The sequence below is a fragment of the Rattus norvegicus genome, chromosome 9 (genome assembly GCF_021556685.1).
Source record: "Rattus norvegicus strain SHRSP/BbbUtx chromosome 9, alternate assembly SHRSP_T2T, whole genome shotgun sequence".
Classification (NCBI taxonomy): Eukaryota; Metazoa; Chordata; class Mammalia; order Rodentia; family Muridae; genus Rattus; species Rattus norvegicus.
In genome coordinates this window covers 8,273,293-8,334,240 of record NC_141542.1, presented here as the reverse complement: position 1 = coordinate 8,334,240, position 60,948 = coordinate 8,273,293, and the positions used below count along the sequence as shown (strand labels likewise).

At 42.8% G+C, this 60,948-nt stretch overlaps 2 protein-coding genes and 3 pseudogenes across 7 annotated transcripts; 2 read left to right on the top strand and 3 right to left on the bottom strand.

The window, feature by feature from the left end:
- Positions 4,029-4,990, top strand: Pym1-ps7 (PYM homolog 1, exon junction complex associated factor, pseudogene 7; annotated as a pseudogene).
- On the bottom strand, positions 7,547-29,334 carry 1700001E04Rikl (RIKEN cDNA 1700001E04 gene like). 6 transcript variants are annotated; one of them, NM_001429531.1, is given in 6 exon segments: positions 7,547-8,338; positions 12,661-12,844; positions 13,512-13,643; positions 14,635-14,794; positions 15,516-15,633; positions 21,229-21,460. In NM_001429531.1, coding segments are annotated over 6 exon segments (603 nt in total). In that variant the 5' UTR covers positions 21,232-21,460; the 3' UTR covers positions 7,547-8,332.
- A 4,627-nt stretch (positions 29,335-33,961) lies between these two features.
- Spetex2el7 (Spetex-2E protein like 7) lies at positions 33,962-42,525 on the bottom strand. The gene is made up of 5 exons (XM_087568268.1): positions 42,396-42,525; positions 41,506-41,665; positions 40,005-40,136; positions 39,153-39,336; positions 33,962-34,753 (listed from the first exon to the last, which is right to left on the bottom strand). Exons 1-5 carry the CDS (start codon positions 42,523-42,525, stop codon positions 34,748-34,750), a joined length of 612 nt encoding a protein of 203 aa, XP_087424394.1. The 3' UTR covers positions 33,962-34,747.
- A 4,288-nt stretch (positions 42,526-46,813) lies between these two features.
- Positions 46,814-47,737, top strand: LOC148003292 (poly(rC)-binding protein 4 pseudogene; annotated as a pseudogene).
- Positions 47,738-53,391: 5,654 nt separating this feature from the next.
- LOC148003291 (reticulocalbin-1 pseudogene) overlaps positions 53,392-60,948 on the bottom strand; it is a 14,740-nt pseudogene continuing 7,183 nt past the window's right edge.

Genomic DNA, 60,948 nt, shown 5'->3' with positions numbered 1-60,948 from the left:
GGGGTCACCACAACACAAGGACTCTATTAAAGGGCTGCAGCTTGAGGAAGGTTGAGAACCACTGATATAGAGGCTAGAGATCAATAATGAATGTCTTTCTTTTATTGTTAAGACTCTATTGAATAGCTATAGGAATCCTGCTCAAAACCACAAATGCTCCCAGTACCACATCACCTAATTTCAAAATTAGACAGAGTCTGGATAACAAAAGACAGGATTTTGTAGAAACGCATACATTATGTGTCAATGGAATAGAAGAGAGGACTGAGAAATAAGCCATGTAGTCACAGCCATCTGATTCTTACTTAATAAAGGTGTGCTGGAGAAAAGTTGGAGAAAATGTATTCTTAAACAGGTGATGTCAGGCAAATTGAGTAGCTACACATTGAAGAGTAACAGTAGATCCCCGTCTCTCCTGCTCTATGAAAATCAACTCAAAATAGATCAAACACTGTAACTAAAGCCCCAAAGTATTCTTGGGGAGGATATCTTTGCTCAATCATTCATCTAACCCAGAATAAATCTCCATCCTATAAAGAAGTAAAGTAGGGAAGGACAGTGTGGCACATCCTATCCCAACTCGTGTCTGCATAAACAGGCAAACTCTGTGAAGTCTAGGCCATCCTCTTTACATAGCTTGTTTTAGACCGTCTAGGGCTTTACAGTAAGATCTTATCTCAAAACCAAACCAAAATAAAACAATAGCTAATAAGCAATATAGTTAGGAGATGAGCAAATGATCTGAACAGAAATTTCTGTCTGTCTGCCTGTCTGTCAGTTTCTGTCTCTCTGTGTCTCTGTGACTCTGTGTCTCATGTGTAAACATCTGTGTGTTTCTCTCTCTCTGTCTCTCTCTCTCTCTCTGTGTGTGATTGTGTGTGGGATTGTGTGTGTGTGTGTGTGTGTGTGTGTGTGTGTGTGTGTGTGTGTGTGTGTGTGTATGACTCGGGCCTGCAGCCAGAACTGGATGCTGGGTAAATATTCTACCACTAAGTCACACTTCCAGCCCTCAACTGCTAAACAGATGTACAAATAACCAATAAATATGATTTTAGCCACCAAGGAAATACAAATAGAAACTCCACTGAAATTCCATGTCATCCCAGGCAAAATGATGATTCAGTATGTAAAGAAACTTAGATCCTGGCCTGATTACCAGGTTTAATTCTTAGAACTAATGTAAAGGTGGGAGAAGGAACCGATTCCATACAGACTCTCTCTAACCCTCAGCTCTGCCCTGTGGTACACATATCCCCTGACATATATATCAGTCACACATCCAAATAGTATTTGTGCTTTTGGTTTTTAATACAGAAATAAATGACTATAGGTTTACATTGCTGGTAGGAATGTGAATTATCATAAAGGCTGTAGAGACTAATGTGGAGGCTACTGAAGGAACTAAAAACAGAACCACTATCATAATCCACATGTACCACTCCTGGTGGGTACTCAAGGGAACATGTGGAGTCAGCCTCAGAGTTTATCAGCACATGAACCGATGAAAAATTATTTTTTCTGCAGAAATGCCTGATGTCTAGAGTGTGCCTGTGACTGATCCTCCAGCTTATGTGGGACTTAGTCATGGATCCAGACTTCCAATTCCTGCAGGACCAGAGAGTACCTTGCAACCACATTTCCAGACCAGGTCAGCACAGGGTCTGAGGTGTGGTTCCAGTTTGCTCAGGGTTCCCTCGAAATACTGCAATTTTGCTTCCAGTGGTATCTGACATCAATGTGGGTATGAAATCCTGAAGTCTGAGGTGCCAAAGGTTACTGCCAGGCCTCAAGTCTCCCTTTCTATGGTTCTAGAGGTTACTTTGGGCCTGTAGCACTGTGTTCAGTCCCATGATTGTAGACAGGCTATCTGGTCTGAAATTGGGTATCCAGTCTCCAACAGGTTTGTAGAATCTGGGGGTGACCAAACTTTTGACTCCATCTGGTCACCTTGGTGCTTAAGGTGCTGCCCCATGCTTGATCGTGTTGGCACATAGCAAGGACTAGATTGCCTCTGTCACTCATCTGAAATCAAAGTCAAATTCCCCCAGTCATCATAGCTGGACTGCATGCAGATCTAAGTTACGGAAATCACAGTATCCCATACAGAAGTAATTGAAATGTCCAAGAAAGAATCTACAGCCTTACTATTCAAAAGAATTGATGATCATAAAGAGTCAAATAAATTCATGAATTAAGGAAATCTAACCAAAATCTTGTCCAGACAGCCTCGAAAGCAAATGTAATAGTTCAGAGCACAGTAGTAGAATTTCAAAATATGGAGGAAAAACTTTGCAACGAGATTGAAACATTAAAAACTAAATAAATAAAAATATTTGAAGAGGATGGTCAAACTGGTAGAAACCACAACCAAGACTGTCATTAAGAGATAAGATCATGCACAAGAACAAATCTCAGGGGTAGAGGACAAGGAGGAAAAATAAGAAGGATGAACAATATCCCCAAAGAGCCTGGGACACATTCAAGAGTCCAAACCTAAGAATTCATGGGGTATAGCAGGGAACAGCCGAAGTAACATCGAATGAATGAGACAGACTTATATTTCAGTGAAATTCTAGCAGAAATCATCACAAATGTATAGAAAGAATTAAGCTTGCAGGTGTAACAGCCATGTAGAAGTCCAAACAGACAGAATCAGAGAAGAAACTCTCTGTGACATTCAATCATGAGGTCAAAAATACAAAATAAAGAAATAATTCTAGCCAGGCAGTGATAGTGCATGCCTTGTGTTTAATCCTACCACCTGTGGGGCAGAGGCAGGCAGATCTCTATGAGTTCAAGGACATAGTGGTCAAAAGATCGAGTTCCAGGAGAACCAGAGCTACACAGTGAAACCCTGTATTAAAAAAGAAAGAAAGAGAGAGAGAGAGAGAGAGAGAGAGAGAGAGAGAGAGAGAGAGAGGAAGAAAGGAAGGAAGGAAGGAAGGAAGAAAGAAACAAAGGAAGGAAGGAAGGAAGGAAAGGAAAAAAGAAAAGGAAAGAAAACTAAAAGAAATAATCCTAAAAGCAGCATGAAAAAAACAATAGCGAACAAAGAACTGAACCTTGACGCTGTGCTATGCTCTGGGAGCTAGAGATCTGAGATTAATGTCCTACCTTCCTTCTCATCTCCAGCCAGGAGTGAGTGGGAGCAAAGTCCTTCATTTCAAAGCTCAGGCTTGCTCCTCTGGTCAGGTGGCTGCCTTGTTCCTGAGATTCATGCTAGGGCCTTCTGTATTTAATATTCCTGTAGCTCTCCCTCCTTGGTATTTCTGCAACTGGTTTGAATACGCAATGGCCGCCAAACCTTGAAGTATTCCTCTTGAAGTATTCCTGGATTAGAAGTTAACTCAGAGCAAACCAGCAATTAGTAGTAATCAGCTGAGCTATTTACAGGTATACATGTAGAGACTTTCCTGAATTATGAAGTGCATGTGTGCTTTCAAATATTGAATAGAGAAGTGGCCATCTGTCTATCCACCCTGTCTTCCCCATTGGTTATCAGGATCCTGTGCAATCTGAGTGCCCTGGCTTCTTAGATGTTTTCCTGACTCTAGAGTCTCCATTGTCTGGTGTTATTTCCATATGCTGGGAAGAACTCAACTGTGTTCTGAAGGATACACAGGGTTTGTGGGAGGAGACGAACCTGAATGAACCTTCTAGACATAGAACAAGGGGGCACCTGGGAAGAGGCAGATCTGGCTGAAGAAAAGTGTTTCTCAGGCATCTGTCATGTCGTGTCACTCACTTTGTGGTGCCTGCATTAGGTTTAAAATGGACCTAACTCATCCACTAGACAGCAACAATGATGCATATAAAAGGCATAGTCTATTGAGTTCTCAAACTCAAAACCACCCAACACAATTCCAGATCCAACCCAGGTCACCTAAAAAGCAATTTTAAAAAGGAATGAATGCTGCCATTTATCAAGAACTTAAATGAAGGACAATTCCATTTATCACCCCTATTAATTCATTTATCGGGTTCTGGTTCTCAAGACGGCGACTCCCATTGTAACTGACAAGACCGTCGGCAAGTACATTGAATCAACACAGAGACCCGATGGGACATAGCACAAGTAGCGGAGGGTCAAAGAAGGATATGTGCTCCAAGAAACCAAGCCTATGAAAACAAGTGAAGTTTTTCAAGAGTAAACCAGAACTTTCCCCAGGACAGAGCCCTGAGGCCTCCACACAGGTCACCTCATCCAGACCTGACAGTGGTGAAGCAGGCCTCTCCAAGACAGCCAAACGCAACCTGAAGTGGAAGGAGAATAGGAGACAGCCACAGGAGAAAGACACAGAGGCCTTGAGCAGGACTCTTGATAAGGTGTCTCTGGGACTCTCAGCCCAGACACCCAGTGCTCACCATGGCCCCCAGGCCACCTCTCTAGCTGCCTTCCATGCACCCGACTCTGCTGCCACCACAGAGAAAGACAAGAAGATCAGGAACTTAAGGAAGAAGCTGATACAGGTGGAGAAGCTGCAGTAACGCCTCCAGGCTGGGAAGTTCAACAGAGAACAGCTGGAAAAGCTGACATGGCACAGGGTTTTGGAGGAGGGGCTGGAGGACTTGGAGTTGGGCCTGTGAGGCTTCAGGAATAGGGGAGTGGACTGAAGAACAAACCATGGGGTGCTCTGGGGTCCAGGGAGCATGGGCCACAGTATGGGCTCCCCCATACTGGCTCACATTCCCCTCCTGTGGCAGACTGTCCTCTAGAGCCTAGGATCTCTCTTCTTCATCCCTTCCCCTTCTCAGCTCCCATTTTTGAACTTTCCCCTTCCATCCCATTGTTCACAATCTGAGTGCTGACCCCAGGTACCTCTGCTGCTGATCTGGGTGTCTTGTTGGAAAGGAACTCCGGGAGGGTTGGAGGCTGAGGGTACAAGGAGTACTCAAGTTTTGGAGTCTTGGTTCCTGTTCAGTGTTTATGAATAACTTCCCTGGCCACCCGAACCACCACCTCCTCCTCCTCCTCCTCCTCTTCCTCCTCCTCCTCCTCTTCCTCCTCCTCCTGCTCCTCCTCCTCCTCTTCCAACTTCTCCTCATCTTCCTCCTCCTCCTCTTCCAACTTCTCCTCATCTTCTTCTTCCTCCTCTTTCTTCTCCTCATCTTCCTCCTCCTCCTCTTCCTCCTTCTCCTCCTTTTCATCTTTTATTTAAGAAAGTATGAATAAATTCATGTAGATGACAAAAAAAAGTTCATTTATTTTTGTAGCAAACCTATGCTCTGTTGAGATATAGTGGTTTCCACAGATTTATTTATTCGCTTGTATTTGTTTCTTTGTTTTCATGTCCACAGGTCTTTTGCTTGCATGTATATCTGGGCAGTAGTGTGTGCCTGGTGTGTAGAAAGATCAGAAGAGGGCATGAGATCCCTGGGACTAGAGTTATGGAGTGTTGAGAGCTGCCATGTGGGTACTAGGACTCCAACCCAGGTCCTCTGAAAGAGCAGCAGCCACTGTGCTTAACTGCTGATTCGTTTCTCCAGCTCATTTCCATACTTCAAATACAGAAAAGTGGAACTCTTGTGATTAACCATCCAGGTAGACAAGGCCAAACCACGACCACACCCAGCTGTATAGGCTTGGAACTTTCATTATTTTTTTTGTCTCCCATGATCTGTGAAGGGACAGTCTGTGTCTCTTACGCTGAGAAGGGCCTGAATACATAGCCCTATTTTTACTGAAGCAGGGAATGTTGGGAGTTCCTACCCTAGAAATCTATCAATGTGAACTTCTTCAAGATCTGATCAACTTGTGAGGAATTAACCCAGCACCATTGGTCACAAATTCATTTTTTTCAGATTTTTTTCATTTATTGAATAATTTTTACTTACATTTCAAGTGTTATTTCCTTTCCTGGTTTCCCGAACATAAGCCCTCTATCCCATCCCACTCTCCTTCTTCTATAACAATGTTCCCCACCCAATTTGTCCCCCCCCCCATATACACCTTCACTGGGGGATCCAGCCTTGGCAGGACCACATGCTTCTCCTTCCATTGGTGCCCAACAAGGCCATCCTTTGCTACATATGCAGCTGGAGCCATGGGTCAGTCCATGTATAGTCCTTGGGTAATGGTTTAGTCCCTGGGAGCTCTGGTTGGTTGGCATTGTTGTTCTTATGGGGTTGCAAACCCCTTCAGCTCTTCCAATACTTTCACTATTTCCTCCAATGGGAAGCCCAGTCTCAGTTCAATGTTTGCTGCTAGCATTTGCCTCTCAAGAAGAAGGACCACTGAAATGCAGATGCTTCACTCCTTGTTAAAAGGGAGAACAAATATATTCATAGGTCGGGATATGGAGGCAAAAGTTTGGAGCAGACAGTGAATATATATATATATATATATATATATATATATATATATATATGTATGTATATATATCAACCAAAAGTAGATAAGATTGATGCAGCTAAGGAGACCATGATGACAGGATCCTGCTATAACAATCTATTGGGAGGCACAGACAAATCATGTCAATTGCAGAGGCGAATGCTAGCAATAAATCATCGAGCTGAGAACTAGATCCAAGATGGAGGAATTAGAGAAAGGGTTAAAAGAGCTGAAGGGACTTGCAACCCCATAAGAACAACAATGCCAACCAACCAGAGCTCCCAGGGACTAAACCACTACTCAAGGACTATACATGGACTGACCTATGATCCAAATGCTTATGTAGTAGAGCATGGTCTTATTGGGCACAAATAGAAGGAGAAACGATTGGTCTTGTCTAGGTTGGACCCTCAGTGTAGGGGAATGTCAGGAGTAGGGAAAGGGGGTCGATGTGAAAGGGAGTGCCATGGTATAGGGGGTCTTATTTCCGGGAAAAAAGGAAAGTGAATAACATTTGAAATGGAAATGAAAAAATATCCAAAAACAAAACAAAACAAAACAAAATCGCATTTAGAGTGTTAAAAAAAGCCACAATCAGGAAACACAGAATACTATGCCTTTGGTTTTCTTCAAATATTCTCGGTACTCAGTTCAGTTCTGGGTCCAGGCTGGACCAAGTAGGTTCCTGTCGCTGACTGCTCTCATATTCCTGTATCGGAGGCACTGTGCAGTTTCCTCTTGCCCAGGGATGTGTGCAGAGGTGGACAGAAGTGACGGTCTGTGCTGTGGTCAGGATCATCCAAATTTCTGGGTGTTCAGTTCTTTCCAAAACAAAATTTGGGTGTTGGCTTCCTGATTGCTTTTAATCTCCCTTATCCCATGCTTTTATTTCCTGGGAAATATTACAGAAAACCTGATGTATATCCCATTAATATATTCAACACTCTCATCCACAAAACAGCATAATTAAGTGGTATCTAAATACTGACAACAAGGTTACACCGTGGGTAATTTTTGCATGATGAACATGGTATTCACACAGTTGGAAACACAGTCTACAGTGACTGTATAATGGCTTTTGTATCTCAGTCTGACTGGGAAGTAATTATGATGCCCAGTCCCCACGAGAATGCAGAGATCCATCGCTACCTGATAGCTGTGGGATTTCAGATGGTGACACTAATGATCAATAAAAAGGTTCTTAAGAGTGAAGAGTTTGAGATCACTGTTTTATTTAAAAGAATACATCCAGTTTACTCAATAGTAACCAGATGTGGGTAGTCAATATATACAGTCTATATCCTTATCAAAATAGCGAATCAACTGTAAGAATAAAACAAAAACAAATAAATAACAAACTTTCAAATGAATACAAGAAAAACCAAAGAACCAAAATAATCAAAACTCAAACCAAAATCTAAACAGAGGAATTGTGCTAAACATTCTTTTGCTATTCATTCTGCAGAACAGATTTATACCCCGTAGTTGGCCTTGGAACATAATAGATAAGCAGTTACTGATGGTAATAATCTTTTCAAGCGGAATGTAAGGAGGTCTCTTCTATTGGAGTGGGGTATGAAGGACAAGACCATCCAATACTGAGCATAAAATACATCACAGTCTTTGTCTCAAAGTCTTTCCAATGTTGTGAACTGATCTCCATGAAACCCTTTTGGATGACCCATCAGGACAAGTACAAATTTACACGTGCACAGTCTTTCTGGATGACCAGCAGCTCTTGATTGATGTGCATCAGCACTTCTCTGGGTCCCTCCAAAGCTGTACACTTGCTGGAGAGAGGCGAGGTGAAAGTACAGCCTATTCAATCCAAAGAAATCAAACTAAAGGAGGAAAATGCAGTCCACAATTGCTATGGACATTACAGATGAGATGCAATAGTGGTGTATTTGCTGTGCACACTTAGCGCTCCTCCTGTACCACTTCTCACCAAGGGAGATCTTGTCCTGGTCTATGTCATGTTTGAGTTTCTGCTGGAGAATTTCAGACCTGGCAGAGCAAGGGAAAAAAGGTTTAGTGAGGGGTTGTCTATTCTGCTCTCCCTCTTACATCAGCTCTATTCAGTTGGACAATCCAGCATGACCTGTCAGCTGAGGTAAGTCCCTGCATCCTCAAGTGTCATAGAGTACTTGGGCTTGGATTTATATCTCAGCTTTTAAAAACTGCTAGAATTTAAACTGTGGACTATGCACTGTACTGGAATTTAGAAAAAATGAGCATATTTTTCCACTGGTCCAGGTATAATATATTGAATAATAACATTGTAGCTGTCTCTGAATCGGAGTTCAAGAGAGCTATGAGCAACCTAGAATACCATGTGGATGCCTTCTGGAGAACATGCCCAGAACTGAGGTGAAAGTTCTGATTATGTTTGCAGTGAAGGAACCTGCCTAGGTTCCATTTTAACCGCTGTACCTGCAAATACACAGAGAAGCCATCTCACATCAAATCCATGGGAATTGCATAGATCCTGTAATCACTGAGAATGTGCTCCATGCAAATCTTCCCAGCGTACACATGGACATTAAAGGTGATTGTGATGTAGAAACGCACCAGCACCCCTGTAAGTCTATTGCTAGTGCAAGGCAATTTGTGAGAGGACAGAAGAGAATATGACCTTAGATCTTTCCGGAGAGATCACAGGAAGAAAGGAGTAGAAAATACCAAGAAATCCAAAGGATCATATATATTGTTTCATGGGGAAAATTCACATGAACTGTACCAGAACAATACTCTGAGTAGCTCTTTAGCTGCCTGAGGCTGAAAACCATGTGGGTGGTCATTCACCCAAAAAGGGTATTTATATAGGGAAGGATATTCAAATGGCTTCTTCCAGCCTGTGTTCCTACCTGAACATTAATGCTTAATGTAAAGATTCCCCAGGATATGCTGGAGGCATAAAAACAAATGTTGTGTGGCATAGTGACAAGAGCCTATAAACAGCTCAGTCAGTGATGTGCTGTCCTCTTATAAATCGATATAGACTCAGGGTTCTTTCCCTATTACCAATCTTGCTTAGCAAGTTCCCAAGGCTATGTAGAGCAGTCTTGTTCCCCAGCAAGGGATCATATGTTGGTGGTGGACTAGACTCTTGTTCTTGTTCACTCTTTCAGACTTTCCCCACAGTGTGCAGCTTCTTCTAATCGAAGCTCTCTTTACCATAGCCTGAGTGACTTCATGCCCAAAGCTAGAATCATAGGAAATCTCCATAACCAGGATCGAAATCAATAAATTTTCTCCAGGTAATGTGATTGTGCCACAGATATTTTGAGTGAGTAAGTAAGTAAAAGCTTGCATGGATTATCTCACACTGAATAAGAATCCATAAAGGGCTCCACCCTATGGTACATTTTTACTCCTTGGCTGATGGACGTCTGGATTGATTCTCCTTCCAGGCTGCTCTGGGACAACTACAACACTGATGCTCCCTAGTTGCAGTGGCAACACCTACTCCTTTTTGTGGAATCACTGGGTTAACTAAAACTTCTGTTCCAATTTCTGAACATGGCTTCTCATAGGGCTACCTGTTCTTACACTCCCAGACCCATCTGAAGTTCATCATTTCTCCTAACCTCATTGAGGCTGAAATTAACTGAGAGACAATGATGTTGATTAACAGCACTTGCAGAATACTACACAGATAACATAGGGGAGTGCTTTGGATTATCTGTGCACCTAAAGTGGCTCCTGAAACTGTCCTGTTCTTGCACCACAGCATATGGGACTTTTGCTGTATGATGATACAACTCCAAGCAACTCAAATTCTCAATGAATAAAATCCAAGCCAACAGCCCAGGGGAAGCTGGAGTTGCCAAGGTAGCTGGAAAGAAATGGTAGCAGGCAATGTGGAAAGCAACCTCGGAGAAGACACAGTGAGTGACACAACCTTCCAGTGGGCTTTCACAATTCACAAAGAACAGAGAAGCAGCATAAACTCATGGATTTTATAGAGAAGCCTTGCCCTTACCTCCCTGTACTCCTTTCCTTTGATGTGCTCCAAAGGATTTCAAAGCAGATCAGTAGTTTTCCCCTAATCACTTGAAAATCTAACTTTACAGGTGTTTTTGTGTCCTCTTTTTTGGGGGTTGCATTTCTAAAGAACTTTATTGTCCTGCTTCTACACCATAACAAAAAGGGACCTGCAAGATCCAGGTCTTTACCATTTGTTACCCCTGTGAAACCGGACTCACTTGAACATGTTTCCCACTCCTCCCCAGACTTCGCAAGATAATTCTGTTATGAATTTTTTGAAAACAGAATTAGTTAATAAGTTAAGTGTCCTTTGGCTGTACAGAGCTAGATGGAGATGCCAAATGACTGGGCAGCTGTATTTCATGTTTCATGGATGTAAAGTGAACTCTTAGAGTTCGTTTCTCATGAAACTTGGAAATAGAGGGAAACAGACGTTCACTACCGAAAAAACACATACACACACAAACACACACACACACACAAACACACACACACACACACACACACACACACACACACACTCACCCACACTCCTATATATAAATTCCCATACCAAAAAGACTTGAAAAATCATCCAGCATTAGAAAAAGACACAACATGAGAATAAACATGCTCAGCCACTGCTGGTAAACACACACACATACACACACACACACACACACACACACAGAAACACACACACACACACACACACATGCGCACGTGCGCGGGCACACACACACAGATACACACTCACATGCACAAATGAAAACTTTGCTCTTATGCACCACATTTCCTGTTGAGTGAGGAATTACTGGGAACAATGCTGTGTACAAGTCTCTTAGACTCAAGCAGGCTGTGCTGCCCTGGCCTGTACTCATTTCCACTTCAGGAAACCTTTCTATGCAGATACTTGATGGTCCTACAAGTAAGTTACATGTTCTGCACAAATAGCCTAAACAACACCACATCAAATTCCCAAGACAGAGATTTCTAGGAAAAGACTCCATCAAGCTCTATGCTGACTCATCATAGGCCCCTCACTAAAATTACACTGTTTCCTTCATAGAAGACCTTGGAAGCATCAGAGAAGGCAGTGACTCATGGTCATTTACCAGGTACTTTTCATCACATTAGAGTTCATGTGATATTAAAACAACCTAAATGTCAGTCAGAAAAAGGCTAAATAAATAACATACAGTGACTTTTCTGAAATGCAGCACTGTACAATATTGAGAGGGAGTCTATCCTAAAAGAATGCCATGCCCATGATATAGTCAGCAAAGAAATGTCAGCAGAGGGATGCACTCTAGGATTCCATGCAAGATCATGGCAAAACCAATAAGACAAACCAGAGTCTTCCAGGGGGATACCTATGTTCAGGTAAAGTGAAGAAATCTAATCCTTATTTTGAAAATCACTGAATGTTTTAAGAATGTGTTGAGAAAATAAGAGAGGGGGCTCCACCTGGAACTGGACCAGTGATGCAAAGACTGCTGGCCAGCACAAAACAGGAAGCTTCAGGTTTGTTGAGAGACCTGGGCTTAAAGGACTAAGTTGGATGATGACTAGACAAAATTGCTTGTCATGAACTGGCCTCCCCGCATGTTCCCTAAGATGCAGGTCAGCACAGCAATGCAGCTTTCTTGGTGAGAATTGGGGGTACATACGCATAACTTTGTTCTTGAAGTCTCAAATCTCTCATGCCAACCCTCAGCCTTTGAGAAACCTTTTCCACATCCTTGCTCTTCTAACCAGCTTCATATTGTAAGGCCCAGATGTGAACTCTCCAGGAGCACTCAAATAAGACAGGACTGACATGCTGCTCCTCAGGCTCTGTAGTTACCCAAGATCTATGAAGTATGCAGACACCATCTTCATATAGAGGGGGATGGGGGAGGAAGAACAAAAGCTACCACAAATGACAATTAGAACCTTTTTTTTGCCATTTCCACCAGGCTCTCCTCCTTGAAAACTACTTACTTCCTGGAGTCTCAAATGATCCCTGTAAAGAAAATGAGCTCCAGGCTTTTGCTTCATCCCTCAAAGCCCTGTTCTAGTCTAAAGAGGGGCTTGCACATAGCACCCTCCACACATAATGGCATGTAGTGCTGTGATGTGTGATCAACTTATCTCCCTTAACAAACTGCAGATTCTCAAAGAGCAGGAGCTTTTGCTTTCCAAACATGCCGTTTCTTGAAAAAGGGCTATCTCCACAGAAAGCCTTGTAAGCCATCACATAAATGAACACTTGGATGAGACAGAGGACAGTACATGGATCAGTCAATAGACAGTTACAGTGGTTTGTCTATGTTTATGGTAAGACATGAGGACAACCTGACCCTGAGGTCTAACCCTACCTGCTGTTGCTTGGCACTGGGGACACAGATGTTCATTCCGGCCTCTTCACAGAGCCTCTTTGCCTCCACAGAGGATGCTGGCAGTTCAGTCTGCTCCACCAGCTGTTCTCTCTTCTCATTCAGCAAAATCTGTATTTTGTTCTTCAATTGAGCTTGTTCACGCAGGAGCTGGGAGTGCCTGATGCTGAACCACAAACAAACAATGGTAAATCCCAGCCAGCTTCTATTTGCCTCTCACTCTTGCAAGTACAATCATCCCTTCATGGGTCTTCATCCCCAGATATCCGCAGAATAGAGCCACACTATACAAGTTAGCACCAACTAGAGGGGGTCAAATCCAGAACCACAATCCACATGAATCAAAGTACTTCTGAAAATCCTGACACTAAGACGGTTTACCTAAATCAAGGAAGAAGAGATGGTCCATATGGGTGCTTATATATCTATGGTGTGCTAAAACCATCTTCACATAGTGGGGAAATCCCCTCGGAGGGTTAGTTGAAGACCCAATAGCTATACAATCTTTCCATGTGTTTCTCATGCATCACAGATCTTTAAATCTCCTGTCAGAGTCCTACAGGTTCAGAGTTGATTGATATTCCCATCATGGTTCAAAACTTTCTATCTAGAGGATCCTCAATGGGGAAAATAACAATTGGAGTGTCTTCTACACACTTCCCATGTATGACAAATGAGTCCATTAGTTACTAATCTAAGACCCTTGCCAGGAGGCAGGCTTCTTGTTAAGAGTCAGACACTACGGAACCAGAGCCCTCAATCTGGTTCAAAGTCATACAGGACAGAAGCATTTCCTGCCTAGTGCTGGGTTCTCATCTCTGTCAGTGACTCACCGGTAGGAACTGTTCGCTTGTATGAGCTCCTTGTACCTCTCCATGGCATCACTTATTGAGTTGGTCATCATTTGCATAGACATCATTCTCCTCTCATGTTCGGATTGAAGTATTGGCAATTCGACATCCAGCCTGTGTTGGGACATGGCCCAAGGAAGAAATAACAATCTGAACTCCTGATTTCAGAATTAGGTGAAGTGTAAATAAAAAAACCAATAAAAAATTCAAATTTAAGAAAGGAGGGGGTAGGGAATCATGTGGCAAACACAAAGACCAGAGCAAAAACACAACAGTGAGACTCCAACAACAATTCTTTCAAGGAAATGTTTCTATGCAAATCAGCAAAGAGTTATTTTGAAATAAGGACTCTTTCAAAGACTGTGGAGATATGGTTCTGCAAAGACCCTCTGTACTGGAGTGGCTTGGGTCCAACAGATAGTTGTGATGACATTTCTTTTGTTTTGAAAACAGGGATTCTCAAACCTTGTTTCCTACTGTTCCCTGAATTACCAGAGGGCATAACTACTTTGACAGGGAAGAGGATTTGTAACCCCTCCTTCCCTCAGGAGAGTCCTATCTACCACCTAAGTAAATAGAAGATGCAAAGTGCTCTGTTGATCCCTGTGGGCTTCCACACCATCATGACCTGCAAACTGTCCATCACACAAATCCTCAGATCCCATCAAACTCCCCAGACTCCCTGACCGTGACCATAAAACCCACAAATACTTTCACATACATACATACCAACCCATATAAAACACAAGGAGAATCCCAACTACATGCATGGAGGTGCCATAGAATCAGTGTATAATGAACAAAATCAGAGTAAAAGAGTGATGACGTGCAGGCATTTCATTCCCTCACTTAGAGGCAGCAAGTGTGACCAGGTCCTTCTAGCTATTAACAGAACCAATGCTAATCCAAGGAGCTCAGGGTCAAGTACAAAGGGGGTTGACCCTAAACACACAGCACCTAGCTTATCTCACAAGCAAATGCCTGCCAAGGCTCCTTAAAATCCAGGATGAGAGGTGAAACTCTCTCGTGCTATGAGGAAATCTTGGGTTAGCAGAGAGAGAACAGAACACAAGACGGTGAATAGGTTACTGGGCATAATGACTACCTGAGGTCCCAATCATCATAGATATAAAGGTCCAGGATTTGATAAAGTTCATCCCTCTCGAATTTACACTTCTGGATTTCAAGTTTGAGTTCCTCCAGTTCCTTTCGACACTTCTCTTGCTCACTGATGACATTTTGGGATGATGTCTTCCTACCAAATCCTGATAGATAAATAGATAGATAGATAAACCCAAGTGAATTTGCATATTTTATGGCCCATGGGCAGAAAACATCATTCTGAATCCCAAAAGGAGGTTGAGGAAGGGGAAATGGTAGAGACTGGGTGAATCCCTGAAAGAGCAGAAAAGCTTTCTTGAACTGGATTCTTAAGCTATGTCCCTCTTCCCAAGCTCTAATGCCATACACGTGCCACACTCACTATTACAGGACCCCTGACACTGAAAGTTAGAATCTGACTGAGACATAAACATCTGGGACATTATTATCTCATATCAGCTGTGGTGCACATAATCCTGGAGTTCATAATGCTTAGCACCATCAAGCTCTAATCATGTATTTTTCAGCCCAAAGTGTCTGAGAACTCAATTCATTTCCAGGGGCACATCCTTCCTTGTTCTCGCCATCAGAGACTTATGTAACCTACAGTAATCTAGAGGATGAAATGCTTCAACTCCTCACCATGAATGGAAACATGCTTAATCTCACAGTGCCTCCAATTGCCACTCACAATTAAAGAACTTCCAGAAAAGAAACTGAAGGCTTACCACTTTCTGGCTTTCTCTCAAATTAATGATCGGGAACTCCTGACTCTTGGTTTGCCTTTGAGAAATACCAAGGCTCCTGCTTGTAAGGCCTAGTCCTTGAAGACACACCTCAAACCTACCTCCTTGAGGATGTTCCCCAACTCTGCCCAGGACTCACCAAGCCTTCCCCAGAATGATTTCCTCCTTCCTGTTTTACTAGAGAGGAGGTCATCTTCCTTCTGCCTTGGTGTGGTCTCTCCTTGATCTCCACTTTCCTTGCGAAATAGCCTGAGCAGCTGGCGAAACATGCCTGCTTGTGAACCCAAAGGGAACTGAAGGAATATCCCAAAGGCAGTTGGTGTCACCACAACACTGGTGACATCACACACAGGAGATTCTAGGGATCTCTTAGATACAATAGATTTTCCAGTGAAGGGCTTACTGATGATGTCAGTGGGAAGTTCTATGGCCTACCTGCTAACTAGCTTTCCCCAAATGGATCAATTTCTGTGGGGGCCCTTTCCTCCAGTCTCTCATATGTCACTGGGAATACTGTTTGGCAACCTCTATTCCAAAGCTAGATGTTTTTCTCTGCTTCATTAGAGGTCATCAATGCTTTTGCTGGGGAGAGTTGCTTACAACCCTGAATTAGGGAACAGATTTTTCTTAGCACCCAAATCTCTAGGGACCAAGGAGGAGGCAGTTTTTTTCTTAAAAGTAAATCTACTACCCAAGACAATACATGTGACACACATTTCGATTCCTAAGGTTTTCCCTTTTTCTGGAGGCCAATGTATTTTTTCTAGACCTCTGACTGCATAAAACCGGGGAATATTTGCTTACTGTACAGACCATGACATCTGACATTGTTTCTATTTACATATCCATGTATTTCACAGAATCAATGATCTATAATCCTATTTTTTGCAATAAAAACTCCCTTTTCTTGGGAACATAGGGATCAACTATAGGCCATATATAAAATAATAAATTTCTGTACCTTTTATATATTAAGTTGGATATCTTCCCTTTCACAAATATAACAAGACAATTAAATTGGACATCACTGAGCAAACATCAACCTGGACCATGTGTTACCACATTGAAACCACATACCCATCCCTTCTCCAATATCATTCTTCCTGAATTTCCAAGTCCAATCATGAAGATATTGGGGCTACAAGCTGAACTTTTACTCATAGCAAACATAAAAAGCAGGCAGGTGGGCAGGGAGTGGAATGGCCTAAGATTAGGCTAAACCTCAATTTTAATGGGTCCATAAGTTCAGGAGGGAGTCCATTTGGCATTGTCATCTGTGGCTTCTGTGTTCTTATCCCGGCTTTCTTGACTCTGTGATACGATGCCACCTCACCTCACATAAGTCAGGGTGAAAATCATGTATGACTTTTCTGGGAAGAACTCTGCCTTTTCCTACCATCTGGAGTTATACAACATCAATATGCAAAGCCCAGAAGAGAGGAGTGGAGATTGTGGAGGTCTTAGAAGTTGAGGATCTTTTCTGATTAAGGCACATATTTTTCCTATGTAATTTTCCCTTCCTCTTTCACTAATGATGGTTGACTTCATTCCTGGCCTGAAGTAAACTGGATTCCAAGGTTTTGGATTAGGGAAGCCTCTATTTTTGAGATGCCAGGGCCAGCAAGGGATCCCACTGCATACAGGTTTCTATTCCCAAGGAACTTGCTGCTGCAGAATCACAGCATGGGGGCGGCAGCACAGGATATCTACCAGCTTTCTCTCCTGCAACAGCTGCAAGTGTAATAAGGCTGTTTGTTTGTTTGTTTGCTTTTTATTTCAAATACCTACAAAGCTGGTCAAAGTCAATACATGCCTTTAAATCCAGCACCCACAAGGTATTTTTGTTTTTGCTTTTCTTTTTGTTTTAATTCATTTCATTATTTTTGTAATTGTTTTTAGGATTCTTATTATTTTCTTTGGTAATTCCCTCTAGCTATTCACTCTGTATCTAGAATGTGAAGCCCATGCTCTGTATGGTCCTATTATTCATGTTAAGGATTTTATTCTTACCACCAACACCACAGATGATCACATTATTTACTTTCAAATCAGGAAAACAGGCATAAAGAAGAGAGTTATGTTGTTTGGTCTCAGATAACCAGCCAATCAGGAGTGTAGGATGGCTTCCCAATGTTTTGGATCAGGTAAGCTTCTGTTATTGAGATGAAAGGCCTCTGCTGAAGCCTCCAGTTGAGTAACAGAGAGCCTTGAAAGGCTGAAAGAGTGGTTGCACCTTGAAGGTGAAGGCTGGCCCCTCAGTGCCTCTGCAGCCTGAGGCAGAGTTCTTTGGGAACACAAGAGCACTTGGCCAGAGATCACAGGGGACTGTTTTGGTTGAGCCCTGAGACCTGGATGAGCACTGGCCTCCACAGTCCTGATAAAGGGAAGCAGAGCCATATATGTGTGAGGGAACAATGGAACTTTGATCTGTGTGTTCTCCACTTCATTTATCTTTGCTGTATACATAGTATATGTAAATGACAAGGGCATCCTACTTCATCACATCTAGTCTCTCTAGATGTTAAAGCCTGTGCAAGTGTAAACACAGTATAGCTCAGCAATACATTGTGTCCCATTTTGTTAAAGAACTTTATTTTATTTCTATTTATATATTTTTTCTTTTTCACTTTACTTTCTACTCACTGACTACTGATACCTAATTACTCTCTCCCACAATCTTTCCCCAATTCTCCTGGCACAGTCTTCTCTGAGTGTATGATGGTCAACTGTCTCAGTACCTCCCTCCTTTTAAGAAAGCCTTTTCTGGGGGCATTGGTGAGGAGGCTGGTTTTGAATGCCTTGGACATGGCTTTCTTCATGCTCCAATTTGCTGGCTTTGGGACGTTTGTGAAGAACTGTCTGTGAACTTGGTAGATGTCACAAGACATCTTGTCAGATGGTACACAAGAGGCAATGGTTTTGTTAATATTCTTGAGAGTATATTTCAATCAAACCTATCCTACTAGTATCCTAACAATGACAAAGGTAATGGGAGGCCATTAATTCAAGGTCCATACCTAAACATATTGAAAGCAATACAGAGAAATCCAGTAGCTAACATTAAAGAAATGGAGAGAAATGTGAAGCAATCCCTCTAAATCAGGGCCTAGGCAAGGCTACCTACTCTCTCCCTACTTATTCAATATAGTTCTTGAAGTCCTAGCCAGAGAAATGACCTCAAAGGGATACAAATTGGAAGGGAAGAATTAAATTATTAAATTTTAATTTTACTGAGTATGTTAAATCCAAAGCACATTAAAACTCCAATGTAAACAAAACAGCTCTTCAAAACCCCAAACAGAAAAGTATCAAACTCTTAAATCAATCTTTTTTCTTTGCCTTTCTGTTAGCAAATTAATAGAAATTAACACCGCCATATTAATGTCCGGCGAGTTTAGAAATACATGAATTCTGTTCCTATTCCTTAATACTACTGTGTTTAATGCATGTTTTGAAATAGCTCTTTCTTGAATAACACCATATAAGCCCCCACTGCCATCTTGAAATTTTCGGGAGTTAATAGAGACGACACCATCTTTTATTTTCAGGGAGTCTATACACACAACTCACCTTTTCCTGATTCTGATCCAAACTCTCTACAATCACCATACAGTAGATTCTTAATTGGTTAACATGAATTTTTCTAAGTAGAACTTAACTGAGAATGTGTGTACAGAAGAGGTAATACAACAGAACACAACAAACATGGACTTAGTCAAATACCTACATTTATTGGGGCTTTTTTAACCTGCTGACTTCTTTTATTCTTTCAGGAGAACTTGCTTTTCATTTTTCAAAATATTGGGTTTCCTTTTGTAAAAATATTAGAAAAAAAAATCTCCTATGTCTTCTAATTGTATTCTATATACAAAAGTAATATGAATGAGAAAATTTAATGAGAAGGAAAATAAAGCATTAAATATCATAGGATGCTTGATTTGGGCTTAAACTACCTGTTTCACCTGAGTAAATATAAAATCTGTTTCGTCTTAATAGTGTATTATGTATTAAAGAAAGCACACCATATCCTGGTCCTTACCCAGTAGGTGACACTCAAAACCAAGAAAGCAAAGAACTCCATTTTAATAAGACCTAATGCCTACTGTATGCTTAATATTGTTTTATTTAAAACTTCCACGACAGATAAATGCTTTAGTTACTTCTTTTAAAATATGATCAAAACCACTCGACAACCAAATACTTGTCAGTCAAACTCTGATGTTCAAGAAAGTGTAAGTTTTAAAGTTAAGAGATAGGGCCTTATTATGTAAATCTGGCTGGCCTGAAGTGTACACCAGACTGGCTTCAAACTCATGCCACTATTTCTTGAGTACAACAGATTTTAAAGGATGTTTTACACTGCCAAAGTTGACTTGAATTTCTAAAGGGCTCAAGTGATCCTCTTGCCTTGGCCTCTGGCCCCCACTACCCCCAATAGTTGAGATTTTCCCCACACCTACAGGCCCACTACTGACACTGGTGGAAAAGTATAATCTTACCCACCAGTAGACTATAATAGCATACTGAAAAAAATTGTATTAAACTTAAGGCAGATTAATTATATCTCCAAATGTGCTATGAGTTAATGAGAATATTAGAATACCAGCAATGAACTTGGAGGCTAGCACACACACTTTCCTATTATGTATAGTAACACATTCCATTATATCTGAATATCCACATATCAAATATTGCTAGAAGCTGAGAATAGTTATTAAAAGATTTTAGGATAACATTTTTGAAATGTAAGTAAATCACTATGCTAAGCAAATTTCCATGTATGTCACAAATACTACCCTATATAAAGCCTGAAGTCATCACATTTCTGACACTAATGTAGTGAGTAAACTGTCCAGTATTGTGCGATCTTAATTATTGTGATAGATAATTCACAATTGTGATTCACAATTTTTACAAATGATTACTAAAGTCCAACTCTTTTTTAACATCTGTCGTAAACTGTATAAATTTCTTCCTTTACCTTGAAAATGAAAAAAATTATAAACGAGATGCAACTCACAAGGGATTTGTGACTAAATGGCCATCAACGTTTGCAGTACTGATTCTGAGGCAGAGTCTTACTGTAGCCTAAGTTACCCTGGAAGCTACAAAGCCAGTGTCCTGGGGTAGAGTAGGGATTTCAGCAGGTGTCCTGTCCTGCTATCCCCTCCTTCACCCTTCCCCCAACCCCACTCAGGCCTCTGGCTCCTCCCCATCCCACGCACACCTGAGCTAAACACTCAAGCTGAGGCCAAGCCACCTCCACCTCTTAGGCACCACTGTCAACAGGGCCTGGCCAATGGCGGCCTGCGAAGGCCCTGCCTCCAGCCCCCCAAAACTATACTGACTGAGCCAGGGGAGACAGGGCTGGCATCCAGAAGTCCACAGGCCCTGCCTCTGCCAGCCTAGGCGTCACCTAGCAGAGGAGCCCGCGCCAGCTCCTACCCGGTAGTCGCCTCAGGGCTGGGTGGCAGCCGGCCTGACCCAAGGCACCTACCCCCAAAGGCGGGAAAGGGCTGTCACGTGACGCCCAGGTCCTGCACCCGGCCCACCCTGGAGCAGCCCGAGGTCCCCAGGGCTGCCCGTGGCCACCGGCCTCCCGCCATCTCCCGGGGCCCCTCAGTGCTTGTGTAGGACCCAAAGTCAACAAGGCCTCAACTCCTGCCCTCCAGGCCTTACCCTGGGGGCTGTCCAGTGGGGAACCCAGCACCGGAAATACGAAGGAACCCCTTTTTGCCCTCGCCCCCATTTCTTCGTGCTACATCAAAAAAGCCGAATTTCATCCTCCCTGTAAGGAGTCTTTGGCTTTTGGCTGGTCTTGCACTGTCACCCAGGGCCTGCCCTTGACTCACCATGATGGCAGCCGGAGTTCCCCTGGAAAAAAACCCGAAGATGGCACAGAAGCCACGCGGCTAGCAGCTACTCGGGGCAGCTGCGGAGTGGCGGCCTGGCCACCAACGGGCAAAATGTCGCGGAGGCAGTGGAAGGAGAGCCAAGGGCCTCGGAGACAATGGAGTCGGGAAGCGAGCGTGGCGAGAGTCACTGAGTCACTGAGGCGTGGGCGGCGCGCCCCCGGGGATGACTGTGCGGGGCTGGCCTCGTGGTGGGCTTCAGCCAATGGGCGGCAGCGCTCGGCCCTCGCAGGGGGACTGGAGGACCCACGACGCCCACCCGAGTAGGTGAGGGGTGCGCGTGGGGCATGCGTGAGGTACAGTTCTCGGGGCCAGCTAGGCCCGAGCCCCACAGACAGACGGACAGACAGACTCACGCCACTCCCGGGTCCCCCAGAACCGTGTCTGAAGACGCTTTGAAACACGTGCTGTGCAGAACTGTGGTCAGAGTTCTCTCAGGAAAGCATTTATTCCAGTCATTCCCTCAAAATGGCGCCTTGAATACACAGGGTTATCCCGTTGGAAAAGACCGGCGACTGAATGGAAAAGTAACGAAACGCACCTAGAAATAGAAAATAACAGGCACCTCTAGACAGAAGGCAGCGCCTGGCCGGACCCCTTCGCCCCTTTCGCCAGCCACATGTAGGAGGTTGAGTCCGGTTGCGTGTTGGAGGACATGCTCACAGGCTGGCCCTTCAGCCGTCAGGACTTTTTTCCCCCCGTTTTTTCCCCATTTGGGAAAAGTGCCTGAAATATCAGGTACAAGGGACACAGCAGTGAACACGCACGAGAATATTTCTCCCTTCGTGGCATTTAAGCTGTGATGCGAGCATTTCCTGTAGGCTTGACAGAAACAGGCTAGGCCAGCTGAGAGAATTCGAGAACATTCTCAAGGTCGGAGAAATGGGGCCTACCTACAGCAAAGCCGCGCTGTAGGGTGGTGGGTGGAGATAATCTCCTATCACTGAACAGCTTGAGCGCCATATTCCGTCATGACTACTTTTTGTAGTGATGAAAAATATTACTTTTTTTTTTGAACTGGCAAAACGAGAGACTTAAAATTGCCATTAACTATATAGTAATGCTGGATAAAATGATAATAAAATAAAAAATAAAATAAAATAAATAGGGATGGATGCACCCACTTAAAGGGAGGGAAATTCCAAGGTCTCCAAAATGAAGACAAGTTGGAAACTGCAGTGGTGAAGATCTGATTCTCCCCTGGCCTTTGATAGGTAACTATATTGTGGTGTGAACGGTGTAACAACGGGCCTGGACTGTCCTAATTTTAGTACAGAGAAAAAAAAAACCACCATACAGATCTGGAATGGTTGGTTAATGAGCAGGGACAGATGGTTCTAACCTCTAGCTCTAGGCAAAGATGTGTGGGCTGGAAGGAAAACTTTGAAATAGTGCAGACAGATGTGGAACTGAGCACCCTGCAGCATACCAGTACTCTGGAAAGGCAGCACCCTAAGGAAAAACATGGACTTGGGGAACGGAGAGCACCATAGAGATTAGAGCAAAACCCCACATCACTTAAGTCTGATTAGAATTTGACTCTCTACACCTGCATTTCCGGAGTTTGGCATTTATATTTATGACATGTTTATAACCAGAATCTCAAAATGAAGAAATGGGCCTTCCCAGTGCAATATCCAATTCCCTGCAAAAGATTCTTAGGCATGGTGTTTTATAAATGTTCGGAAAAGGAGAGACGTGAAGGGGTCCTCACAGACATGACTTTTCAAAGAGAACCCTACCGGAAGTAGGTCTTAGGGGTGCAATCTCCTAACCCCAGCTGCTTGGGAGGAGAGTCTGTGAGGCAAAGAAAACAAAAAGTTCAAGGGTGCCCTGATGATTTACCAACACTGTTTCAATATTAAAGGAAAGAGAGAACTGCAGAGGATGCTGCACAGGATAGAGTGCTTGTCCAGCATGTTAGAAGGATATCCTGGCATTAATTCCCTGTCAGCACTCTCTCTGTCTCTGTCTCTGTCTCTGTCTCTGTCTCTGTCTCTCTCTGTCTCTCTCTGTCTCTCTCTTTGTCTCTGTCTGTCTCTCTCTTTCTCTCTCTCCCTCCCTCACTCCCTCTCTCCCTTTCTCTCTGTCTCTCTCTGTGTGTGTGCGTGCGCGCATGCCTGCGTGTCTGTCTGTCTCTGTCTCTTTGTCTCTGTCTCTCTCAAACACACACACACACACAAACACACACGCACAGACATACACCCCAAAAGATTATAAAACATTTACCATGAATAGGAATGGCATGTTTGGATTGCAGGATCTTTTTTCTTTTTCTGTCTCTGCCCTTGGTCTTTCAAGACAGACTTTCTCTGGGAGGCCCTGGAATTCTCTCTGTAGACCAGGCTGGCTTACAGAGACCCACTTGCCTCTGCCTCCTGAGGGCCCACCACTCCTGCCTCTTTTACTGCTTTAACATACACTTTAAATAGAAAGCTGATAAATATCCTCCCTCTTAATTAATTCAAAGGCCTCACACGGTGTTTTTACTTGTAAACCCCTTCTCCCAGATTAAACAGCACTGTACTCTCCACATTACCTCCTGCTCTACCCTGCTCTCCTAGCTCCCTCACAGTTTAATCCTCATTTAACTTCACTTTTCTTAGCAGATGAATAACCGCCCATTGTGCTTCCCGCACACTCCTGCCTCCTCTTTTGAGAATTCTCTGCTTAATTCTGCATCTCACATTTTAGTTGAGTTTTGTTTCTTCGTGTTTAGGTAGTTTCATTTTTTACATAGCCTAGCTATTAACCCTCTTTCCCATGTTGTAGGCTGCTGGTTTGCCTAAATGATGCTGTCCTTTCCCGTGAGAAGTTTTTCACCTTGATGCGGTCTCCATGCCCGTGGTATCAGTGTCCTGTTCAGAATGGCCTTTTCTGTGCCAAAGAATCAAGCCTATTCCACCCACTGAAAAGGTCTTATTCAGTGTGTATGAGGGCTTTTTATACTCAGATAATCATACAGATAGAGCTCCCTCCTCTTATTCCCCCTTTAAAAGTATATATACATAAAATAAATAAATTTGAAAACTCATGTTAATTGTCCCAAAGAAAGGTTCAGACTCATCACCCATCTCTCTTTGTTTAACTCATGTGGTCATAGTTTTTAATTATATTTGTGTGTGTGTGTGTGTGTTCGTTTGTGTGTGTGTGTGTGTGTGTGCGTGCACGTGCGCACCTGTGTGTGTGCATGTGCTTATCGATTATTTTGTTTCTAAAAATGTTAGTTTTACCAGGAATAAGATGAAGTTAGCCAAGCTGACAACGTCAGTTTACGTGAGCACTTACTCATAAGTCAATTTGGTGCTAAGTACATGGTGTGCAAACCATAATCGCATGTACTCGGTCTATATAAACAGGATCACACATCAGATACATTTAAAAACCAAGATTTTGAAGGTTATTATTTGCTGAGATTGTTTTCTATATTTTTCATTGTGAAAAGGAAATCTAACAGGGCTCTCTAGAGATATATTGCTAGTTCCAGATCATGCAGAAACAAAAGCAGACACATGGGAGAGGCGCTCAGGGGTGTTGAGGGCAGGGTCAGGTTCTATCTCAGAGTAGAATGGGCCTGGAGAAGTGAGGCAGCAAGAGCAGGGCTTCAGACTCAGTGCAGCTGGCTGTAGCTCACTGTGCCAGCTTGTACTGCTGTCGGCAGTTTATCCTTTGAGTCCCAAACCACTAAAATGACAAAACCCCTTTAGTTACTGTCTGATGTTACCTCCTTAGTCTAGTATAACAGAGATACAGTTTAGCGGGATTGGGAGTTTTATAGATGTCTCCATTTTTGTTGTGTGCAGCCCCATGATCTAGTGAACCCATGTCCCATCAGGACACAAGTCCCTGTGGGGTCCATATAAATCACAGATTAAATGTGGACTTGTGTGCCCTTTCTTTAAAAATTAAAGGACACTTTCTTTGGGTTAGTGTGGACACAGAAGACTGTACCTAGGCCTTGGCAGGGAGGCCCAGGAAAGCAAAACAAGAGACGGAGAAAGGAACATCATGGTCTCAGCTCAAGGAAAAGGAGCTCTTATATTGCTGTTAGAGTTGGCAGAATCACAGTGTGAGGTTCTCTCAGGGTTGCAGGAGAGACAGAAGGAGAAAGAAAGGAAGACTCTTTTAAAAACTCAAACGTTTGTTCCCAGGTGGAGAGTAAATTCCAAAATGTCTGCAGGGAATGTTACCAGCGCAGTTGGGGGATGGTCAATGGTGTCCATTTACTTTCTCCCCGACACAGAGTCAGGGGCTAGCTTTTACTCTTGCGTCCTTTTACCATAGTTGTTTTCCTAACGACATCTCTGTATGAGGAGATAAGTAACACTAACTTACACTGGAACTGCTTCACCAGTTAACTGTCCTTAAGGGCACAGCACCTTTACCTCTCAGGGTGTTTCAGAGTGAGGAGGGGCCAGCCTGACCTAAGACAGGTTACTGAGACACAGAGATGCTTGAGTCTTAGACGGGAGGGAGCGGGGCAAACCCCATCTCTCCATGGCTGCTCAGTGAACTTCCAAGGCACAGGGCAGTTTGTCAAAATCACTTAGTACTTAGGGGTCCTCTGCTCCTGACGCCATTGCCTGATGCTTAGCAGCTCCCATGTGGTGCCGTAGCAGAAGTGGTTCTACTGTGCCACACCTGGAATAATTAAAACCATCAGCAAACACATGAACCAGAATCAGAACTGTCCTTTTGTTCTGGGCAGGATTAAGGGGGGACCGTGGGAGGGAAGAGGGCTCAGGTCTCAGTTGGACCTTTTGTGTCAAACAGAGAGGTGAGGGGTTTGTCCACGGGCAGCGGATAGGCAGAGTGTGAGAACAGTTGGATAGGGTGCAGGCTCGCCTGCAGGATAACATCGCAGAGGGCTTAGGAGTAGGGTTGGGACTTAGAGCTGTCATGCAGAAGTGAAGGAACAGAGTGAACAACGGGAGTGGCAGTAAAAGATTTGAGGCAGGAATTTCAGTATTCGCCATTTTGCCTTTAGGCCGGTAAGGATTTGGGAACGGAAATTATTCAGTCCACGTTGGGTGTGGCTGTTGTATACTTGATATTAGGGCCAGATATGAACTGAGACCTATGTAAGAGTATGGGGTGAAGTTTTGAGGTTTGATTTTAGGCATGCCAAAGAGCGTTCTTAAGCACAGACAATTTGGAACCCATCTCAGAAGGTCAAGGAAAAAGGAGAATACAGTCATTTCTTAAGTTGTTACCTGGGTCCTGGCAGCAGCTGGAGGAACGAGCATGAATTGCAGAAGATCGTGTCCCAGCCTATCAGGTGGCAAAGACCAAGGAAGCCCTGGAGTTCTGGAGAAAGCCTAGGTCTGGGGCCCCTCCTGGCACTGGCCAAGACTTAACTTATCAACATGCAGTAGTGGATGTGCTCTAGGAAACAAGGAACCAAGAGACTCTGTTCTGGCGAGTTGGAGAGATAGGAGGACAGGTTTTACAATGAGCCTGAGCCATGTTTACATGGCTTGCCAGTAATGCCCAGAATGTGGATCTTAGGTAGAAAAAGAATCCCAAGGCCCAGAGGTTTCAAACTGCAACAGGCAGCTGTTCAGCTTGTAGGAAGCCAAGGAAACCACACAGTGGGTGGGTGTCAGCAAAGGGAGGTGATGGAGAAACGACAACCAGGGGAGGGGGTCACAGGAGCCCTAAATTCCTCTCCAGTTTCAACACCAAATGTTAGATGGGACAGAAGGAGGCAACATGAATACAAGGAAGTTGCCAACCTCAACAGAAGCAGGCTGTCATTCACTAGAACAGTATAGGGTCCCTCCAGGGGAGTGGAGGAGACTTGAGGGTTTTTTAGAGCAGAAAGGAAACTTCAGCAGTGGAAGATTCCATGTGTACATCCGTTCCTCTGCATCATGGACTTGTAAATGCCAACGTAGGTTGACATGATGACCTTATCAGAAGCGTCCAGTAACCTAACTGCCCACAGATGTTAACAGCTTGTTGACTTTCCTAGCCAGAGCTTTCCAGCTCCTCTGAGACTTTTAGATCATTAACCCTTCCATGACACCAGAGATAAAGGTGCCAGTATTTCACCATTGTGGAAATGTTGCCATCCAGCCAGGGCTGTGGTTTCTGGGCTTTGCGGTTAGATAGGACGACCAAACACTCCACTTTCTCGGTGCCTTCTGACAATGAGAGTCGTTTGTTGGGGATGAGCTCAAATCCTCCCAGTCCTGTGTCCAAAGGGTGTCATGTCTTCAGCAATAGAGTTTGATCTTCAAATTCTGGGAGGCAACCAAAGCCATAGCCTACATTGTCTCAGAGGTGTCTCGACTTCCCCTGACTACAAACTTGAGAGAGTATTTCTCAATCATAATGCCGAGGTTATTTTTAGATACTTCATGGCTCCTAGGGAAGCATTATCCTCCCAAGGTATGTGACACATTATTGAAATCTTACAGAAACCTTATTCAAACTGTGGGAAACAATTGCTAAGATAAAAACTGGCAGTAAACATTTCAATGTGGCAAGGTTAGCAGCATGATTCATATAAGCTGAGAAATAAATCTCTATATGGCTTCCTTACCTTCCTGGGGCTATTAACAGAGGAAATATGGTTACACTCGAATTTATTTATTATATATGTGGATGTTGAAAATATTTTATATTAAGTTATTAATTTAATTAAAACTAATTTTAACTTAATTGATTAAATTAAAAATAATTTTAATCATTGGTAGCTTCTGGTTGGCTTTTGAGTAGTTTAATTTAGCCACGTGCTTAAGTGCACAAGTAGCATTGGCTTCTGTCCACATTCTATTGCCCAGTCCAACCTCCACAGCCTCTATTACTCCTAGATAATAGAAATAGACATCTCAATGTCCACAATGAGCTGAAGAAGTCCTTGGCTCATGCCACTTAAAAAATAATTAGTGTTAAACTCAATGCCTTCTTGACACCACTGACCCACAGAGCAAGCCCAAAGTGCTGCTGCGTTCCTCTTAGTCCTTTAATGTCTGTGGGCCATCGGGGCTTCTGCTTTGTGTGCTGGTCTCCTGAAGTCATATGGGGCAGAGTCACACACTTCTTTCTGCTGAAATCCAGGTATGCAGTGTTGCTGTGTTGTGCAGTATTTCTCTGCAGGTCAAGGACGTGAGTGTGTATGGAGACAACAAAACAGTTTACGAACATCATATGCTACTTGGTGTTTACATCAAGAGTCAGGCCATGAAGTGCAGTAGTTGGTGTAGCAGGCCAGCCTTGGCGCACTGGCATCAGGAGATGTAGCAGGAATGATCCAGGCATAGTACCTCCAGCATGGGCCCCTGAGTGTAGTCAGCTACCTGGTCCACTAATGTGCTGTCTCATGCAAGCAGACTCATTTGCAAGGTACCTGTCCTGGACTTCCAGATCCTGCTCTGACTTGTCCTCTGGTTGGTCCTGGGTGTTCTTCCCATTGGAAATCTTATGTGCTGTGTACCAGTCTGCGGGCAACAGCCAGAACTCAGGTGCTTCCTTCCTCATGTGGCATCTCAGAGACGTGTGTGTGTGTGTGTGTGTGTGTGTGTGCGCGCGCGCGCGATCATGCACGTGTGTACAAGTGATGGCATGCTTGTGGAGATCAGAGGACAACTTGCATGAATCAGTTCTCTCCTCCCATGAGGATTTAAACTCAAGAACTCCTAAAGGTCTCTGCCAGTTCTGTGTTCTAAAAGCCTAGAATTTTGGACAGAAAATTTAGGCTGATGTAGGCACTGGGGAGCTTCATTCGTCTGAAGACCATGGTCACAATTTTTGCTATGGCTACTCTGAATCGCTACATACACTTTTACATTTTTAATTGGCGTGTTGTCTTAAGCAGCATGGTTAAATCAGATGCCAAGCTAGATGCACTTTCAAGCAATGCAAACCAATCACCTTTGAAAGTTATTTGTAGGGAGCTGCGCGGCGAAGTAAAGATGGCGCCTACAGCCAGCCCTGTCCGAATGTGAATAACTTACCATGCATGCGCGGGCTTGTCCCCTGTCAGGGCAGCTGTGTGATGAGGTGAATCTGGCGCCTTCCTGTGGTGAACAACAGTACTGCGCATGTGTGTGGTTTTGCACCTGACTTCAGTCTGGCTGGGGCGGTACTATGCTAATGCAAGTTCAATCCGCGCCAATGTCTGGAGGACAAGTAGCTGGGATGACAGTGGGGTGACTCGTGCCCCACCAATCCCTGAAAGAATATTAGCATACTGTTGTGTATATAAGGCGAGCAGCTTTGCCGCTCGGCGCTGTAACATTTGAAGCTGTAACACTTGGAGCTGTAACACTTACAGCTGTAACACTTAGGGCTGGTTGCTGCCACCGCCGCCTCCCTGTGTCAACAATGAAGGTGTCCTGCAGTAAAGGCTTTTGAGAAGAATCCAACCATGTTGCGTCTTCCTTGCTGGCCAAAGTGGGCGTGACAGTTATTTTTCTGAACAAATCTTTTGAGGCAACTCAGCTTGCTTCAGACTGACATTGACATCTCCAGATCATTTGTGTAGGAAACTAAGTGTTGACTGCATAAACCTCTATGCATGTCCCGGCAGTTAAAGCTGAACAAGCAGGACTTGGGCTATAAAATGAGGAGGGGACAACCCACTTGGAGGTCAAGGAATAATTGGCTCAGATCTGAGCCCATGAGCAGTGGAAAGAGCTCCATCTCTTCCCATCTCCCAGGGAACCCTGAGAGTAAGATTTACGCTCCTGCACATTATTTCTAAGCTTCTGTTCCTGCTGAATTATTTCTGTTCTAGGTCATCTCATAGTCCAGCACATAGTCCTTGACTGTATCATATTGTAACATAATGGTACAGAGGGCCTTTCCATGATGCTCCTCACCAAACGGCATTGGAGGGAGGTTTCTGTGAAACTGCAGTGGACTCTAGCAGAGTTTGGAAGCAGGAAGGGGATGTGAGGTTACATGGTACAAAGACCTGTGAGTGTTTCAGCTGTGAGTTCTCCTCTCAGAAAGCACTTTGGCTGACCCTAATCACCACCCATTTCAGTAAGGCAGTTGGCCCAGTGCCTTTGGCTAACTCACACAGGAAGGAAACTCATTAAAATTTATTGGGTAGTTGGGGCTGGAGAGGTGGCACGGAGGTTAAGAGTCAGTACTGCTCTTGCAGAGGAACTGATTTGGTTCCCAGCACCCATGTCAGGGTGCCTAAAACTGCCTGCAACTCCAGGAGATCTGACACCCAGCCTCCAAGGGCATGCACAGTCATGTGCACATGTTGTCACTCAGACACATATGACGGAATTAAAAGTTTAAAGGAAATGAATGTAGAAACAAAATGGACTATGTAGCTACACACAAAGCCTCAAAAGGGAGGGAAGAAGCAAATTAGAAGTCTTTGTTTCCAGGAATGACTCACATCACTGCATGGGAGTTTAGTCATTCAGTGCTCAGTTTCCTAAGCAAGACAACTGAATTTTGCTGTCAGTCTGGGCCAAGCTTGTCTAATTGACACAAAACTTGCTAAGACACGATATAACTCTGAAAAGTGACTGAGTTGTTAGAAGCAAAAGGCGCTGCTTGCCTGTGCTAGGGGCCACTTGGATCCACTTATGTTACCTCCAAAGGTAATAGCTGTTATCATCATCATCGTCAAAATATCAGTATTGCAGACAATAGGATAGTATACTTAAGTGACCGCAAAACTTAAGCCAGAAAACTCCTAAGCCTGATAAGCAACTTCAGCAAAGTTGCAGGGTATAAAATTAACAAACAAATCTGTAGCCTTCCTCTATACAAAAGATAAACAAGCTGAGAAAGAGATTAGGGAAACAACAGCTTTCATAATAGCCCCAAATAATGTAAAAATACCTCAGTGTGACTTTATCAAGCAAGTGAAAGATCTGTGTGACGAGAACTTCGGGTGTCTGAAGAAAGAAATTGAAGAAGATCTCAGAAGATGGAAAGATCTCCCATGCTCATGGCTTGGCAGGATGAAGAGAGTAAACATTGCATATTTCCAAAAGTGACCTACAGTTTCAATGTAATCGCCATGAAAATTCCAATCCATTTCTTCATAGGGTTAGACAGAACAATTTGAAAATTCATTTGGAATAAAAAAAAAACCAGGATAGCTAAAACTATCCTCAACAATAAAAGGACTTCCAGGGGAATGACCATCCCTGAACTCAAGCAGTATTACAGAGCCATAATGATAAAAACTGTATGGTGTTGGTACAGAGACAGGAAGTTAGACCAGTGGAATAGAAGTGAAGACCCAGAAATGAACACACACACCTATGGTCACTTGATTTTTGGCAAAAGAGACAAAACTGTCCAGTGGATAAAAGATAGCATTTTCAGCAAATGGTGCCGGTTCCACTGGAGGTCAGCATACGGAAGAGTACAAATCATCCCCTTCTCATTGCCCTGGACAAAGCTTAAGCACAGGTGGATCAAGGACCTCTACATCAAACCAGATACACTCAAACTAATAGAAGCAAAAGTGGGGAAGAATCTTGAACACATGGACACTGGAAAAAATTTCCTGAACAAAACATGAATGGCTTATGCTCTAAGATCCAGAGTAGACAAATGGGACCTCATAAAGCTACAAAGCTTCTGTAAGGCAAAGGACACTGTGCTTAGGACAAAACAGCAACCAACGGATTGGGAAAAGACCTTTATGAATCCTACAACTGATAGAGGGCTGATATCCAAAATATTCCAAGAACTCATGAACTTGGATTTAAGGGAGACTAATAACCCTATTAAAAATTGCAGTAAAGAGCTAAACAAAGAATTCACAGCTGAGGAATATGGAATGGCTGAGAAGCACCAAAAGAAAGGTTCAACATCTTTATTCATAAGGGAAATGCAAGTCAAAACAACCCTGAGATTACCCATCACACCAGTCTGAATGGCTAAGATCAAAAACTCAGGCGACAGAAGGTGCTGGAGCGATGTGAGAAAGACAAACACTCCTCCATTGTCGGTGAGATTGCAGCCTGGTACAACCATTCTGGATATCAGTCTGGAGGTTCCTAAGAAAATTAGACATTGCACTAGCTGAGGACCCAGCTATACCTCTCTTGCATATATACCCAAAAGATGCTCCAACATACAACAGGGCACACGCTCGAGTATGTTCATAGCAGACTTATTTATAATCGTCAGAAAATGAAAAGATCCCAGATGCCCTTCAACAGAGGAATGGAAACAGAAAATATGGTACATCTACACAATGGAGTACTACAGAGATATCAAAAACAATGACTTCATGAAATTTATAGGCAAATAGAATGAACTAGAAAATATCATCCTGAGGGAGTGAACCCAATGACAGAAACACACACATGGTATGCACTCATTGATAAGTGGATATCAGCCCAAATGCTCAAATTACCCACGACAACATGAAATTCAAGAAGAATGACCAAAATGCTCATGCTTCACTCTTCTTCAAAGGGGAAGGAGAATACCCATAGGAGGGATAGGGAGGCAGAATTGAGAACAGAGCCTGAAGGAATGGCCATTCAGAGTCTACCCCACATGTGGCCTATACATATACAGCCTGCAAACTAGATAAGGTGATGAAGCTAAGAGGTGCAGGCTGACAGGAACTGGATATAGATGTCTCCTGAGAGGCACAGCCAGATCATGTCAAAGACAGGGGCGAATGCTAGCAGCAAACCATTGAACTGAGAACTGAACCTCAGGTGGAGGAATTACAGAAAGATTTAAAGAGCTGAAGGGACTTGCAACCACATAAGGACAACCATGCCTGCCAAGCAGAGTTCCCAGTGACTAAACCTCTACCCAATCACTATACAGGGACTGTGCCATGGCTCCATCTGCATGTGTATCAGAGGATGGTCTTCTTGGGCACAAATGGAATGAGCAGCCCTTGGTCCTTGCTAGGCTGGGAAAGTGGATGGAGGTGAAGGGAATACCTTATAGAAGAGGGGAGGGCGATGGTATTCAGACTTATTTCTGGGAAACAAGGAAAGTGAATAACATTTGAATTTGAAATGAAAAATATCCAATTAAAAATTAACAGCAACAACATGGTGTTTAGAGCTTCAAATAAAAAAAGCCACAATCAGGAAACAGAGAATTGTATGCCTCTGGTTTTCTTCAAATATGCTCAGGGCGCAGGTCAGTTCTGGGCCCAGGCTGGACCAAGCAGGTTCCTGCCGCTGACTGCTCCTCTCTTCCTGTTTCCAGAGGCATCATGCAGATGAATATTGGGCCAGAGATATGGGCAGAGCTGGGCAGAAGTGGCTTTCTGTCCTGTGGTCTCAGGAGTATCTGCATTTCTGGGTGTTCAGCACTCTTCACCACCGGATTTGGGTGCAGGCTTCCTGATTGCTTTAAACTCCCTTATACGATGTTTATATTTCCTGGGAGATATTACAGAAAAATTAATGTTTATCCTATTAATTTGTTCAACACTCTCCACTCATCCACAGAGTATAATTTAGAGGTAACTATATATTTGACAGCAAGCATACACAGTGGGTAATGTATGCATGATGAAGTTGAAATTCACAGAGTTGGGAACACAGTGAACCGTGACTGTATAACTGCCTTTGAATCTCAGTCTGACTGGGAAGTAATTTGATGCCCAGTCCTCATGAGAATGCAGAGATCCATCCCTTCCTGATAGCTGTGGGACTTCAGATGTTGACACTAATGATCAATAAAGAAGTTTCTTAAGAGTGAAGAGTTTGAGATTACTGTTTTATTTAAAAGAATACATCCAATTTACTCAATAGTAACCAGATGTGAGTAGTCAATATATACAGTCTATATCCTTATCAAAATAGCGAATCAACTGTAAGAATAAAACAAAAACAAATAAATACCAAACTTACAAATGAATACAAGAAAAACCAAAAAACCAAAATAATCAGAATTCAAACCAAAATCTAAACAGAGGAATTGTGCTAAACATTCTTCTACTATTCCTTTTGCAGAACAGACTTATACCCCGTAGTTGGCCTTGGAACATAATAGATAAGCAGTTACTGATGGTAATAATCTTTTCAAGCGGAATGTAAGGAGGTCTCTTCTATTAGAGTGGGGTATGAAGGACAAGACCATCCAATACCGAGTATAAAATACATCACAGTCTTTGTCTCAAAGTCTTTCCAATGTTGTAAACTGATCTCCATGAAACCCTTCTGGATGACCCATCAGGACAAGTACAAATTTACACGTGCACAGTCTTTCTGGATGACCAGCAGCTCTTGATTGATGTGCACCAGCTCTTCTCTGGGTCCCTCCAAAACTGTACACTTGCTGGAGAGAGGCGAGGTGAAAGTACGGCCTATTAAATCCAAAGAAGTTAAACTAAAGGAGGAAAATGCAGTCCACAATTGCTATGGACATTACAGATGAGATGCAATAGTGGTGTATTTGCTGTGCACACTTAGTTCTCCTCCTGTAGCACTTCTCACCAAGGGACATCTTGTCCTGGTCTGTGTCATGTTCGAGTTTCTGCTGGAGAATTTCAGACCTAGCAGAGCAAGGGAAAAAAGGTTTAGTGAGGGGTTGTCTATTCTGCTCTCCCTCTTACATCAGCTCTATTCAGTTGGACAATCCAGCATGACCTGTCAGCTGAGGTCAGTCCCTGCATCCCCAAGTGTCATAGAGTACCTGGGCTTGGATCTGTATCTCAGCTTTTAAAACTGCTAGAATTTGGGGTTGGGGATTTAGCTCAGTGGTAGAGCACTTGCCTAGCAAGTGCAAGGCCCTGGGTTCAGTCCCCAGCTCCGGAAAAAAAAAAGAATAAAAGAAAACTGCTAGAATTTGAACTGTAGACTATGTACTGTAATGGAATTAAGAAAAAAATGAGCATATTTTCCCACTTGTCCAGGTATATGACATTGAATAATAACATTGTGGCTATGTCTGAATCTGAGTTCAAGAGAGCTATGAGCAACCTAGAATACCATGTGGATCCCTTCTGGAGAATATGCCCAGAACTGAGGTGAAAGTTCTGATTATGTTTGCAGTGAAGGAACCTGCCTGGGTTCCATTTTAACCGCTGTACCTGCAAATACACAGAGAAGCCATCTCACATCAAATTCATGGTAATTGCATAGATCCTGTAATCACTGAGAATGTGCTCCATGCAAATCTTCCCAGCATACACTGGGAATATTAAAGGTGATTGTGATGTAGAAACACACCAGCACCCCTGTAAGTCTATGGCTAGTGTAAGGCAATTTGTGAGAGGACAAAAGAGAAAATGTCCTCAGATCTTTCCGGAGAGATCACAGGAAGAGAGGAGTAGAAAATACCAAGAAATGCAGAGGATCATATATATTGTTTCATGGCCAAAATTCACATGAACTGTACCAGAATAATACTTTGAGTAGCTCTTTAGCTGCGTGAGGCTGAAATCCATGTGGGTGGTCATTCACCCAAAAAGGGTATTTATGTAAGGAAAGGATATTTAAACGGCTTCTTCCAGCCTGTGTTCCTACCTGAACATTAATGCTTAATGTAAAGATTCCCCAGGATACGCTGGAGGCATAAAAACAAATGTTGAGTGGGATACGTAAATAGTGACCGAAGCCTCTAGACAGCTCAGTCAGTGATGTGCTGGCCTCCTATAAGCCGGCATAGACTCAGGGTTCTTTCCCTATTACCAGTCTTGCTTAGCAAGTTCCCAAGGCTGTGTAGAGCTGTCTTGTTCCCCAACAAAGGATCATATGTTTGTGGTGGACTAGACTCTTGTTCTTGTTCACTCTTTCAGACTTTCCCCACAGTGTGCAGCTTCTTCTAATCGGAGAACTCTTTACCATAGCCTGAGTGACTTCATGCCCAAAGATAGAATCATAGGATATCTCCATAACCAGGATCCAAATCAACAAATTTTCTCCCCATAATGTGATTGTGCCACAGATATTTTGAGTGAGTAAGTAAAAGCTTGCATGGATTATCTCAGACTGAATCAGAATCCATGGACAGGCTCTGCACTATGGTACATTTTTACTCCTTGGCTGATGGACATCTGGATAGATTCTCCTTCCAGGCTACTCTGGGACCACTACAACACTGACGCTCCCTAGTTGCAATGGCAACACCTACTCCTTGTGGTGGAATCACTGGGTTAACTAAAACTTCTGTTCCACTTTCTGAACATGGCTTCTCATAGGCCTATCTGTTCTTACACTCCCAGACCCATCTGAAGTTCTACATTTCTCCTAACCCCATTGAGGCTGACATTAACTGAGAGAAAATGATTTTGATTAAGACACTTGCAGAATGCTACACAGATAACATAGGGGAGGGCTTTGGATTATCTGTGCACCTAAAGGGGCTCCAGAAATTGGCCTGTTCTTGCACCACAGCATAGCTATGGGACTTTTGCTGGATGACGATACAACTCCAAGCAACTCAAACTCTCAATGAATAAAATTCAAGCCAGACTCCCAGGGGAAGCTGTAGTGTGCCAAGGTAGCTGGAAAGAAATGGTAGCAGGCAATGTGGAAAGCAACCTTGGAGAAGACACAGTGAGTGACACAACCTTCCAGTGGGCTTTCACAATTCACAAAGAACGGAGAAGCAACATAAACTCATGGATTTTATAGAGAAGCCTTGCCCTTACCTCCCTGTACTCCTTTCCTTTGATGTGCTCCAAAGGATTTCAATCCAGATCAGTAGTTTTCCCCTAATCACTTGAAAATCTACATTACAGGTGTTTTTGTGTCCTCTTTTTGGGGGTTGCATTTCTAAAGGACATTATTGTCCTGCTTCTACACCATTACAAAAAGGGACCTGCAAGCTCCAGGCCTGTACCATTTCTTACCACTGTGAAACACGCCTCACTTGAACATATTTCCCACTCCTCCCCAGACTTCACAAGATAATTCTGTTATGAATTTTTTGAAAACAGAATAAATTAATACCTTAAATGTCCTTTTGCTGTACAGAGCTAGATGGAGATGCTTAATGACTGGGCAGCTGTATTTCATGTTTCATGGATGTAAAGTGAACTCTTAGAGTACTTTTCTCATGAAACTTGGAAATAGAGGGAAACACAGGTTCACTAGTGAAAACACACAAACATACACACACACACACACACACACACACACACACACACACACACACAAACACTCACCCATGCTCCTATATATAAATTCCCATACCGAAAAGACTTGAAAAATCAACCAGCATTAGAAAAACACACAGCATGATCATAAACATGCTCATCCACTGCTGGTAAACACACACACACACACACACACACACACACACACACACACACACACACAAACAGATACACACTCACATGCATAAATGAAAGCTTTGCTCTTATGCAGCACATTTCCTGTTGAGTGAGGAATTACTGGGAACAATGCTGTGTACGAGTCTCTTAGACTCAAGCAGGCTGTGCTGCCCTGGCCTGTACTCATTTCCACTTCAGGAAACCTTTCTATGCAGATACTTGATGGTCCTACAAGTAAGTTACATGTTCTGCACAGATAGCCTAAACAACACAACATCAAATTCCCAAGAGAAAGATTTCTAGGAAAAGACTCCATCGAGCTCTATGCTGACTCATCATAGGCCCCTCACTAAAACTACCCTGTTCCCTTCTTAGAAGACCTTGGAAGCATCAGAGGAGACAGTGACTCATGGTCAGTTACCAGGAACTTTTCATCACATTAGAGCTCATGTGATATTAAAACAACCTCAATGTCAGTCAGAAAAAGGCTAAATAAATAACATACAGTGACTTTTCTGAAACGCAGCACTGTGTACAATATTGAGAGGGAATCTATCCTGAAAGAATGCCGTGCCCATGATATAGTCAGCAGAGCAATGTCAGCAGAGGGATGCACTACAGGATTCCATGCAAGATCATGGTGAAGCCAATAAGACAAACCAGAATCTTCCTGGGGGATACCTCTGTCCAGGTAAAGTGAAGAAATCTAATCCTTATTTTGAAAATAACTGAATGGTTTAAGAATGTGTTGAGAAAATAAGAGAGAGGGCTCCACCTGGAACTGGACCGGTGATGCAAAGACTGCTGGCCAGCACAAAACAGGAAGCTTCAGGTTTGTTGAAAGACCTGAGCTTAGAGGACTAAGTTAGATAATGACTGGACAAAATTGCTTGTCATGAACTGGCCTCCCGCATGCTCCCTATGATGCAGGTCAGCACAGCAATGCACCTTTCTTGGTGAGAATTGGGGGTACATATGGATAACTTTGTTCTTGAAGTCTCAAATCTCTCATGCCAACCCTCAGCCTTTGAGAAACCTTTTCCACATCCTTGCTCTTCTAACCAGCTTCACATTGTTAGGCACAGATATGAACTCTCCAGGAGCACTCAAATAAGACAGGACTGACATGCTGCTCCTCAGGCTCTGTAGTTACCCAAGATCTATGAAGTATGAAGACACCATCTTCATATACAGGGAGAAGAGGGGAGGAAGAACAAAAGCCACCACAAATGACAATGACAACTCCTCTTTGCCATTTCCACCAGGGTCTTCCCCCGGGAATATTCTGGTTTGACTTATTTCCTGGAGTCTCAAAGGTCCCTGTAAAGAAAATGAGCTCCAGGCTTTGGATTCATCCCTCAAAGCCCTGTTCTAGTCTAAAGAGGGGCCCCCACATAGCACCCTACACACATAATGGCATATAGTGCAGTGCTGTGTGATCAACCTATCTCCCTTAATAAACTGCAGATTCTCAACGAGCAGGAGCATTTGCTTTCCAAACATGCCGTTTCTTAAAAAAGGGCAATCTCCACAGAAAGCCTTGTAAACCATCACATAAATGAACACTTGGATGAGACAGAGGACAGTACATGGATAAGTCAATAGACAGTTTCAGTGTTTTGTCTATGTTTATGTTAAGACATGAGGACAACCTGACCCTGAGGCCTAATCCTACCTGCTGTTGCTTGGCTCTGGGGACACAGATGTTCATTCCGGCCTCTTCACAGAGCCTCTTTGCCTCCACATAGGATGCTGGCAGTTCAGTCTGCTCCACCAGCAGGTCTCTCTTGTCATTCAGTAAAATCTGTATATTGTTCTTCAATTGAGCTTGTTCACGCAGGAGCTGGGAGTGCCTGATGCTGAACCACAAACAAACAATGGTAAATCCCAGCCAGCTTCTATTTGCCTGTCACTCTTGCAAGTCCAGTCATCCTTTCAAGGGTCCTCATCCCCAGACATCCCCAGAATAGAGCCACACTATACAAATTAGCACCAATTAGAGGGGGTCAAATCCAGAATCCACATTCCACATGAATCAAAGTACTTCTGAAAATCCTGACGCTAAGACAGTTTATATAAATCCAGGTAGAAGAGATGGTCCATATGGGTGCTTATATATCTATGGTATGCTAAAACCATCTTCACATAGTGCTGAAATCCCCTCGGAGGGGTAGTTGAAGACCCAATAGCTATACAATCTTTCCATGTGTTTCTCATGCATCACAGATCTTTAAATCTCCTGTCAGAGTCCTACAGGTTCAGAGTTGATTGATATTCCCATCATGGTTAAAAACTTTCTATCTAGAGGATCCTCAATGGGGAAAATAACAAATGGAGGGTTTTCTACACACTTCCCATGTAGGACAACTGAGTCCAAGAGCTACAAATCTAAGACCCTTGCCAGGAGGCAGGCTTCTTATTAAGAGTCAGACACTACGGAACCAGAGCCCTGAGTTTGGTTCAAAGTCATACAGGACAGAAGCATTTCCTGCCTAGTGCTGGGTTCTCATCTCTGTCAGCGACCCACCGGTAGGAAGTGTTCACTTGTATGAGCTCCTTGTACCTCTCCATGGCATCACTTATTGAGTTGGTCATCATTTGCATAGCCATCATTCTCCTCTCATGTTCGGATTGAAGTATTGGCAATTCGACATCCAGCCTGTGTTGGGACATGGCCCAAGGAACAAATAACCATCTGAACTCATGATTTCAGAATTAGATGAATTGTAAATAAAAAAAACCCAATAAAAAATTAAAATTTAAGTAATGAGGGGGAAGAATGTGGCAAACACAAAGACCAGAGCAAAAACACAACAGTGAGACTCCAACAACATTTCTTTCAAGGAAATATTTCTACGCAAATCAGCAAACATATATTTTGAAATAAGACTCTTTAAAAGGCCATGGAGATATGGTTCTGCAAAGACCCTCTATACTGGAGTGGGTGGAGCCTGTGAAATGCCTGTTTGGGAATAACAAATGTCCAGAATTTATTACCACAATCACCATTTCTAGGTCACAATGAACGGTCTCTTGATAGGTAAAAAACAAAATAAAATAAAATAAAATAAAGTCAAAAATAAATAAAGTTCAAATCAGGCAAAAAAAGATTACGTTAAATCAGACTATTGACTGGATTACTTAAAGCCAGTTTATGCCACATACTTGCTCCTTTGAACTGGGTTCTATTTGTGCTGATTAAACTTATCATCTTGCGCACAGGACAACAGAGCCAGGTTACCAGGTCCAAGGAGCTGACTGTCAAGAGTTGGCCAGGTAAGTATGAAGGCATTGCCTAGTTCCATAAGAAGTTTTCTCCAGTCTGTGCCAGAGCCTTGGGTCAGATAGTTGTGATGACATTTCTTTTGTTTTGAAAACAGGGATTCTCAAACCTTGTTTCCTACTGTTCCATGAATTCCCAGAGGGCATAACTACTTTGACAGGGAAGAGGATTTGTAACCCCTCCTTCCCTCAGGAGAGTCCTATCTACCACCTAAGTAAATAGAAGATGCAAAGTGCTCAGTTGATCCCTGTGGGCTTCCATACCATCATGACCTGCAAACTGTCCATCACACAAATCCTCAGATCCCATCAAACTCCCCAGACTCCCTGACCGTGAGCATAAAACCCCCAGATACTTTCACATACATACATACCAACCCATATACAAACACTAGGAGAATCCCAACTACATGCATGGAGGTGCCATAGAATCAGTGTATAATGATCAAAATCAGAGGAAAAGAGGGATGACATACAGGCATTTCTTTCCCTCACTTAGAGGCAGCAAGTGTGACCAGGTCCTTCTAGCTGTTAACAGAACCAACGCTAATCCAAGGAGCTCAGGGTCAAGTACAAAGGGGGTTGACCCTAAACACACAGCACCTAGCTTATCTCACAAGCAAATGCCTGCCAAGGCTCCTTAAAATCCAGGATGAGAGGTGAAACTCTCTCGTGCTATGAGGAAATCTTGGGTTAGCAGAGAGAAAGCACAAGACAGTGAACAGGTAACTGGGCATAATGACTACCTGAGGTCCCAATCATCATAGATATAAAAGTCCAGGATTTGATAAAGTTCATCCCTCTCGAATTTACACTTCTGGATTTCAAGTTTGAGTTCCTCCAGTTCCTTTCGACACTTCTCTTGCTCACTGATGACAATTTGGGATGATGTCTTCCTACCAAATCCTGATAGATACATAGATAGATAGATAAACCCAAGTGAATTTGCATATTTTATGGCCCGTGGGCAGAAAAGATCATTCTGAATCTCAAGAGGAGGTTGAGGAAGGGGAAATGGTAGAGACTGGGTGAATCCCTGAAAGAGCAGAAAAGCTTTCTTGAACTGGATTCTTAAGCTATGTCCCTCTTCCCAAGCTCTAATGCCATACACGTGCCACACTCACTATTACAGGACCCCTGGTACTGAAAGTTATAACCTGACTGAGACATAAACATCTGGGACGTTGTTATCTCATATCAGCTGTGGTGCAGATAATCCTGGAGTTCATAATGCTTAGCAGCATCAAGCTCTAATCATGTGTGTTCCAGCCCAAAGTGTCTGAGAACTCAATTCATTTCCCGGGGTGCATCCTTCCTTGTTCTGGTCATCAGAGGCTTATGTAACCTACAGTAATCTAGAGGATGAAGTGCTTCAACTCCCAACCATGGATGGTCACATTGTTAATCTCACAGTGCCTCCTCCTGCCATTCATTGACACTCACAATTAAAAAGCTTCCAGAAAAGAAACTGAAGGCTTACCACTTTCTGACTTTCTCTCAAATTAATGATCAGGAACTCCTGATCTTGGTTTGCCTTTGAGAAATACCAAGGCTCCTGCTTGTAAGGCCTAGTCTTAGAAGGCACATCTCAAAACTACCTCCTTGAGGATATTCCCCAACTCTGCCCAGGACTCACCAAGCCTTCCCCGGAATGATTTCCTCCTTCCTGTTTTACTAGAGAGGAGGTCATCTTCCTTCTGCCTTGGTGTGGTCTCTCCTTGATCAACACTTTCCTTCCGAAATAGCCTGAGCAGCTGGCGAACCATGCTTGCTTGTGAACCCAAAGGGAACTGAAGGAATATCCCAAAGGCAGTTGGTGTCACCACAACACTGGTGACATGACAGAAGATTCTAGGGATCTCTTAGATACAATAGATTGTCCAGTGAGGGGCTTACTGATGATGTCACTGGGAAGTTCTAAGGCCTACCTGCTAACTAGCTTTCCCCAAATGGATCAATTTCTGTGGGGGCCCTTTCCTCCAGTCTCTCATATGTCACTGGGAATACTGTTTGGCAACCTCTATTCCAAAGCTAGATGTTTCTCTCTGCTTCATTAGAGGTCATCAATACTTTTGCTGGGGAGAGCTGCTTACAACCCTGAATTAGAGAACAGATTTTTCTTAGCATCCAAATCTCTAGGGACTAAGGAGGAGGGAGTTTTTTCTTAAAAGTAAATCTACTACTGGAAACAATGCATGTGACACACATTTCGATTCCTAAGGTTTTCCCTTTTTCGGGAGGCCAATATATTTCTTCTAGACCCTTGAGTGTATAAAACCTGGGAATATTTGCTTGCTGTGCAGTCCTTGACAGCTGACATTGTTTCCATTTACATATCCATGTATTTCACAGAATGAATGGTCTATAATCCTATTTTTTGCAATAAAAACTCCTTTTTCTTGGGAACATATGGATCAACTTCAGGCCATTTATAAAATAATAAATTTCTGTACCTTTTATATATTAAGTTGGACATCCTCCCTTTCACAAATATAACAAGACAATTAAATTGGACATCACTGAACAAACATCAACCTGGACCATGTGTTACCACATTGTAACCACATAGCCATCCCTTCTCCAATATCATTCTTCCTGAATTTCCAGTTCCAATCATGAGGATATTGGGGCTACACGCTGAACTTATACTCATAGCAAACATAAAAATCAGGCGCATGGGCAGGGAGTGGAATGGCCTAAGGTTAGGCTAAGCCTCAATTTTAATGGGTCCATACGTTCAGGAGGGAGTCCATTTGGCATTGTCATCTGTGGCTTCTGTGTTCTTATCCTGGGTGTGCTGAATCTGTGATAAGATGCCACCTAACCTCACAGACGTCAGGGTGAAAATCATGTATGACTTTTCTGGGAAGAACTCTGCCTTTTCCTACCATCTGGAGTTATACAACATCACTATGCAAAGCTCAGAGGAGAGGTGTGGAGATTGTGGAGGCCTTAGAAGTTGAGGATCTTTTCTGATTAAGGCACATATTTTTTCCTATGTAATTTTTCCCTTGCTCTTTCACTAATGATGGTTGACTTCATTCCTGGCCTGAAGTAAACTGGATTCCAAGGTTTTGGATTAGGCAAGCCCCTATTTTTGAGATGACAGGCCCAGCAGGGGATCCCACTGCATACAGGTTCCTATTCCCAAGGAAGTTGTTGCTGCAGAATCACAGCATGGGGGCAGCAGCACAGGATATCTCCCAGCTTTCTCTCCTGCACCTGCTGCAACTGTAATAAGGCTGTTTGTTTGTTTGCTTGCTTTTTATTGGAAATACCTACAAAGCTGGTCAGAGTTGATACAGGCCTTTAATCCCAGCACCCTCTAGGTGTTTTTTTAAAAATTATTTTGTAATTGTTATAATTCATGTTGTTTCCTTTGGTAATTCCCTCTACCTATTTGCTCTGTACCTAGAATACTAAGCCCATGCTCTGCACGTTCCTATGATTCATGTCACTGATTTTATTCTTACTGTGCACACCACAGATGATCACATTATTTACTTCCAAATAAGGAAAACAGACAGAAAGAATAGTGTTAACTGTATGGTCTCAGGTAGCCAACACATCCTGAGTGTAGGACTGTATCCCAATCTTTTGGATTCCTCTAGCTCCTGGCTTTGAGATGACAGTCCCTGCAGAAGTCTCTAGTTGGGTGGCAGAGTGCCTGGAATGGCCAACAACATGGCAGTCCCCTGAAGGTGAAGGCTGGCCCTTCAGTACCTCTGCAGCCTGAGGCAGTGGTCTGCCAGGAACAAAAGAGTACTTGGCCAGAGCTGTTAGGGGACTGCATTTTGCGTGAGTTGTGGGACCTGGATGAGCAGAGGCCTCCAGAGTCCTGATAAAGGGAAGCAGAGCCACACAGATGTGACGGGAACAGTGGATTTTTGATCTGCAAATTCTCCATTTCATTTATCTTTGCTGTGTACACAGTATGTGTGAATGACAAGGGCATCCTACTTCATCACATCCAGTCTCTCTCCATGTTAAAGCGTTTGCTAGTGTAAACATAGTAGAGTTAGTTCAGCAATACATTGTGTCCCATTTTGTTAACGAACTTTATTTTATTTTTATTTATATATATATTTCTTATTTACTTAACATGCTGCTCACTGCCCCCTTATACCTAATTACTCTCTCCCACAATCCTTCCTCAATTCTCCTCGCTCATTCTTCTCTGAGTGTATGAGGGCCAGCTATCTCAGTACTTTCACCAAAGCCAATTTACCTTTCCTGGGGGCATTGCTGAGGATGCTGGTAATGAATGCCTTGGACTTGCCTTTCTTCATGCTCCACTTTGCTGGCTTTGGGAAGTTGGTGCAGAACTGTGTGAACTTGGAACTTCATCCAGATGGTACAGAAGAAGCAATTGTTTTGTTAATATTCTTGACAGTATATTTCCATCAAACGTATTCCTACTAATATCCTACAATGACAAAGGTAATAGGACACTACACATCTCTTCCAGGAGTTTGCAGTTCTGAGAGCAGCAGAGTGGAAGCCCTCAAAGCTGGCACAGTTAGTGAGGTCACAGAGAGTACCTAAGGGCACACTGCTGCTTTCCTAGAGGACCTCCTAGGGACTTATATCTATACACCCATATCTAGCTTTGGTGGATATACATATATACATATATATATATATATATATATATATATATATATATATACATACACACACACACACACACACACACACAAACATACACACACACATATGTATGGGCCCCATGTAGGGCACACACTGAACGTCTGTTCCTTCAGTCCTTGCTCTAAACTTTGACTCCATATCCCTTCCTATGTATATTTTTGTTCCCACTTTTAAGAAGGTGTGGGAGCATCCTCATTTTGGTCAGCCTTCTTCTTGAGCTTCCTGAGGTCTACATATTGCATCTTGGGTGATTCGAGCATTTGGGCTAATATCCACTTATCAATGTGTGCATACCAAGTGTGTTTTTCTGTGATTTGGTTACCTCATTCATTTTCTAGTTTATTCCATTTGCCTATGAATTTCATGAAGTCATCTCCATTGTGTAGATGTACCACATTTTTCAAATCCATTCCTCTCTTGAAGGGCATCTGGGTTCTTTCCAGCTTCTGGCTAATATAAGTAAGGCTGCTATGAACTTAGTGGAGCGTGTGTCTTTGTTGTATGTTGGAGCATCTTTTGGGTGTATGCCCAGGACAGGTATAGCTGTGTCCTCAGGTAGTGGAATGTCCAATTTTCTGAGGAACCTCCAGACTGATTTCAAGAATGGTTGTACCAGTTTGCAATCCCAGCAACAATGGAGGAGTGTTCTTCCTCCACATCCTCACCAGCATCTGTTGTCACCTGAGTTTTTGATCTTAGCCATTCTGACTGGTGTGAGGTGGAATCTCAGGGTTGCTTTGATTTGTATTTCCCTGGTGACTAAGAATGTTGAACATTTCTTTAGGTGCCTTTCAGCCATTCAATATTCCTCAACTGAGAATGTTTTTTTTTTTTAGCTCTGTACCCTATTTTTAAAAGGGTTATTTGGCTCTCTGGAGTCTAACTTGAGTTCTTTGTATATTTTGGATATTAGTCCTCTATCAGATGTAAGATTGGTAAAGATTTTTTTCCTAATCTGTTGGTTGCCGTTTTTGTCCTTACAGAAGCTTTGCAGTTTTATGAGGTCCCATCTTCTATTCTTGATCTTAGAGCATAAGCCATTGATGTTTTGTTCAGGAAATTTTCCCAGTGCCCATGTATTCGAGACTCTTCCCCACTCTTTTCTATTAGTTTGAGTGTTTCTGGTTTGATGTGGAGGTCCTTGATCCACTGGGACTTAAGCTTTGTACAGGGTGATAATAATGGATCGATTTGCATTCTTCTACATGCTGGCCTCCAGCTGAACCAGCACCATTTGTTGAAAATGCTATCTTTAGGCAGTCAGGACTGAGATGACAGCTGAGGAGAGCTTGGCAGAAGAGCTGGGCTGGAAGGACAGGCTGGGTGAGAGCCACACAGGGAAGATCCTGGACCCCTGCTGATGTCACTCTCAGCTGTGAGCAGCCACCTTTCCCAGGGACAATGTGGGATTGAGTGGCCCAGCCACCCTGCTGTCACTGCTGCCCCCTCAGAACAGCCCCAGCTAGAGCCAGCTGAACCACAGTGTGGACACACTCCCAGGCCACTGTGGCCCAGCCCTGCCTGAGAGGATGAGCATTTCAGATGTGGGGGCTGGAGGAAGAGCCAGAGCTTAGTATCACCCTCACCCTTCAGATGCTGATGCACGGGAAGGAGGTGGGCAGCATCATTGGGAAGAAGGGAGAGACTGTAAAGCGAATCCAGGAGCAGAGCAATGCCCGGATCACCATCTCCGAGGGCTCCTGCCCTGAGCGAATTACCACCATCACTGGCTCCACAGCTGCCGTCTTCCATGCAGTCTCCGTGATGACCTTCAAGCTGGATGAGGACCTTTGTGCTGCTCCTGCAAATGGTGTTAGTGTCTGCAGACCGCCAGTGACCTCGCGCCTTGTCATCCCTGCCAGCCAGTGTGAATCACTGATTGGGAAGGCAGGCATCAGAATCAAGGAGATCCGAGAGACACTGGGAGCCCAGGTGCAGGTGGCAGGGTCCTGCTTTCAAATTCCACAGAGCGAGCTGTCACTGTGTCTGGGGTGCCTGACACCATCATCATGTGTGTGTGCCAGATCTGTGCTGTTATCCTGGAGTCCCCTAGGTACCGGCCTCCTCTCCAGGAACCAGGGTTTCTCTGTCCAGGGTCAGGATGGAGCAGTGACCCTTGCAGAGGTCACCAAGCTCCAGCAGCTCTCAGGCCATGCAGTTCCCTTTGCATCATCCAGGGTGGTGCCAGGACTGGATCCCAGCACACAGACCAGCTTGCAGGAGTTTCTGGTTCCCAATGATCTGATTGGCTGTGTGATCTGGCTACAGGGCAGCAAGATCTGGCAGATCTTGCAGATGAGATCTGGCAGATCTGGTGAGATCTGGTGAGATCTGGCAGATGTCAGGGGCACACATTAAGATCAGGAACAAAGCAGAGGGTGCTGGGGAGCGGCTTGTGACCATCACTGGCTCACCGGTCTCCATTGCCCTGGCTTAGTACCACATCACTCCATGGGCCACCGCCAGGCTTGGATGCCTACATTGCCAAGATGGCAGTGGCCAGTGGGAACAAGAAAGCTGAAAGGCAGAAATTCTCCCCCTACTGAGGCACAGGCAGGGGCAGGCAGGACAGCCTGCAGGGGCTGCCTCTACATCCTTCCTGCGGAGGAGACTCCACCACAGTGTCTCAAGCACCAGTAATGCCAGATGCATGGATGCACCCCCTACCTGCCCCATCTTTGGAGATCCTCCTCAGAGAGGGGACAGTTTCTGGCCCAGGGTTCTAGGAGTTTGGCAGCCCCAGAGCAGGGGCTCCACCCTTCAGACCTCTGCTTGAATGCAGGGAGTGGCTGGAGCCTCCCCAGTGCAGTGCATGGGAGAGGCTACTCTTGTCCTCTCCATCCCTTTGGGCTTCTTCCTGCTGCCCCAGTGGGAATTGAAGGAGAGTGAGGGGTGGCTGGGGCCAAGATTCTCTTCATCCCCTGCAGATCCTGCTGCTTCCACTGACACCCTTTTTGAATGGAATAGACATGCTGGGCTTCTGGGGGGATTTGGGGGTGGGGGTAAGCCATAGACAGGGCTCTGCCTAAAGCAGGGGTTATGGCCTGGGGGCAGGGGCCCAGTTCTCAGCAGCAGACACTCTGTACAGTTTTTTCAATCCCCGTGTTTGAATAAATATTCTGAGTGACAAAAAAAAATGTTATCTTTCTTTCATAGGATGGTTTTAGATCCTTTGTCAGAGATCAAGTGACCATAGGTAGGCGGGTTCAATTCTGGGTCTTCAATTCTGTTCCACTGATCTATCTGCCTTTCTCTGTATCAATACCATACAGTTTTTCCGACTATTGCTCTGTAATACTGCTTGAGGTCAGGGATGGTGATTCTCCCAAAAGTTCTGTTATTGTTATTTGCTATCCCGGCTTTGGGTTTTTCCAAATGAATTTGCAAATGGCTCTTTCTATCTCTATAAAGAATCTAGTAGGATTTCTGATGGGGATTGCATTAAATCCGTAGATTGCTTTTGGCAAAATGGACATTTTTTAAACCATATTAATCCTGCCAATCCATGAGCATGTGAGATCTTTCCATCTCCTGAGATCTTCAATTTCTTTCTTCAGAGACTTGAAGTTCTTGTCATACAGATCTTTCACTTGCTTTCATACCATGATATTTTGTATTATTTGGGACTATTGTGAAAGGTGTCATTTCCCTAATTTCTTTCTCAGCCTGTTTATCCTTTGAGTAGAGGAAGGCTACTGATTTGTTGAAGCTAATTTTATAAGCTGAGAGTTTGCTGAAGTTGTTGATCAGGTTACATAATTCTCTGGTGAAAATTTGGGGTCATTTAAGTATACTATCTTTTTATCTTTAATATTGATATTTTGACTTCTTCCCTTCTAATTTGTATCCGTTTGACCTTTCATTGTCTGATTGCTCTTTATAGGATTTCAAGTACCATATTGAATAAGTAGGGAGAGAGTGGGCAGCCTTGTGTAGTCCCTGATTTTAGTGGTTTTACTTCAAGTTTCTCTCCATTTAGTTTGATGTTAGCTACTGGTTTATTGTATATTGCTTTTGATATTTTTAGATATGGACCTTGACTACATGATCTTTCCAGGACTTTTATCATGAAAGGGTGTTCAATGATGTCAAATCCTTTCTCAACATCTAATGAAATAATCATGTGTTTCTTATCTTTGTGTTTGTTTATATAGTAGATTACGTTATTGAATTCCCATATATTAAACCATCCCTGAGTCCCTGGGATGAAGCCTACCTGATCACGATGGATGATCATTTTGATGTGTTCTTGGATTTGGTTTTCAAGAATTTTATTGAGTATTTTTGCATGAGTATTCATAAAGGAAGTTGGTCTGAAGTTCTCTTTCTTTGTTGCGTCTTTGTGTGGTTTAGGTATAAGAGTAATTGTGATTTCAGAGAAGGAATTTCGTAGTGCTCTGTCTGTTTCTGTTGTGTGGAATAGTTTGGACAGTATTGGTGTGACGTCTTCTATAAAGGTCTGATAGAATTCTGCACTAAACCCATCTGGTCCTAGGTCTTTTTGGATGGGAGACTTTTAATAACTTCTTCTATTTCTTTAGGAGTATGGGGTTGTTTAGATGGTTTATTTGTTCCTGATTTAACTTTGTTACCTGGTATCTGTCTAGAATATTGTCCATTTCCTCCACATTTTCCAGTTTTGTTGAATATAGACACTTGAGGTTAGATCTGATGATACTTTTAATTTCCTCAGATTTTGGTGTTATGTCTCATTTTTCATTCCTGATTTTGTTAGTTTGGACACACTCTCTGTGACCTCTGGTTAGTCTGGCTAAGGTTTTATCTATTTTGCTGATTTTTTCAAAGAACCAGTTCCTGGTTTTGTTGAATCTTTGTATAGTCCTTTTTGTTTCTACTTAGTTGACTTCAGCCCTGAGTTTGATTATTTCCTTCCTTCTACTCTTCTTGGGTTTATTTATTTCTTTTTTTCTAGAGCTTTTCAGATGTGCTGTCAAGCTGATGACCTATACTCTCTCCTGTTTCTTTTTGCAGGCACTCAGAGCTATGAGTTTTCCTCTTAGCGCTGCTTTTATTGTATCCCATAAGTTTGGGTATGTTGTATCTTTATTTTCATTAAATTCTAAGAAGTCTTCAATTTCTTTCTTTATTTCTTCCTTGATTGACTTGTCATCGAGTAGAGGGTTGTTCAACTTCTATGTATATGTGGGCTTTCTGTCGTCTTTGTTGTTATTGAAGACCAGCCTTTGTCCGTGGTTATCTGAAAGGACTTATGGGATTATTTCTATCTTCCTGTATCTGTTGAGGCCTGTTTTGTGACCAATAAGGTCAATTTTGGAGAAGGTATCATGAGGTACTGAGAAGAAGGTATATCCTTTGGTTTTAGGGTGGAATGTTGTATAAATATTTGTTAAATCCATTTGGTTTATAATGTCTGTCAGTTTCCCTAGGTCTCTGTTTAATTTCTGTTTCCCTGATCTGTCCATTGATAAGAGTGGGTTGTTGAAATCTCCTACTATTATTGTGTGAGGTACAATGTGTGCTTTGACCCTTAGTGAGGTTTCCTTTATGAATGTAGGTACCCTTGCATTTAGTGCATAGATATTTAGGATTGAGAGTTCATCTTGGTGGATTTTTCCCTTGATGAATATGAAGTGTCCTTCCTTACATTTTTAATGACTTTTGGTTGAAACTCAATTTTATTTGATATTAGGATGGCAATACCAGCTTTTTTCTTTGGGCCATTTGTTTGGAAAGTTGTTTTGCAGCCATTTACTCTGAGGTAGTTTCTGTCTTTGTCTCTGAGGTTTCTTTCTTATATGTAGCAAAATGCTGGGTCCTCTTTACATATCCAGTCTGTAAGTCTATGTCTTTTTATTGGGGAATTAAGTCCATTGATGTTGAGAAATATTAAGAAATAGTGACTATTGCTTTCTGTTATTTTCATTGTTAGAGATTGAATTATGTTTGTGCATCTCTCTTTTGGTTTCATTGCAAGGAGAGTATATTCTTCCTTTCTGTATGGCATAGTTTTTTTCCTGGTGTTGGATTTTCCCATCTATTATCCTTTGTATGTCTGAATTTGTAGAAAGATGTTGTGTAAATTTGGATTTGTCATGGAATATCTTAGTTTCTCCCTGTCTGCTAAGTGAGAGTTTTGCTGGATATAATAGCCTGGGCTCGCATTTGTAGTCTCTTAGGGTTTGTATGACATCTGTCCAGGATCTTCTGGCTTTCATAGTCTCTGGTGATAAATCTGGTGCAATTCTGATAGGTCTGCCTTTATATGTCACTTGACATTTTTCCCTTACTGCTTTTAATATTCTTTGTTTTGTGTATTTGGTGTTTTGACTATTATGTGACAGGAGGAGTTTCTTTTCTGGTCCAATCTATTTGCAGTTCTATAGGCTTCTTGTATGTTTATGGGCATCTCTTCCTTTAGGTTAGGGAAGTTTTCTTCTATAATTTTGTTGAATATATTACTGACCCTTTAAGTTGGGAGTCTTCACTCTCTTCTATATATTACCCTAAGGTTTGATCTTCTCATTGTGTCCTGGATTTCCTGGATGTTTTGGGCTAGGAGATTTTTGCATTTTAAATTATCTTTGAAGGTTGTGTTGATGTTTTTATATCTTCTGCCCCTGAGATTCTCTCTTCTATCTCTTGTATTCTGTTGGTGATGCTTGAATCTATGATTCCTTGTCTCTTCCTTAGGTTTGCTTTGTCCAGGGTTGTCTCCCTTTGTGCTTTCTTTATTGTTTCTAGTTCCATTTTTAAATCCTGGGCGGTTTTGTCTAATTCCTTCACCTGTTTGATTGTGTTTTCCTATAATTCTTTCAGGCAGTTTTGTGTTTCCTCTATAAGGGCTTCTACTTGTTTACTTGGGTTGTCCTACCTTTGTTTAAGGGACTTACTTATGTCCTCCATCATTATTATAAAACGTGATTTTAAATCTAAATCTTGCTTTTCTGGTGTGTTTGGATCCAGTATTATCTTTCAAGAGAGAACTGGGCTCTGATGATGCCAAGTAGGCTTGCTTTCTGTTCCTAAGTGTCCTGAGCTTGCCACTAGCCGTTGGGTTGTCTCTGGTATTTGCTTGTTTTGATGTTTCTTAGAGTGGCTTGACCCTCTGGTAGCCCTCTGTGTCTGCACCCTTCTAGAACTGTTTTCCTATTTTCTTTCAGCCTTTTCTTAGAACACATGCTGTATCTCAGGTGTTTAGGTGCTCCTGGTGACTGTCAGCCACAGACAGGAATGAGAAGGGTCTTGCCCATGATTGCTCCTGGGTCCTTGAACCCAGGGGGACAGTTGGCACTAGGCAATTTCCTCTTGGGTATGGAATGTGGGCAGAGGGTAGTCTCCTCTGATTTCTCAGGAGTGGCCACACTTCTGACAGGATTTGAGTGCAGGGAACTCTGCTTCTTTGTATTAAAACAAAGCAAAACAAAACCACAAAGATGTGGGCTTATTGTGCACATTAGCAGGTCCATACAGGAAAATGCACAAAAGTATATGTACCAATCACAATAACAGCTCTAAATATAATGAATTTGAAATAACATGGTTGGCTGACATCCGACAATATAACATTGAGTCCTTCAAGCCTTTACCCTCACCACCATTTAAAAGTGGCAACTAAGAAAACCCAAAATCTAATAATTCAAATACATAGTGATTATCCATAGTGTCCCCACCAACCACCTTGAGTTACTGAACCCTTTCATGATTTCTTGCCATTAATTTATTAATTAAGTAGGGAAATGTGTAGGAAATCATGCTGTAGCAATGTATCCCTCAGAGACGTGCAATCTCTGAAGAGTTTAATGTGCTTCATGGGAAATCCTACTGGAATAAATAGGGTTGGTTGTTTTCCAGTAAATATGGAGTGAAAAATAATTTTTAGTCCAATCTGAGGTATAATTTCAAGGTTTAGGGACATAATTCTGTACATTTACAACTATAACAATCACCCAGAACATTCGCTGTAAGCCTGTGACTGTTAGCTAGATGGGGATGAGTGTCTTTCAAACTTCATCATGATTTTTGCTAAGATCTTCCCTGTAATTGGTGGCTTGGCTTCCCTCAAACATGTGCCGGTTGTCTAGAATCTCCTCCTTGGTTAGCATCTCATCCTTGTTTTTGTCTGACTCATACACCAGATGCTGGGCCTCAGCCTGCGCATGGCCATAGTCCTGAGGGAGGATCCAGTGGCAAATCTCATCTCCTTGTTCAGATCTCAGAAATCATTGAACTGCTCCCATTCAGACAAAACCCAGTCTGGCTCAGGGCCATGGTCCTTGTAGGAAAACATGTCCATAATGTATGTGTGTCCATCATGGTCCACAAAACCATCCCCGTTGTTATTGATCTCCTCCAGGGTTTCCAGAACTACAATCTCATATGTTCAAACTCCTCCAGGTGCAGAAAAGCAGTGAACTCCTCCTGAGTAGCTGTCAGGTCGCCATCAAGGTCTGAAGCCTTAAACCTCCATTAATCTCATGGCAGCAACATTTAAAGGTATGATGATCAGAGCTGTCTTGGAATTCAGCATGTTTTCCCAGGTACTAGCCATAGATGGCCGCTCGTATTCTTCCCAGGAGATCTTTTTGTCTATGTTCCAAACATAATCCTTCCTGACTTTAGCCACATTATTGTAGATGTATCTTTTCTTTACCCATTTCATCCAAACTTTCAGCTCCTCAGTAGTAATAAGGCCATCTCCATCTCTGTCAATTTGATCAACACTTTTCCCCAGCCTCTCCTTGTTCTCATCCAGTCTTAGCTGATCAAAGGTCTTGGAGTCCTCCATGCCCAGGAAGACCTCTTGATCGTACTGGAAGCCATAGTTGTTCTTGGGCTGCCACTCGCTCAGCTCCCAATCGGGCTGAACCAAGCCCATAGTGCCAGCACCAGTGCCAGCAGCAGTCTCAGGGCAAGTTCGAGGTGGACTCCTCATGTCAGAGTCTTGAGCAAAGGGATTCTACATGGCAGTTGGGGCTCGGTGCACCGTAGCTGCTGTCCTCTCCCCAGTGAGGGCTTTTGTTACATTTCAAATGTTATCCCCTTTCCTGGTTTCCCATACACAAAACTCCCTATCCCTCCACCTTCCCCTTATTCTACGAGGGTGTTCCCACAACCACCTACTGACTGACCCACCCACCCACCCTACCTGTCTCCCTGTCCTTATTTTCCCCTATACAGGGGCATCAAGCCTTGGCAAGACTAAGGGCTTCTCCTTCCATTGTAGGAAGGCCATCCTCTGCTACATATGCCCCTGGGGCCGTGGTTCTGTACTTGTATACTCTTTGGATGGTGGGTTAGGTCTTGGGAGCTCTGGGTTGTTGGTATTGCGGTTCTTATAGGGTTGCAAAGCCCTACAACTACCTCAATCCTTTCTCTTACTCCTCTGTTGGGGACCCTGTTCTCAGCTAAATGGTTGGCTGCAAGCATCTGCATCTGTATCTGTCATGCTTTTTGAGCAGATCACCATAGAACAATGAAGATGTATTGTATTGGAGTGATGTTGTATAGACAAATAGATGATTTATTACTTCTTTTTTTTATTAACTTGAGAATTTCTTATTTACATTTCGAGTGTTATTCCCTTTCCCGGTTTCCGGGCCAACATCCCCCTAATCTCTCCCCTTCCCCTTCATTATGGGTGTTCCCCTTCCCATCCACCCCCCATTGCCACCCTCCCCCCAACAATCACGTTCACTGGAGGTTCAGTCTTAGCAGAACCAAGGGCTTCCCCTTCCACTGGTGATCTTACTAGGCTATTAATTGCTACCTATGAAGTAAGAGTCCAAGGTCAGTCCATGTATAGGCTTTAGGTAGTGGCTTAGTCTCTGGAAGCTCTGGTTTCTTGGCATTGTTGTTCATATGGTGTCTCAAGCCCTTCAAGCTCTTCCAGTTCTTTCTCTGATTCCTTCAACGGGGGTCCTGTTCTCAGTTCAGTGGTTTGCTGCAGGCATTTGCCTCTGTATTTGCTGTATTCTGGCTGTGTCTCTCAGGAGAGATCTACATCCGGCTCCTGTCGGCCTGCACTTCTTTGCTTCATCCATCTTGTCTAAGTGGGTGGCTGTATATGTATGGGCCACATGTGGGGCAGGCTCTGAATGGGTGTTCCCTCTGTCTCTGTTTTAATCTTTGCCTCTCTATTCCCTGCCAAGTGTATTCTTGTTCCCCCTTTCAAGAAGGAGTGAAGCATTCACATTTTGATCATCCATCTTGAGTTTCCTGTGTTCTATGCATCTAGGGTAATTCAAGCATTTGGGCTAATAGCCATTTATCAATGAGTGCATACCATATGTGTTTTTCTGTGATTGGGTTACCTCACTCAGGATGATATTTTCCAGTTCCAACCATTTGCCGATGAATTTCGTAAAGGCATTGTTTTTGATAGCTGAGTAATATTCCATTGTGTAGATGTACCACATTTTCTGTATCCATTCCTCTGTTGAAGGGCATCTGGCTTCTTTCCAGCTTCTGGCTATTATAAATAAGGCTGCTATGAACATAGTGGAGCATGTGTCTTTTTTATATGTTGGGGCATCTTTTGGATATATCCACAAGAGATGTATAGATTGATCCTCAGGTAGTTCAATGTCCAATTTTCTGAGGAACCTCCAGACTGATTTCCAGAATGGTTGTACCAGTCTGCAATCCCACCAACAATGGAGGAGTGTTCCTCTTTCTCCACATCCTCACCAGCATTTGCTATCACCTGAGTTTTTGATCTTAGCCATTCTGCCTGGTGTGAGGTGAAATCTCAGGGTTGTTTTGATTTGCATTTCCCTTATGACTAAAGATGTTGAACATTTCTTTAGGTGTTTCTCAGCCATTCAGCATTCCTCAGCTGTGAATTCTTTGTTTAGCTCTGAACCCCATTTTTTAATAGGGTTGTTTGTCTCCCTGAGGTCTAACTTCTTGAGTTCTTTTTATATTTTGGATATGAGGCCTCTATCTGTTGTAGGATTGGTAAAGATCTTTTCCCAATCTGTTGGTTGCCATTTTGTCCTAACCACAGTGTCCTTTGCCTTACAGAAGCTTTGCAGTTTTATGAGATCCCATTAATCGATTCTTGATCTTAGAGCATAAGACATTGGTGTTTTGTTCAGGAAATTTTGTCCAGTAACCATGTGTTTGAGATGCTGTCCTAGTTTTTATTTTATTAGTATGAATGTATCTGGTTTGATGTGGAGGTCCTTGATCAACTTGGACTTAAGCTTTGTACAGGGTGATAAGCATGGATTGATCTGCATTCTTCTACATGTTGACCTCCAGTTGAACCAGCACCATTTGCTTAAAATGCTATCTTTTTTCCATTGGATGGTTTTGGCTCCTTTGTCAAAAATAAAGTGCCCATAGGTGTGTGGGTTCATTTCTGGGTCTTCAATTCTGTTCCATTGGTCTATCTGTCTGTCTCTGTACCAATACCATGAAGTTTTAATCACTATTGCTCTGTAATACTGCTTGAGTTCAGAGATAGTGATTCCCCCTGAAGTCCTTTTATTGTTGAGGATAGTTTTAGCTATCCTGGGTTTTTTGTTATTTCAGATGAATTTACAATGTTCTGTCTAACTCTTTGAAGAATTGGATTGGTATTTTGATGGGGATTGCATTGAATCTGTAGATTGCTTTTGGTAAAATGGCCATTTTTACTATATTAATCCTGCCAATCCATGAGCATGGGAGATCTTTCCATCTTCTGACGTCTTCTTCAATTTCTTTCTTCAGAGTCTTGAAGTTGTTATTGTACAGATCTTTTACTTGCTTGGTTAAAGTCACACTGAGGTACTTTATATTATTTGGGTCTATTATGAAGGGTGTTGTTTCCCTAATTTCTATCTTGGCTTGTTTCTCTTTTGGGTAAAGGAAGGCTACTGATTTGTTTGAGTTAATTTTATATGCAGCCACTTTGCTGAAGTTGTTTATCAGCATTAGTAGTTCTCTGGTGGAACTTTTGGGATCGCTTAAATATACTATCATATCATCTGCAAATAGTCATATTTGACTTCTTTTCCAATCTGTATCTCCTTGATCTCCTTTTGTTGTCTGATTGCTCTGGCTAGAACTTCAAGAACTCTATTGAATAAGTAGGGAGAGAGTGGGCAGCCTTGTCTAGTCCCTGATTTTAGTGGGATTACTTCAAGTTTCTCTCCATTTAGTTTAATGTTAGCAACTGGTTTGCTGTATATGGCTTTTACTATGTTTAGTTATGGGCCTTGAATTCCTATTCTTTCCAGGACTTTTATCATGAAGGGGTGTTGAATTTTGTCAAATGCTTTCTCAGCATCTAATGTAATGATCATGTGGTTTTGTTCTTTCAGTTTGTTTATATAATGGATCACGTTGATAGTTTTCCATGTATTAAACCATCCCTGCATGCCTGGGATTAAGCCTACAGGATCATGGTGGATGATTGTTTTGATGTGCTCTTGGATTCAGTTTGTCAGAATTTTATTGAATATTTTTGCGTTGATGTTCATAAGGGAATTTGGTCTGAAGTTCTCTTTCTTTGTTTGGTCTTTGTGTGGTTTAGGTATAAGAGTAATTGTGGCTTCATAGAAGGAATTCGGTAGTGCTCCATCTGTTTCAATTTTGTGGAATAGTTTGGATAGTATTGGTATGAGGTCTTCTATGAAGGTCTGATAGAATTCTGCACTAAACCCGTCTGGACCTGGGCTCTTTTTGGTTGGGAGAACTTTAATGACTGCTTCTATTTCCTTAGGAGTTATGGGGTTGTGTAACTGGTTTATCTGTTCCTGATTTAACTTCGGTACCTGGTATCTGTCTAGGAAATTGTCTATTTCCTGCAGATTTTCAAGTATTGTTGAATATAGGCTTTTATAGTAAGATCTGATAATTTTTTGACTTTCTTCTGATTCAGTAGTTATGTCTCCCTTTTCATTTCTGATTTTGTTAATTTGGACACACTCTCTGTGTCCTCTGGTTAGTCTGGCTAAGGGTTTATCCATCCTGTTGATTTTCTCAAAGAACCAACTTTTGGTTCTGTTGATTCTTTCTATGGTCCTTTTTGTTTCTACTTGGTTGATTTCAGCTCTGAGTTTGATTATTTCCTGTCTTCTACTCCTCCTGGGTTTATTTGCTTCTTTTTCTTCTAGAGCTTTTAGGTGTGCTGCCAAGCTGGTGACATATGCTCTCTCCAGTTTCTTTCTGCAGGCTCTCAGAGCTATGAGTTTTCCTCTTAGCACAGCTTTCATTGTGTCCCATAAGTTTGGGTATGTTGTACCTTCATTTTCATTAAATTCTATGAAGTCTTTAATTTCTTTCTTTATTTCTTCCTTGATCAGGTTATCATTGAGTAGAGCGTTGTTCAACTTCCATGTATATGTGGACGTTCTTCCCTATTGTTGTTGAAGAAGCCCGCGGTGGTCTGATAGGATTCATGAGATTATTTCTATCTTTCTGTAACTGCTGAGGACTGTTTTATGACCAATTATATGGTCAATTTTGAGAAAGTACCATGAGGTGGTGAGAAGAAGGTATATCCTTTTGTTTTAGGATAGAATGTTCTATAAATATCTGTTAAGTCCATTAGGTTCATGACTTCTTTTAGTCTGTCTATATCTCTGTTTAATTTCTGTTTCCATGATCTGTCCATTGATGAGAGTGGGGTATTAAAAACTCCTACTATTATTGTGTGAAGTGCAATGTGTGCTTTGAGCTTTAGTAAGGTTTCTTTTATGTATGTAGGGGCCCTTGTATTTGGGGTATAGATATTTAGCATTGAGAGTTCATCTTGGTGGATTTTTCCTTTGATGAATATGAAGTGTCCTTCCTTACCTATTTTGATGAATTTTAGTTGAAAATTGATTTTATTTGATATTAGAATGGCTACTCCAGCTTGCTTCTTCTGACCAATTGCTTGGAAAGTTGTTTTCCAGCCTTTCACTCTGAGGTAGTGTCTGTCTTTGTCTCTAAGGTGTGTTTCCTGTAGGCAGCAGAATGCAGGGTCCTCGTTGCATATCCAGTTTGTTAATCTATGTCTTTTTATTGGGGAGTTGAGACCACTGATGTTGAGATATTAAGGAATAGTGATTATTGCTTCCTGTTATATTCATATTTGGATGTGAGGTTAAATTTGTGTGCTTTTCTTCTCCTTGTTTTGTTGCCAAGATGATTAGTTTCTTGCTTTTCCTAGGGTGTAGCTTGCCTCCTTATGTTGGGCTTTAACATTTATTATCCTTTGTAGCACTGGATTTGTAGAAAGATATTGTGTAAATTTGGTTTTGTCATGGAATATCTTAGTTTCTCCATCTATGTTAATTGAGAGTTTTGCAGGATACAGTAACCTGGGCTGGCATTTGTGTTCTCTTAGGGTCTGTATGACATCTGTCCAGGATCTTCTGGCTTTTTTAGTGTCTGGCGAAAAGTCTGGTGTGATTCTGATAGGTCTGCCTTCATATGTTACTTGACCTTTTTCCCTTACTGCTTTTAATATTCTTTCTTTATTTTGTGTATTTGGTGTTTTGACTATTATGTGACAGGAGGAGTTTCTTTTCTGGTCCAATCTATTTGGAGTACTGTAGGCTTCTTGTATGCTTATGGGTATCTCTTTCTTTAGGTTAGGGAAGTTTTCTTCTATGATTTTGTTGAAGATATTTACTGGTCCTTTGAGCTGGGAGTCTTCACTCTGTTCTATACCTATTATCCTTAGGTTTCATCTTCTCATTGAGTCCTGGATTTCCTGTATGTTTTGGACCAGTAGCTTTTTCCGCTTTACATTATCTTTGACAGTTGAGTCAATGATTTCTATGGAATCTTCTGCTCCGGAGATTCTCTCTTCTATCTCTTGTATTCTGTTGGTGAAGCTTGTATCTACAGCTCCTTGTCTCTTCTTTTGGTTTTCTCTATCCAGGGTTGTTTCCATGTGTTCTTTCTTGATTGCTTCTATTTCCATTTTTAATTCCTTCAACTGTTTGATTGTGTTTCCTGGAATTCTTTCAGGGATTTTTGTGATTCCTCTCTGTAGGCTTCTACTTGTTTATTTATGTTTTCCTGTGTTTCTCTAAGGGAGTTCTTCATGTCTTTCTTGAAGTCCTCCAGCATCATGATCAAACATGAATTTGAAACTAGATCTTGCTTTTCTGGTGTGTTTGAATATTCCGTGTTTGCTTTGGTGGGAGAATTGGGCTCCGATGATGCCATGTAGTCTTGGTTTCTGTTGCTTGGGTTCCTGTGCTTGCCTCTCGCCATCAGATTATCTCTAGTATTACTTTGTTCTGCTATTTCTGATAGTGGCTAGACTGTCCTATAAGCCTGTGTGTCAGGAGTGCTGTAGACCTGTTTTCCTGTTTTCTTTCAGCCAGTTATGGGAACAGAGTGTTCTGCTTTCGGGCGTGTAGTTTTTCCTATCTACAGATCTTCAGATGTTCCTGTGGGCCTGTGTCTTGAGTTCACCAGGCAGGTCGCTTGGAGCAGGAAGGTTGGTCTTACCTGTGGTCCAGAGGCTCAAGTTTGCTTGTGGGGTGTTGCTTATGAGCTCTCCATGAGGGCAGCAACCAGGAGGACCTGCGCTGCCCTTTCCGGGAGCTTCCGTGCACCAGGGTTCTAGA

What these genes read in the sequence shown, in the direction of transcription:
- 1700001E04Rikl (XM_087567158.1), bottom strand. Translation starts at nt 15,645, where the DNA reads ATGTTTCGCCAGCTGCTCAGGCTATTTCGCAAGGAAAGTGGAGATCAA. An exon ending in TATGATGATTGGGACCTCAG is followed by an intron (nt 13,644 to 14,634) that starts GTAGTCATTATG and finishes GTCCCAACACAG; the next exon opens with GCTGGATGTCGAATTGCCAA. An exon ending in CAAGCGAACAGTTCCTACCG is followed by an intron (nt 8,339 to 13,511) that starts GTGAGTCACTGA and finishes TTGCTCTGCCAG; the next exon opens with GTCTGAAATTCTCCAGCAGA.
- Spetex2el7 (XM_087568268.1), bottom strand. Translation starts at nt 42,525, where the DNA reads ATGGTTCGCCAGCTGCTCAGGCTATTTCGGAAGGAAAGTGTTGATCAA. An exon ending in ATCATTCCGGGGAAGGCTTG is followed by an intron (nt 41,666 to 42,395) that starts GTGAGTCCTGGG and finishes TGTATCTATCAG; the next exon opens with GATTTGGTAGGAAGACATCA. An exon ending in TATGATGATTGGGACCTCAG is followed by an intron (nt 40,137 to 41,505) that starts GTAGTCATTATG and finishes GTCCCAACACAG; the next exon opens with GCTGGATGTCGAATTGCCAA.